Below are 72,089 nucleotides of genomic sequence, written 5' to 3'. Positions count from 1 at the left end.
CTCTCTTTATAATACTTAAGCTAAAGGTCAATAGGGACTAAACCCACTAGAAAGCCCTAGTACATTGCACAGAATGCTGGCTAAATTGGATTAAGAACGTAAAGTAACCATTGATTATCAGGAAGGCATGCCCCATGGTATTAAGAGAAGATCTCTTACGTCTAACTTGATCAAACTAGCTCAGTCAGGTTGCTTGATTCTTAAACCTAGACAAGGGATTACAACAAAAAATTATATTGAATCTAATGTTTAATACTAAGCAAAGGTGTTGAATATTATGCTACCCATCACAATTAAAGCAGACAATTATGGATGCTAAAAAAAACAAGGGGCAATGCTAATACAAGAAACACATGTTCGTGTTGATGATCGCACTCATTCAAAGAGTGAACAAGACAAAGATGCATTCTGCAATGCATTCCTATACACACTAGAAAACACGAGGAATATCTCTAACAGGCACATCAGTGGGAAGAGGCACCAACTTTTATTGAGCACAATCAAACAACATAAAGAACCCTAACCTAATTATTTGCACCTCCCTAGACAGTCAAGGAAACAGGATATTGAGTAGATGGGCGGGTAGCCCTAGATCTAAACCCCTATCCTCGTTATCATCTCAAGTAAAACAAAGTCATCATCCCCGTGAAACCATACGTGCCATGTAACTCTTTCTCATCATTAGAGGCACAAATGTTCACTAAGAACGTCATTAGACATCTATAATCATCTTGGTCAGATGGATAAGCTTGTGCAATTGGAGAGACGCTCTCTACTAAGTAGGGATCAGTCGTGGTCAAGAGATGTACCACCCATTTTAGTTCCTCAAAATTCTTCTCACATGCTAGCGTATCTACCAAATTCCATTCACAGGCAAGCACCGAGTAGACTATGTGAAACACTTGTGAAAAATAAAGAGGGTGCCTCTCACCCAAGGTAGGAATGGATGACTCTAATGTACTATCCATATCTGTACACACATATAGATTATGGTTAGAGTGAAAATATTATAAGGGTCATGTTAAAAGGTCGTGTCCTTGTGCAATAATTTGTTTTTATGATTTTGGGTCATGTACTAGAACTTGTAGGTTTCCAGCTTTTTGTTTGGTGGGTCTTGCTCATTTACTTTTTATAATCTTGTTTTCTTGAGTATTGGGCTATACATATACATTCTCTAGGATAGGGATATTGAGAGGTCAGGGAGGAAGGTTAAGAGGGAAGCAAGTGAATGATGGATGTCAGCAAACACTCCCCCCTTCCTTGGGTAGATCATGCCTTTTGGAACGATATCGTCACCTTTTGAAACCAATTGTTCCAAGTTGCTATGGGTGAAGACTTTGACCAATAGTTTTCGACAGCCCTAGGCGTTTCATCTAGTTGCAAGGGTGGTAAGGTACACTCACATGATTTTACTTGCAACATTGTTGTAGGTGGTGAACTTACAACAAGAGGTGCAAATTCTTTCTTGTTTATAGGGATATATACAATGGTAGGTGGAGGTTGTGTCGAAGCTTCTATTTTCGTATATGAACTACATGAAGAGCAAGAAGCTTTTTTTTTTCTATTTTTGAGTTGAGCAAAACAAGCCTTTCTCGCTTGGGTAAACTAGCTCCGGATCAGGTGTATAGTGTTCTGTGATCTTTTCCTTCCCACGATCGTCAATCGGCGTTATCGTTACAGGATTTGTTTCACATGGGTCAGGTGATTGGTAAGAACACAATTTACGTTTTGGCACCCAGATTTGATCATTCCTTTCATAGTAGCCTTGGGCTTCCAATAGTCTTTTAGGAATCCGACGCACAGTTTTCTTACATTTCTTGGAGCGAGTGGGGCGTTTCTTACAAGGCTTTTGTTTTTTAGCATCAAAAATCGTCGAAGAAGCTTTAGGGACCCATTTGTATGTTTTCTTAGTTATATTGCGATGGGCCTTGTGTGTCTCATTTTTTGTTTCAATTACAAAAGTTGAAGCTCTAGAGAGTTGGGCTATAGGGATATATGGTTCAACCTCCTCGACATGCAATGTTTTGGGTTTTATTTCCTCACGAGGTAATATCTCAAGGACTATGGCTTGAGTTGTCATAATAACTAAATCTAATTCTCCTATATGATTTTCTCATGTTAAACTGATCATTTAATATGGGGAAGTGCCAGGGGAGAAAAAGCTATAATATTAGTTAAGTTGGAAAACCGGCCACAGTAGGGATCCAAAGGAGGGAAAATAGGGATCCAAAGGGGGGGGGGGTCTGCAAAAGATCTATGTGCAACAATGGACTCCAAAGACCTTAGTGTTCAGTCCATTAAGACTTCCCAAATGCTAAGGTTCCAAAATTTAAAGCTTGTGTCCAATGGTCAAAATATTAGGAAATTGGATGCTTTGTGTGTGTCCCAAAAGGTCTTCCCAAGTCCTACAAAGGAGGAGGCGAGCCCAAGAAGTAGGGGATGAGAGAGAAACTCACACACACACACACACACACACACACACACACACACACACCCAAGCTCCCTTTATACAAAGAAAATGAGGGACACATGTCAACTCCCTAGGCCAGATGCCCACAAGGTGTACTCAAATCCTATTGGATGGCCATGGAGGTGGACCAATGAGAATTAGGATAGAGTAAATCTAGTTTGATTAATTTAAAAACAGTTAATAAAGGAACCAATAGGAATTAAGCTCTCTAGAAGACTATTGGACAGTCTCCCAAGGGATCCAATAAGCATTCAGCAGCCCAATGGCTTGCCTGATTCCTATTGGCCAGGAGGCAAAGGGGTCCAATGAGAGTTTAGTTGAATTAATTAATTACCTAAAGCTCTCACAAAAGGAAAAAGGGGAGCACATGTGAGAAGAGTATCACTTATGCTACCTAACTTTCATTGGCTAAGCTGGGAAAGGTCTAATGTGGTGCTAGCAAGAGCAAATAGCAAGAGGGCTCGACCAAGAGAGAGGGGGGGGCTGATTTTTGAAAGGAAATTATCCACACAAGCTCATGTGTAAAGTAAGAAGACTCTCTCTCTCTTCTCAATCTTTAATGAAAAGCTTATCACCTACTCCAAGCTTGTGAGAAGGGAGGCCTACACCAACAACTCTTGGCTTTGTGATGCAAATACAACCAAGAGTCAAGCTTCAATGTATGCTCATCTCCTCTACCATGCTAATTAATAAGCTAAGCTATGCTAATATGAGTGATTATGTGAGGAGATGTATATCTTTCTCGTAAGACTACTCCTTCCTCTCAATCTACTCTCATACCCCGCTAGCTCTCACCATCTTTGAAGGTCTGTGAGGTCTTGGGTCTGAGACCGTGAGGGAATTGATGTTGTATTTGATAAGTATTTTGCTTAGTGCATGAATTTTCCATCTTCATTGCACTAGCTAGTAATTGAAGGAACACAAAGAATTGTATTGTAAAATATCTCTCTTGATGGGAGAAACCATAATACAAAGCCTTTTGGAGGGGGGACCGGCTCCATGCAAATCCGGTCCTCAACTGTTGTCAATTGCTTAATTTCTCTCTCTTTTGAAGTATTGTTCATGCTATCTAAATAGGTATTATACTTTTTGTTGCTCTCTCCACCCAAGCATTATTGTTATTCTCATTAGGAATCTATTCTAATGAAATGCTCACTATGTTCATGCTATTTTCCGCTACACACAAGTTACTAGACCATTAAATGCTACATTGGTATCAGAGCACAAGGTTTCTCTTTTCTTGCTCAAGAAGGGAGGTCCTCAAGCTAGCTATAATGGTTGGTATTATTAATTGCATGTGAGTAAGTAGAATAGGGATTTTTCAACCTTGCAGTGCGCCTGCCTTCGTGCAGATAAGGGGGCATCACCGTCGAGAGCTATGGTCTTAACACTAGGTTGGTAACCTAACAGGACATAAAAGTGTCCTTTTAGAGTTTTGAAAAAAACCTCCAAAACCATAGTAGATCCACTCATTTTGTAAAATCCTTTCATGAGGTTATAGTTCAAGGACTACTACACATGGAAAAATTAAGAAACTTGTAAAATTTCTCATCTTTTGGTCACACCAAGCCTCCAAAGTTGATGGACCAGTACATTTTCATCAAAACAGTTATTTCTTACGTTGTGTTGCATAAAAATAAGATTAGGGATTTTTGTAGGACTTGAGATAAATTCCCTAGTTAACTTCAATGGGTTGGTGATCAGAACATATGATTGCTTCTCACTCACTATTTTTTGTTTTGCCAAAAGAAACAGGTACAAAAAAGTTGAATTTTTACCATTCTGCAAACCTATTATCAAAGTTTCTATAGCCACGCTCAATACAAATAATATATGCATGTTTTCTTAGTTTCCTATTGTCCTTTAGGTTCATAAGGAGCCATGGAGCATGTCAAAATAATAATACATCTCTTACCAAGGGGAATCTTGCGGACAAAGATGAAGTGTTAAATACAGCAAACATGAAACTGGGTTCAACATTATGAGTTGTAGAATCCCATAGAAACTATTCAATATCTAGAAAAAATTGATCCTTATGACTAGATATGGTTACTACCTACAAAATGCATGTAGTTGTCACAAGAAACTAACAATATTGAAACAGCTATACTTGATATACTAGAATGTTTCGTTTTCTTCTATAATTGAAAAAATCAACGATCGTTGTCTACTATGCAAAATAGGGTATTAGGTGTCCCAAAACTCAAGGAATATTAGCTTTATGTTACAATATGCGACATAGAAAATCAAAACTGCATTTGGATATCATAAAAGCCACCAAAAAAATCATAGAAGAGCTAAAGTTGGCTAAAAAACAGGATTTGACAATTTTTGTAATTTGGTCATAACTTACAACTTTAACATTTATTTCTCCCTAGAAGCATCAGGACATGTTGAGGACTACTAAAGATAGTTCTCTAGCATTATAGACCTCACAAACATGAATTCTAGAGTGATATAGTTGCAAAAAGTTGAAAAAAGCCAAAAACAGGACCCGTTTTTTCACACAATTTAGGTTGTGAAATGTTGTGCAAGGACAAGGTTAAAGATGGAATTGATATTCCAAAAAAACGTCGAGGTTTTTTCAGCTCATGAGATAACTTTCTAGACAGATAGCACCTCAAAATCCATTTTGAAACTCTTGACATAATTCAAGGAAAATGATCACTTAACAGGACATAAAAGTGTCCCATTACCAACCTAGTGTTAATAGTGGAGTCCTACGGGGCTTGCCTACGGCTTAACCACTATTGAGCTATTAGAAGCTTGACAGCAGCCGGTGTTGTTTTGGTGTTGAACGACTCTCTCTTCTATTCCTTGCAATTCATGGTATTCAAGCCACGAGTACAATAGCTTGAGTGCTTTTTCTAAAGGGGTAAAGAGGAGTAGCAACTAGGTCTTGAAGTGCCAAAGTACACCTAAAAATTTTACACCTAAAAGTTGTTAGAATGGCTGACAATAGTAAAGAGAGTGAAATTAATGTAGATAACTTTGATTTTGCTAATGAGCAGGCTACTAATGATGCCCCGATGCTTGTTAACTATCTTGTTTCTAGGCTTCAACAAGCCATGGGCAATCCATCCCTCCAAAGTGAAGTGCAACAGCAGCTTTGTGCTCATGGGATTCTCCAAGCTCCCCACCATATGAGAGAACACCTAGGAAGCCTCCTTGTGAGACTTCCAAAAGAGGCCTCTCTCCGATTCGGGAAGAAGAAGAGAATCCATATGAAGGGCTCAGAAATTTTCTCCTTGATGATGCATCTCCTTTTCAAAGGAGAACTCAAGATCCTCCACCGAAGGAATGAGAAAGAAGTGAGTCTCTTGCCACCTCAACGGAGATGGCTCCACGAAGACGGCGGGCTAAACGCTCTCCATCACCTCCAAAATGGAGAAGACCATTGCATGCTTCTCCACACCATAATTCAAAGAGGGATGACAAAAAGCAAAAGAAGAAAAAGGCAAGGAAGAGGACACCCTCTTATCCATCTTCTTCACCCTCCTCCTCTTATGAAAGTGATGGTGCAGACAAAGAAGATCAAGGCAAGAAAAAGGCAAGAAACAGGTCACCCTCTTCTCCATCTTCCTCAAATTCTTCATCTTCTGAAGAAAGTGATGGTGCAACCTTTGAATCATCAAAAAGAAGAGGCCATAGGAAATCCTGTGCTGCGTGGAAGAGGTCGTCCAAGCTCAAGAAATTCAAAGAGGGAGGGAAGAGCATCTCTTTACTTACCTACGATGGCACCTTTGGTGCTACGGACAAAGCTTGGCCTTTATCCAACAATTCGATGCGGCGTTTGGAGATGAGGGCTTCACGGAATCCTCTAAGCTACGCCATGTAGCTATGCACTTTCAAAAGTCCGCTAGACAATGGTGGTCTAGTCTATGGGCCAACGGTGAAGCTCCACGAACATGGAAAGCTTTAAGAGCTTCCATTATGAAGAAGTTTTTGGCCACCGATGCCAAAGACAAAGTACTCACTGAATGGCGAAGCTTGAAGCTCTCTCACTATGAATCCATTCACAAATATGTAGAGAAGTTTTGGGATCTACAACTCAAATCCACTGTCTTCAAAAAGTTGGATTTTGGAGAGAAAAAGAAAAAATTTTGTGCGGGCTTAACTGAAGAAATGGCGGAGTATGTTAACTCCCAAAGGCCACGCACCATACTATGGTGGCTTCTCGAATCAATTTCCAAACGGGGGCTAAAAGAATTTCTAAGCCCACGGAAAACAAGGGTTCCAATGAGCCTAAGGGGAAGGACAATGTCCAAAAGCCTCCTAAGGGCTACTCCAACAAAGCTAAAAAGAAGAAAGTTTACAAAGGCAAAAATAAACTCTCTCCTGAAGAGCTTGAGCGTTATCGCAAGGATAACCGTTGTTTCAAGTGCGGTGAGCAAGGCATGCATACCGCGCTTGTCCCCAAAAGAACACCCGCCATGAGCTTCCTAGAGCTACCTTGGTCGAAATCCAAGAGGAGGAAACTCACCACAAAGGATCTCCTCTATACCATGCTTGGGGAAAGATAAGAGAAAATGATGCTTTTATTCTCTTTGACCCTGGTTCTAGTCACAATTTCATATCCACAGAGTTGGCCACCAAGCTAGGTATACAAGCTTACAAGATGGGAGATGTCCTACCCGCAGACGGTGCTTTCAAGGGGCCAGAAGATTCAGTCACTCCCTTAATCGAGAAATTGAGGCTCCATGTCCAAAGCTATGTGGACAAAAAGGACTTCTTTATCTCTCCTCTCAAGCATGAGGATGTAATTTTAGGGGTACCATGGTTTGATCGCATGGCTACCAATGTTAAATTCCCTAAAAGAAGAATATCCTTTAAGTTTAGAGAAAAAGATATGTACATAGATGCTAAGGAAATGGGTAAGAACATACCAATTGTACATGCGCAAGTTTTCAATAAGTCAATAAAGAGCTCTATCTCTGTGTACATGATTTTTGTTAAAGACTCTTAAAATGAACCTAATGTTTTAGCAAAAGAAAATATACACAATCAAAAGGAATTAGAGTTATCCAATTTTCTCAATGGGTTTCAAGATGTCTTTATTGACGACATCCCTTGTGAGCTACCTCCTAAACGAGGCCATGATGACCATGCAATTGAACTTCTTCCAGGAAGTTCACCGCCTAACAAACCTCCTTATAGAGTTTCTCAAGCTCAACAAGAGGAGATTATGCAGCAAGTGTATGAGTTAGTTGAGAAGGGCATGGCTAGGCCTAGCTCATCTCCATTTTGTTCTCATGTGCTACTAGTGCAAAAGAAAGACGGCACATATCATATGCATGTCGACCATAGAGCACTAAATATGATCACTATCAAGAATAGGTTTCTCATTCCACGGGTAGAAGACATATTTGATAAGCTACAAAGGTCCACCTACTTCAGTCGGATTGACCTAAAAAGTGGCTATCATCAAATAAGGATAGTTGATCAAGACATTGTAAAGACCGCATTTCGTATTACGTTTGGTCTTTATGAGTACATTGTCATGCCTTTTGGCTTGACCAATGCACTAGCCACATTCAACCGCTTGATGGAGAAGCTATTCAAGCCTCATCGAACCTTTACTGGAGTGTTCTTTGATGAGATCATCATCTACTCTAAATTCATTAGACGAACACAAGCAACACCTCCAGGTAATATTTCAAGTTCTAAGAGAGAATAAACTTTATGTTAATCAAAAGAAAAGTTAATTTTTCTTACAAGAGATTCGGTATTTAGGTCACATTATTCTCAAGATGGCATCCAAATGGATCCATCAAAGCTAGAGGTAATAAAAGGATAGCCTAAACCAAAGAATCTTCATGAACTAAGAAGCTTTATAGGTATGTGTGCATACTATAGACGCTTCATAGAAAAGTTCTCACTTATAGCAGGACCATTATATGACCTAACAAAGAAAAACGTTAGGTAAATCCAACCTAGAGCCATGCTTTGATGCTTCACCTTGCCATCTTCTCCATCCTCGTTACTATGCTATTATGTATGCTAGCAACTCTGCCAAGGAGAACAATGCTTTCAAAAAGCTTAAAGAAAAGCTTATCTCTCAACATGTGCCACTACCGGATCTCCCAAATCCATTTGAGGTCTGATGTGATACTTGCGGTGATTGCCTTGGAGCTGTTTTTCTCCAAGAAGTGCACGTCATAGCCTATGAAAGTCAAAGGCTCGACCCTGTTGAGCAAGCTCTAGGCATATATGAAAAGGAACTCCTTGCAGTTCTTCATGCCTTAGACTCATGAAAGCACTATTTATTGGGGACTCCTTTCATTCTGCGAACGGATCACCAAAGTCTTAAGTACTTCATGACGTAGCCCAAGCCCTCCGACAAACAAATGAGGTGAGCAAACTTTCTTTTGCAATTTCATTTTCATATTGCTCACATTGCTGGAAAGCATAATCAAGTAGCCGCTGCACTCTCAAGACGGCCAAGAGTGAATGCGGTTTCCATAGCAACTCACAATGATCTATCTGCTATGATAGATGAGTATGTTATTGATCCTGATTGTAGAGATGTGATTTCAGCCCTTGCATTAGGGAAGAAAGAGGAACCATTTACTTTACAAGATGGTTATCTTCTCTATGGCAATAGACTATGCGTTACTAGCTCAATACGTGAGAAAGTAATGTATGAATCTCATGCTCCTCCTTATGCAGGGCATAGAGGGATTAAATTTACCCTAAAAGGGATTGAAACATATTTATATTGGCCTACCATGAAAGCAAACATACAAGAGTAGGTTTCTAAATGTGTGGTATGCCAAAAGACGAAGTTTGATAGAGGGAAGCAACCTGGATTTCTTCAACCTTTGCCAATCCCTAATTCACCACGGGAGAGCATATCCATGGATCTTATCTTTGGATTGCCTAAGTCTTTTCATGGGAATTCGGGAATATGGACGATAGTGGACAGGTTTAGTAAACAAGCTCATTTTATACCTGTCAAAAAGACTATCAAAGCCCATCAAATGGCAACCCTCTTCATTTCACAAATCTTCAAGTACCATGGCATGCCAATGTCCATAGTGTTGGATAGAGATCCTAGAATGACCAATAATTTTTGAAAGGGTCTCTTTGCCAATTTAGGGACAAGGCTAAACTTCTCTTCGGCCTATAACCCGCAAACAGATGGCCAAAGTGAAATAGCTAACCTAACAATTCTCAATCTATCAAAAGCCTATGTAATGGAAGTAGATCAAAGATCCCAATGGGAGAAGTATTTACCCTTAGTGGAGTATGCCTACAATAACACTACACATAGTTCCACGAGAAAAGCACCTTTTGAGGTAATTGAGGGAAGATAAAAAATTCCCCTGCTACTTAAGGTACAAGGGAAGATCTTCGCTGCAGATGAGTATATCGGAGACCTACAAGAATCTTTCCAAAAGATTAAGGATGCTATCTCTATCTCACAGCAAAGGCAAAAGGCTACTGTTGATAAGCACAGAAGAGCCCAAGCCTTTAAAGAAAATGATTGGGTCTTACTCAAATTTTCCAAGGCTCGATTAAGGCACATGACGGGCAAGAATCCTACGGGACACCAAAAGTACTATGGTAAGTTAGCAAAAAGGTACTATGGTCCCTTCCCGATTCCTAGGCCAATCGATGAGATGGCCTATCAACTCAAGTTGCCCAGCCATTGGCTCATACACAATGCTTTCCATGTGAGCCTTCTAAAGCCTTACAAAGGAGAGCCACCACAAGAACCAACTATTGAAGACCCACCGGAGATCGAGGACCAAGAAGAGGTGTTGCAGCCAGAGTCCATTCTCCAACATGAAGACAAGGTACTAAGATATCTTATTAAGAGTTATCCTTTTGAAGATGCTAGATGGATGCAAGGGATACAACTAAAGGATAACCTAAACCTTGTCGATGCTTACAATGCTTCCCTAGAGTAAGCATTAGGAAGAGAATGGGGTCTAGGAGGGCCTCTTTATTTGGCAGTTTAAGAAATTCAAACCTTTAGTATTAAGAAAGTAATCAAAGGACGGTTCTTGAATTCAAACAGGCAAAACGGCTAGTTTATTTGAATTCAAAGCTCCCCCCAAAATGGAATTTAAAATCTAGCGGGTAAAACCATATCATGTAGCATATCTATGGAAAGATCTCGACGCATAGATTGCAGATCTATAATCTCTGCTCAAATCGGAGATCATATGTAGGAGTTGTGGAAGTCCAAAAATCATAAAATTCTCTGCCTCCTATTTGGGGGGAAAAGTGCATCCTTTGACCACTCTTACATATCTCTCACACACATTCTTGTGCACATAGCGTACACCTATTTGTCAAAATGTTAATCACCTCCATACGCTCATGGAAAATAAAGAGGCCCTTCTACACCCCATCCTCTTCCTAATGGCAAATGTACAAATGTTAAAAATGAACAAAGTTTTTGTCTTAAAAGACTCTCTTTTTCTTTATTGTGCACAAAAATGAAGTAGTATGCATGCTTAGATCAGGTTTGCAGAGACAACATCTCCCAAACACCAAGTAGAGCTTGTCACTCTACTGTGGAAGATTGATAGCACTTATGTGCAGACATGCTTGCGGTAGCTTAGGCTCTCAAGCACCAAATGGACTAGTCATCCATTCTGGAACCATGTTGTAGGGTAACATAGGGATCCTCTACCCGCTAGCAAAAGGACTAATGAATATGCTTTATCTTCTCTACCCCATAGTCAAGGACGACTATGATTTCAAGAGAGAGGTAATGTCATAATAACTAATATCTAATTCTCCTAAATGATTCTCTCATGTTAAATTGATCATTTAATATGGGGAAGTGCCAGGGGAGAAAAAGCTAGAATATTGGTTAAGCTAGCAAACTGGCCACAGTAGGGATCCAAAGGAGGGAAAATAGGGATCCAAAGGGGGGGCCATCTCCAAACGAGATATATGAAACAATGGGCTCCAAAGACCTTAGGGTTTAGCCCATTAAGACTTCCAAAATGCTAAGGTTCCAAAATTCAAAGGTTGTGTCCAATGGGCAAAAGCTTAGGAAATTGGATACTTTGTGTGTGTTCCAAAAAGTCTTCCCAAGTCCTACAAAAGAGGAGGCAAGCCCAAGAAGTAGGGGATGAGAGAGAAACTCACACACACATACACACAAGCTCCCTTTACACAAAGGGAATGAGGGACCCATGTCAACTCCCTAGGCCAGATGCCCACAAGGTGTACTCAAATCCTATTGGATGGCATGGAGGTGGACCAATGAGAATTAGGCTAGAGTAAATCTAGTTTAATTAATTTAAAAACACTTAAAAAAAGAACCAATAGGAATTAAGCTCTCTAGAAGACTATTAGGCAGTCTCCCAAGGGGTCCAATGAGCATTCAACAGCCCAACGGCTTGCCTAATTCCTATGGCCAGGAGGCAAAGGGATCCAGTGAGAGTTTATTTGAATTAATTAATTACCTAAATCTCTCACAAAAGGGGAAAGGGGGACACATGTCAAAATACTATCACTTATGCTAGTTAAATTTCATTGGCTAAGTTGGGAGAGGTCCAATGAGGTGCTAGCAAGAGCAAATAGCAAGAGGGGTCGACCAAGAGAGAGGGGGGGCTGATTTTTGAAGGCAATTATCCACACACACTCACACAAGCTCATGTGTAGAGTAATAAGACTCTCTCTCTCTCTTCTCAAGCTTTAATGGAAAGCTTATCACCTCCTCCAAGCTTGTGAGAAGGGAGGCCTACACCAACAACTCTTGTCTTTGTGATGCAAATCAACCAAGAGCCAAGCTTCAATGCATGCTCATCTCCTCTACCATGCTAATTAATAAGCTAAGCTATGCTAATTTGAGTGATTATGTGAGGAGATGTATATCTTTCTCGTAAGACTACTCCTTCCTCTCAATCTACTCTCATATCCCGCTAGCTCTCAACATCTTTGAAGGTCTGTGAGGTCTTGGGTCTGAGACAGTGAGGGAGTTGATATTGTGTTTGATAATTGTTTTTTTTAGTGCATGAAGTTTCCATCTTCATTGCACTAGCTAGTATTGAAGGAACACAAAGGATTGTATTGTAAAATGTCTCTCTTGATGAGAGAAACCATAATACAAAGCCTTCTGGAGGGGGGACCGGCTTCATGCAAATCTGGTCCTCAACTGTTGTCAATTGCTTAATTTCTCTCTCTTTGAAGTATTGTTCATGCTATCTAACTAGATGCTATACTTTTTGTTGCTCTCTCCACCCAAGCACTCTTGTTATTCTCATTAGGACTCTATTCTAATGAAATGCTCACTATGTTCATGCTATTTTCCGCTACACACAAGTTACTAGACCATTAAACATGTGTGTAGCGGAAAATAGCATGAACATAGTGAGCATTTAATTAGAATAGATTCCTAATGAGCATAACAAGAGTGCTTGGGTGGAGAGAGCAACAAAAATCATAACACCTAGTTAGATAGCATGAACAATACTTCAAAAGAGAGAGAAATTAATCTATTGAAAACAGTTGAGGACCGGATTTACATGGAGCCGGTCCCCTATCCAAAAGGCTTATAGGTTTCTCCCATCAAGAGAGATATTTTACAATACAATCCTTTGTGTTCCTTCAATACTAGCTAGTGCAATGAATATGGAAGCTTCAAGCACAAAGCAAAACACTTATAAAACACAACATTAATTCCCTCACAGTCTCAAACAAGACCTCACACACCTTCAAAGATGGTGAGAGCTAGCAGGGTATGAGAGTAGATTGAGAGGAAGAAGGAGTAGTCTTACGAGAAAGATGTACATCTCCTCACATAATCACTCATATTAGCATAGCATAGCTTAGTAGTTAGCATGGTAGAGGAGATGAGCATGCATTGAAGCTTGGCTCTTGGTTAGATTTGCATCACAAAGGCAAGAGTGGTTGGTGTAGGCCTCCCTTTTCACAAGCTTGGAGTAGGTGATAAGCTTTTCATTAAAGCTTGAGAAGGAGAGAGAGAGAGAGAGAGAGAGAGAGAGATAGATAGATAGATAAAGAGAGAGAGATAGAGAGAGAGAGAGAGTCTTCTTGCTCCACACATGAGATTGTGTGAGTGTGTGTGGAATAATGAATTGACAAATTCAGCCCCCTCTCTCTCTCTTGGTCGACCCTCTTCCATTTTACTCCTGCAGGCACCCCATTGGCCCATGCCAGGCTTAGCCAATGAAAATTGAGAGGCATAAGTGATAGCCTTCTGACATGTGTCCCCCTTTCCCCTTTTGTGAGAGCTTTAGGTAATTAATTAATGCAACTAAACTCTCATTGGACCCCTTTGTCTCCTGGCCAATAGGAATCAGGCAAGCCATTGGGCTGCTGAATGTTCATTCGACCCCTTGGGAGACCGTCCAATAGTCTTCTAGAGAGCTTAATTATTATTGGTCCTTTTATTAAGTGTTTTTAAATGAATTAAACTAGATTTACTCTAGCCTAATTCTCATTGGTCCACCTCCATGGCCATCCAATAGGATTTGAGTGCACCTTGTGGGCATCTGGGCTAGGGAGCTGACATGTATCCCTCATTCCCTTTGTGTAAAGGAAGCTTTGTGTGTGTTTCTCTCTCATCCCCTACTTGCAAGGCTCGCCCCCTCCTATGTAGGAACCTTTGAAGACTTTTTGTACACACACCAAGCATCCAATTTAACTAAGCTTTGACCATTGGACACAACCTTTGAATTTTGGAACCTTAGCATTTTGGAAGTCTTAATGGGCTGAACCTTAGGGTCTTTAAAGACCATTGTTGCACATTGCTCTTTTGTAGATGCCCTCCCCCCCCCCCCCCCCCTTTGGATCCTTATTTTCCCTCCTTTGGATCCCTATTGTGGACAGCTTAACCAATATTCTAGCTTTTTCTCCCTTGGCACTTCCCCATGTTAAATGATCTGTTTAACATGAATAAATCATTTAGGAGAATTAGATATTAGTTATTATGACATTACCTCTCTCTTGAAATCATAGTCGTCCTCGACTATGATGTAGAGAAGATAAAGCCTATTCATTAGTCCTTTTTCTAGCGGGTAGAGGATCCCTATGTTACCCTGCGACATCGTTCCAGAATGGATGACTAATCCATTTGGTGCTTGAGAGCCCAAGGCTGCCGCAAGCATGTCTGCACATTAGTGCTATCAATCTTCCATAGTAGAGTGACAAGTTCTACTTCATGTTTGGGAGACCTCGTCTCTGCAAACTTGATTCTAAGCATGCATACTACTTCACATTTGTGCACAATAAAGAAAACGAGAGTCTTATAAGACAAAAACTTTGTTCATTATAAACATTTGTACGTTTGCTTACTCTAGGGAAGCATTGTAAGCATTGATAAGATTTAGGTTATGCTTTAATTGTATGCCTTGCATCCATCTAGCATCTTCAAAAGGATAATTCTTAAACTTAATAAGATATTGTCAGACATTCTTACCAACTCTTAATACCTTGTCTTTATATCGAAGAATGGACTCGGACTACAGGACCTCTTCTTGGTCCTTGTGGGACGCATGTCTAATCTCACCCTCCTATCTTATTGCAGTATTAGCGAGAATCACGATTAATTTGTCAATCCATGGGATGAAGCTGACTCGACTAGTGCATAGAAGCTACAAGAGGTTGTCAATCTCTTGAAAAACAACTAACAACTTACATCTAACTCAAGCTACACTCAAGTGACTGAAATCACCAAAAGCCAATCGCTCATCTGCAAAGAAATCACATCCGTTATAGCATCAAATGATATCCAAATGTAACGAAGCTTCTAGGACATGTTAATAATACCTAAGCACACATGCTTGCGGTCTCAAAGCCCACCTTAGGTCAAGTTCCAAAACCGCGATTATTAACAGTAGTGGATTTTTTACCTAGTTGTTTCTCACCCAGAATGCATCTAAATGCTTAGCAATGATGCCCCAATACCCCTCCTATGCTTAGTTTTTTATTTGAAAGTATAAATTCCTAGTTATGATGAAATTAGGCCGCGGGTCTGCGACGCCAAAATCTACGAATTACTGTGAACTGCTTACGTTGATGCGTAGAGCTCTTACCTGCGGTTGCAATGCAACAAACACGATTGCAACGTGACAACAACCGGGGAGGGAGTAGGAAGCGCAAGAAGGAGAGGAGTGAGCACTGTTAGCTCACGCTGTGTATTTCAATATCCAAAACTTTCAAAAAACTTACAAAAATTGGCTTTTATACCTTAGCCAAGGTTTTTGGTGGTCAAAACTAATAATCAAGGAGTTCTACCAAAGATGGTTAATGACAGATTGATACAATCTAGAAGCTTGTAGCCCCGGCTCATTAATTACAGAGTTTATCCAAGAAAATAAGAGTTACAATATTCTCGATTTATCAAGAATAATAAGTGTTCTACAATGAGAACTCCGAAAAATAATAAGTGTGTTAGCTTGATGCTAACATTCCTCCCCTCCTCGCCTGTGTCGTTCCTTGACACAACTTTATGGACTGAAATAGTCTTCGGGCTAGCAGCTGGCGAGTCGGTCTTTAAGCGCATTCAGTGCCTTTTGGTATCTGATTTTCCTTTCTTTATCTGGTACTTGCAGAAACTGCATTGTTACTTTGTTCTTCAGCTCCACCGATGAGTAGCCCACAAACCTGGATGTGAGGTTGCTGATCACTCGTGCAAATATCTTCGTTTGCCAAGTAAAGAATCCTGTGTAGAACGCTTCCTTGAACGCCAGCAAATTGTGTGAAGGTAAAAACATGCATCTGGCGTAGAAGCCATAGAGGACTTCTTTGGAAGGTTGGCCACTGAGAGCATAGCACAAACCTTTATTTCCCTTGAGGAATGACATCCACAGGGCGCCTGCTTGCTCTGGCTCATGAAAAACTTCAATACAGGTGAGCAAAATTTGGTATATCTTATATAACATTGCAGATGAGAAATCCGGTAGACTTTTGAAGAAAGACATGGTGCCCGTTAGGGTTTTCACCATGTATTCCTCTATGGCTGGTCCTTGTTCTAGAGCTAAAAATCTTGGGTAGTTCAGCTAGGTTGGTCGCTTCTTTGTTAGTGCCTCATGCTCTTGCCAAGTCCTTACTCTTGGTACAGGACAGAAGGTTGGATCTCTTTGCAGGGCCGTAGGTGCTCTTGTGAACAAAATCAAGTACCTTGGGTTTTTGTTCAACCAGCTCAACCACCACTTTGGGTGGTCTTTATGTGTGCCATCTATTTGCATGTCTGCATAAAGCCTTTCCTTAACCCGTAGTAACTCAACCTTTATAAGAGGGTATGGCAGGGATTGTTGATGCCATTGCGCATTGATCTGATTGGGAGTGAGTTGTGTAACATTTACAGAATGAAGAACTCTCAACTCCCAATCCATCGCTACCTTCCACTCCTCATCTACTTCTTGTGTGATCTTTTCTTTCAGTGCATCTTCTTCAACTTTTGACAGTTGGACCATGGGTACTATGTCTGCATCTGTAATGTTTACCTGGAAATCATACCACTTAGCTCTGTTGTGGACTATGTCTCCAGTTCAGCAAATGACACTGACGGTATATCTATTTGTGGCTGCTCCAGAGGCCTGCCTCTTCGTGCGTTTTTGACTTTCTGCCTCTCAATAGCTGGTTAACTCTTTTAAGCTCAGCTATTTCCTTTAGCAACTCTTCTTCTCTTTGGATCCACATCAAAGCCAGGTCCCTACACTGAGATTGCTCTAGCTTTAACTCCAGATTGAGGTCTCTGTTCTTTTTTTCTAACACTTTGTACACTTCATCTGTTCCTTTGATCGAGGCTACGGCTAGATTCTCTTGTATTTGCCATAAGAAGATTGCCTAATCATTTATTCTTTGTTCAGAGTATTGTAAAGAAGCGTTGGCAACATCTAACTGCACTTGAATTTTCTGAGCTGACAGGGTTGTCATTAGAAGTTTGTTTGTAACTTCTGTCCAGCTGTTCATCTTTGGCTTTACATGCATCTCATAACTTTGTAAGCAGATCACCTAGCTCTTCCATCTCCTTTTGTTGTCTATCTCTGGCTAGCTGATGTTGTTTAGGTTCGGCTTTCATTTCTTGCACTTGCCTCTGAAGATCTGTGATGACGTTTCATTCTGTCTTCTAACTCTCCTTGGAGAGCGTAAATCACCATCTCTAACTCCTTGGCCTTTGTGCTACGACCAAGTGCTGCTGAGCGAAGTGGTTTCGTCATATCCTGCATTGGCCTTGCATATTTGTTTACTTGCAGGATTACTTCGTCATTAGACTGCCAGTCTTCCTGTCTTGCTAGCTGGGTTGATGTGCCTGCAGCCTCTTGTGTGTCTCTCGGCTGTCTCACGGCTACTAGTTCTTCTTGCCCTTGAGGCTATTGTTGGCCTTCTTCTGCTTTGTCATCCTGAGGCTTTGTAGATGCCTCGGGCGCTTCACGTTGTGTTGAGGTAGAGGGTTGTGTCTTGGCTTTCTCTTGATGTGCTACAGTAGAGGGTGTTTGTTTTGCTAAGACTTTGTTGTGTCCTCTTGTGTAGTACTTGTTTCCTTATCTGGCTCGGTTTTTTCTCTAGTTACTCCTCTTGTGTAGTGGTTGCCTATTGTGAAGATTCATCTCCCTTTTGCTGTTCAGGCTCTTGCGTAGCTTTGGCTGCTTTCTCTTTTTCAAGCTCAGCTTCTTTCTCTTTTTGTTGATCTTGTATAGCAGTAGCCTCTTGTGTAGATTCTTCCTCTCCCTTTGATTCAGATTCTGTCTCTTTGGTGGGCTCAGTTTCTGTGGCTTTCTCTTTCTCAGGCTCAGCTTCTTTAGTGGTGTCTTTACCTGCAAGTGATGGTGATGGGCTTGGCATAGGATTGTCTTACTGTTCCGTAGGCGGTGAAGTGGGTCGGGGAGACTCGTAACCTTGTTCTTGTTGTGCCTCTTCCCTTGCCATTTCCTCGGCTTGTCTCTGGTCCTCTGCCTCTTTTGCTTTCCTTGCATCTTCTTGGGCTTCTTTCAACTTGAGGACTTCTGCTTCTTGATACATTTTTTCTAAAGATTATATCGGATCTTCAGCCTCTTTTCTCGTGTGATGATTTGTCCTTGGGCCCTTAAGTCCACTAGGCACCCATTTTTTTGGGTCCTTTCCCTCTGCTTGTTGCCTGCATTGGTAGGCATGTTTTTCTCTTTCGAAACGGGCTTGTTTTTGCACGGGCTCTTCTTGGTGTGCGGCCACTGCTTTTCTCTTCATCTCCTCTCTTTGTGCCCTCTTTTCCTCGTTATCAAAGCTCTCACTGCTGTGCCTTTCTAGCGAGCTTTCAGTCGATTCTTCATATGATTTATAGGATCATTTGGCTGACCTTATAGCTCGAGGAGATGGTTGTGCTTCCAATATCCATGTGTTTTGGTCTGGGAAAGGTGGTAGGTTGACGTCCATACCTATGGCATGGTACACAATCCTTGTCAAGACTTCTGGCGCACCTAGGTAAGTAATCTTCCCTTCTTTTTTTGTGCCCTTCAGAGTGGTCAAGACGCATTGTGTGTGGTCCACCAGTTGCCTGGTTGTTGACTTGAGAACTTGTGTGAAAGTGGTGGCAACCGCGTGATTTGCGTGGTGTACCTTGGTGGCCTTTTTGCCAAGAAGTGGAAATGCTGGTGGTATAACCTGGCTGGCTCTTCCACTTGCTTGTAAATTAAATCTGCAAAAGTGGTTGCGACAATTTCCTTGGTGAAGGTACCTGCCATTTTCCTGTCCCTTGCTCTCATGGTCATTCCTTCTATGGTGGGCAGTCTGAGTGCTTCTGCCACTATTTATTTAGTTATCACCACTTCGACTTTATTTTCCTGCGTGTCAAAAATTTGGGCAGTTCTATCTTCTTTAATAGTGGACAAAAGCTCGTAAGCTTTTTGGAAATCCACACCACACGGCTCCTGTTCATAAAAGTCTCTGAGTCTTAGCCTGCGGTTGGCTTCGTTGGTCTCAGGCTTCACCGCAACATCATATACTTCTTTAGGTAGGAGTTGCAACTCGACTTGATATCCCTCCTCACTCTTGAATCTGCTAAAGAATATTGTGGTGTGATGCTCTTCTAGCTGTTCTTCAGAGAGATAAGCTGCCTTGGCGGCTTTGACTGAATCTGGATCCAATTGATATGCGGGTAGTTCCTGTAGCTTTTCCTTCTGGTTGAGCTTTTTCTTGGCCCTCTTTGTTGCTTGCATGGTTCCTATTCAATGAATAGAGTGTCAAAGTTAGCAGATTTGTCGGAATTTTCTTTGAAATGTCCTTTAGTCTGAAATGCTGACAATTTTGGTCCAATTTGCTTCAAATTAATTTTTGAACAAGCATAGATGCATAAAAACATGCAAGGAACAAAAGTATAAAGTCCAAACAAATTTTTGCAACCAAAGGAAATAATCGCGATTATTTACAACTGAGTATTTTTTTCAACATTTTGCAAACTTGGCATCACAAGCTTGAAGTATATACCATATACATACTCTGAGTGAAATATGGGCTCATTTGGATGCATAGGGTGAAAATGGTACCAGAATTTGGCTTTAGGTCTCTGAAACAGTAGATTTAAAGGAAATTTGAGGTTTTGAGTTCCAAATTGGTTCAAACTTGGCTAGTGGGCTTAATACATCATGTACTTTGGATGTATGATGGCAAAATATCAAAACTCCCCCAATTTGGCTAGAAAGTAAATAATCACAATTATAAAAAATTTTATCAGAATCAACATTTTTAAGTACAAATTGGTTCTAGGCATTGTATAGACCCTGCATATGAGATATGAGGTGATTTGGATCAAGAAATGTTGTCCATAACCCAAAAATTGGCTTGTAAAGATTTCTTTGCGTTTTTTGGCAATTTTCCAAGTTATAGATGCTCATTTTGACTCATACTTTATTTTTGGCATGTAATAGGTGTGTACACATGATAGGTGAGGTGATGTGACAATTTTCAAGAAAAAATAGTGCAAAAGTAAATAATTGCGATTATTTACAATAGTGACAAATTTTTGCAAAACTTACAAATTTTGACCTAAACACATTCTATACACCTAAAACAAGTCCTAAATTAAATTTGGTCAAGTTTGGTCATGCCGGCATCACTTTGTGCTTTGTCGACTCTGAAATCACTGTTTTCTGTGACTACACTGCATGTTGAGTTGGTTAGTCAACTTTGAGGCTTTGGACTTGTCCGCAACATAGTCGTGAAGCAACTCATTCAATTCTGGCTCAATTCTGGCTCATTTGAAGTCAGTTTGACCGCGTATGTCAAATTTGATGCTTTGTAGCCTTCGAGCCGTTTTCTACTTTTCGAGGGCTTTGCTTGATTGATTTCACTAAACCAATCAAATACATTATATATGGACCTTGTAGGCAAGCTATCTGTGGAGTCAGATCGGAATTCTGGCATCTGCCAAAAACCTAGCTTCTCTACTAGGGACCCTCTCAACCCCTGCCAAATGGTCAACTGATGATATAGAAAGGTTCTATTATGTTAGGGCATGCTGCAGTTCAAATTCCATCTGATTCGGTCGAGCTGACAGGCCGCTATGGTCAATTTTTGGTCGTAGGTCTTCGTAAACTGCTCGGTTTCTAGGTTTTTTCTAGGGGTTTAGACTAGCTACCGGCCGTACAAAATGGATCATTGACGAGTAAAGAACTTACCCCTCATGTCTCGTGTGAGACGGCGCTGCAAACGGACAAATGTGGACTCCGGAAAAGACGCACGAAAGAGGTCGAAAAGCTCTCTCTCCAAAGGCCGCAAGTGGAAATGGGGTGGTTTTAGCCTACCTTGGATATCTATACCCGGACTTCCCGAACCAATTTTCCCCAGATTCCCCCTTTAGTCCTACTAGGCCGTGGAATCTATGTTAGACTCAAAAATTTCCTTGATCGAATTCCTGTAGCTCATTCTGCAAGAATTTTGCAAAAGTAGGTCTAGCCGGCTAATTTAGGCTTTCTGCATCCATCTTTTGATTTCATTGAAAATTTTTGTGCTTATCCGCCTTGTCTTTCTGATCACCATCGTGTCTTCCATTTTTCCATCTGAGCTTCCTTGCTATTTATTATTAATTTTTGACATGTTTATTAAAAAATCAAAGAAAATAGCAAAATGATCTTAAAAAGTAAAGTGAAAATCCAATAATTAGAAGGTCCATTGAAAAACACAGCTTTATTGTTTTTTGTTGGATTTTTATTTTTAAGTATCATTATCAATAAAAAATGATGAAAAATACCCAAAAGAGAATATTTTTTTATGATGTTCTGATAGTATATACACTGTTTACACTCATTGGGAAGATATTATCATTGAATTTTCCCTTGATGATGAATTATAAGGGCATTCTTAGGTAATTTTGAAAAAAAATCACACGTTAACATCGAACTTTTCCTCCCTCTTCAAACATTGCCCTTAATTACTTAATGACCTTCCACCCCTCCTAGGTGGCGTACTCTGGGACGACTGTGTGCATGGGTTGAACAATCGTATCTATGCATAGCCGTGGTTGACTCTACTATGCTTTGAAGATCAATGCAATTCAAACCACTATGCTATGTAAGAGTTGGGTCTTGAGTAATTAACTCAAAGGGTTCTGATGTCGAGGTTTGCTGTTTATGTCTTCCAAAGAGCAAATCTTGTATCTTGTGTGCTCTCTGCTTGATTGTACCATCAGGATGCTTCAGCACGCTGATTGCTTGGGCTGTTGGTAGCACTTTTGTTTGTTGTTGAGCTTTTTCTCGCCATTGGTAGCTTAGTCTGCTTGGTGTTGTATGGTGTGGTGGAGTCATTTGAGACTTAACTCGCCATTGCTTGATTGGCTTTATGGTTTGTGGATAAGATAAGTACTCCTTTTTCTTCCAAACCAATTTAATGTTGGTTTCCTTGCTCGGAGATGCTCGTCTCTGTGTTTTTACCCTTGGAACCTTCCCTTGTTTTGTTGGTGAAGTCTTAGGCACCTAGATCTGAATCGGCTTATCCTTAAGCTGTGCTTTTGGTACCCAAATTTGCCTGACTCCTTGCATGCTACTTGTAGAATTTTCTTGTCGAGGGGATGGAGAAGATTGATTACTTCGTGGTTTGGTCTGCTGATTGCTTCCTTTCCATTCCTCCTTGCTCGGTGCAATTGGAACAATGAGTTGCCCGCCTTTAGGTGATAGCTTGAGTTGATTTGTATCCCAATCTGGTACTGCTTTGTATGTCCGCATCCAGGGAATTCCAAGAATCATCGTCTCATTCATGTGTTCATCTGGTAAGCATACAAACTAATGAGGACATGAACATCCATGTACTATCACGTTCAAGTTGACTACTCCCAATGTTGGGGTTGGGTTCTTGTTGCATCCTTTGATTGTCGCTATTCCTGTTGTCAATGCTTGACTTGTTGCCTTCTTGTACATGGAATAACTTACTGCATTTACTCTAGCTCCTGTGTCAACCAAAGCATTGGTGCTATGATTATTGAGCTGTACTTTGATGCGCAGGTCCATTTCGTCTAACCAGTCATTGTCTGTTGAAACTGCATTTTTTGGTAATTCCCATTTTCAGTCATCTATTTCTAGAGTTTTGATAGGAATGGGTATCTGTTGATTCTCGAGAGCAGCTTTCCGTTTGAGTACCCAAAGCCGAGCTTCCTCTTGGGCTTCATCAATAACTTGTTGTTGTTTAATCTTCCTTTGCTTGACTGCATGCATTCTTTCTAGCAATTCATTGATTAGCGGCAAATTATATTTCTTTAAACAACATCCACTAATCCAATTAGCCATTGGTTCACCATCTAGGGTGGACAATTTTACTACTCCACTTGGAGATACATCTTCAATGATAAATGGTCTGTTTTTCTTTTTTTTAAACTTGGGAATGTGTTGCTTAAGGGAATAGATTAAAACTAAGTCCCCTTTCTTAAAGATTTTTGTGATTAAGTGGGAATCAAAAAAATGTTTTTGTTTCCGCTTTTGTGCATAGGTGTGAGCTACAACAGTTAGCCTTTGCTCATCTAGCTTTTCCAAATCTTCAAGTCTTTCTGACAATTCATGTCTAGTCCACTCAAGATTTTGTGCTACCCTTAATGTCGGCAATAGAAATTCTATTGGCAGTATGGCATCAAGACCATAAACAAGGTTAAAGGGTGTAGCATTTAAAGCTGTTTTGAATGAAACTCGATAAGCCCATAGAGTAGCATGGAGATTCATTTCCCAGTCTGTCCTTCCTGAACTAACCACTTTAGTCAGCACCGAGCTAAGAATTTTGTTCGTATGCTCAACTTGTCCATTTGCTTGTGGGTGATAGGGAGCTGATTTGTTATGGATGACCATAAACTCATTAAGAAAATACTCAATTACCTCATTGAGGAAATAAGTTCCCCGATCACTGACAATTTCTATTGGCAGTTCATATCTCGTGAATACATACTCATATAAGAATGCAGTAGTGATTCTGGCATCATTCTTTTGAGTTGCTTTAGCCTCGGTCCACTTGTTAAAATAGTCTGTAGCTACAATGATATATTGAGCTTGGGTTCTATAAGAAGGTGGTTGTATTGGTCCAACAAAATATATACCCCATTTTGCGAAAGCTCTAGCCCCCATCATTGGTCTTAAGGGCATGCTATCTACGCGTATTGGCATTTTTGCTCTTGACAAGCATCACACCTTCGAACATATTCTTTAGCATTTGCAAAATATGTTGGCCACCATATGCCTTCCATCAAAATTGCTCTTGTGGTGGTCTCACTAGAAAAGTGACCTCCAGCTAATCCAGCATGTGCTTGTTCTATAATCGGAATATACTCGTCTTCATTTGCACAAAGACGCAAATGTTGATCTTTACCTCTCCGATACAATTGGTTCCCAATAAGAGCATAGTTTCTTGCTTCAGTTTCAATTGCTCTTGACGGTGTTTACTCATATCCTCAGGAAATGTTCGGCTTGATAAGTAGATAAATAGATAGTCACTCCACTTAGGAACATGTGACATTTGAAACAATGTTACATGAGGTATGGGTATTTGTTTTTGACATTGAGGACAATCCTTTACAAAAGATCGAACATCACTCCTCATAGTCGGCCAAAATACTCCAAGTCTCAAGATTTGTTGCATAGTTTGGTCTTCCGCAAAGTGAAGTCCTACTATAGTAACATGTGCTTGACTCAGGTACTGTTGTTTCTCTTCAGGATTAATGCATAAGAGCAATATTCTGTCTCGATTTCTTTTGTATAGCCTACCAGCTAGTAATTGATACATAGCCGATTGCTCGATTAATCCGATCGTAAGTGGTATTTCTGAATTCACTTGAGCTATTGTCATCAATGACACAATGTTTTTTTACCATCAAGGTATCATTTCCACGGAGAACAAATAGGCATCTGGTAGATCATCATCTACCCCTTTAGGTGATTCTCCTGAAACAATCCTTAATAAATGTTCAGCTTGTAGATGTGTAGTGCCCTTTTTTACAACCACAGTGAAATCAAATTCCAGAAGAATGATGAACCATCTCACTATTCTTCATGTGCTGCATGGCTTGTTGACAAAGTACAACAAAGCTTGGTGGTCTACAAAGAACACAAATTTGTTGGCTAACAGGTAATGTCTATACTTTTTAACGGCATAGATCATTCCTAATCCTTCCCTTTCGATGGTGGTGTAATTCTTTTTCGCCATGTTCAATTGTCGGCTAGCATAAGAAATAGGAAAGTCAATTTTCACATCTCTTGGTTGAGCTAGTATACAACCGATAGCAAAATTGGAAGCATCTACATGTACGTGAAATACCTTCTTCCAATCTAGTGCTTTCAATATTGGAGCTGAGGTGAGAGCTTGCTTAAGCTTCATGAAGGATTCTTCACATGCCTCGGCCCACTCAAAAGTGTGTAATCAAGCTATACATGGGTTTTGCAATTATCGTGTACATGTAGATGAACCGTCGGTAATATCCGCAATGCCCCATGAAGGCTTGTACCCCCTTGACTGTTGTTGTTCTAGGCAAATCAGCAATGACATGAATTTTTTCAATATCATTAGCTATTCCATTTTTAGACACTATATGTCCAAGAATTTTTCCTTGTCTACCCATGAATGTGCACTTTTCAAATTTAAGCAAATCCTATAAAGTCTACATTTTTCGAATACCTTTTTAAGGTGTTCAAAATGATCAGCCCGGATTGATGGATGTATGCATACATCATCCATATATACTTCTAAGAATTTCCTAAGATATTCTTTAAAAGCATGGCTCATCAACCTTTGAAATGTGGCTGAAGTATTAGTTAACCCAAACGGCATAACCCGATAGGCAAAGATACCACATTCTGTTGCAAAAGTAGTTTTATGCTGATCTTTTGGGTCAACCAAAAGTTGATTGTATCCCAAAAGCCGTCTAAGAAGCTGTAAGCTTCTTTTCCTGCAACTCGTTCTAAAACATGCTCAGTGATTGGAAGAGGAAAGTTGTCTCTAATGGTAGCTGCATTCACCTTTTTGAGATTAACACACACTCGTAATTTTCCATTCTTCTTGGGTACTACCACAATTGGAGATACCCAATCTGTGTGTTCAATTTCGTAAATGAATTCGGCTTCCTTTAGTTTTTCAATCACTTCTTTTATCTTCCTGGAAAATGTTTCATTATACGTGTATGGCCTTTGTCTACTTGGTTTCGCATCATCTCTCATAGGTATGGTATATTGACAGATTTCTGGATCAACACCCTTGAGATCCTTTTAAGACCAAACGAAGATATCTCGATATTATTTTAGCAAGCTTAGCAAGAGCTTTTCTTCTTCTTCTGTTAGGTCATTCGCAATGTAAGCAGGTCTAGGCTCTTCTCCAGGTTCAGCCAAATCTATTTTTTTAGCGTTTTCAGGCCATTCGTAGGATTCACCCTGTTTACATAGTTTCCTAACAGGTTGTTCGACTATGATTTTTTTATCTTGGAGTGTATACTTTTTGTAATGGGATGGAATGCTCATTACATCCTTACCATCCTCTTCCATGGTTTCCATTTCGATCGTATACATCTCTTTTAGAGCTTTTTTCAACTCTTGATATTTCTTTTTACGCTCAGCTCGAGTCATGAGTGGTTTCTTATCCTGTGGGTTTACTTGAGTCTCCTTCCTTGATTTTTGCGATGTTTTAGACATTTCTAAATTTTTGTTTGAAGGATATCTACCAGTGATTTTGTCCTTGACACAATCATTTGCATCTATCTGCATCAGGAATTGTGTTCTACTGGAGATTGATGGCATAGGTCGTGTTTTCACGTTTCTGGTGTCTCTTTTTTGTCTATACCATTTTTGTCTTCTTGATTTCTGGTTGGGAAAGTCAAAAAACTTTTCCTCCCCTTCTTTCAGGAGTAGCTTAGCTCTCATATGTTCTTTTTCTAACCCCGAACCTTCTGAGGTAGCTGAGTGTTCATCTAACTCATATGTTGCATCGTTATAGAGGTCTGAAAAGACTTGTTGAGCTTTCATTAAGTCCTTGGGTTCCTCATCTTCGTCTTCAATGTTGAGGATTGAAATCATTTCGATGGGAATTATGTTGTAGCCATCCTCATTGCAAAATTGAGTAGGCATAGACGTATTCACACATACATCCATGGTCGCTAAAATTTGAGTCCACTCGAATGGCTCAATTAAATGCTCTGGAAAGGGTTCAGGTACATAAGCTTCGTCTGTGCAGCCCCTTTCTAAGATACATTTTTCTCGTCTTAAACTTCCATTTTTTGAAGCTCCACACATCCAAATAGGAGTATCTTTGTTTAAACAGGATGGAATCTTAGTTTCAGTCGAAGAGACTGAATCAAACTCTTGTATGGGTGTTTTCAAGACATCTCTATAAGTGTGATCTTTTAGATTTACTCTTGTTATAGATCCCACTTGCTTCAAGTACAGATAATTGTTTCCCCAATCTTAGATGAGTTGTACCTGTCGCATGAAAGTTCTTCCCAATATGATTTCATAATTGAGTTTTTTTTCAAAGTCTACTATGGCAAAAGTGTGATGATATTCAGTTCCATAGGAATTGACTATCACCTTTTCAAGCAGCCCTAATGGTCTCTCAATGTGTCCGTTGGCCAATTGCAATTTCATTCGAGTTTGTCTAATGGTTGGTTGTCCCCAGGATTCCCATACTGCTTTCGTGGCTATGGCTATGCCTGCTCCACTATCCAGTATTGCCATGGTTTCAATGTTATTGTATTTCACTAGAAGGGTGGTGTTTCCTTCTTCCCCTTCGTAATATTCTCCGACTTTGTTCATGGGAACAGATCGAATCTCTTGTTGTCCATTTCATTTTTCACTTTTCCCAAATTTTTCGAGATTAATCCCATTATCCCCACCTTCTCTAGGGTTTTCTGTAGATCATTCCATAAGTATGGTCTGAGTTTTAACAGTTCTCCCAAGGTAAGAGTGCATTGGATGGGTGTAGACATGATTGAATGAATGTTGTCTACTTCTAGGATTTGTTGAGCTCTTTTTACTTGAGTGGTCTTACACACTATGGATTCATCTTTCTTATCTCCCAAGTAAGAGGGTAATGTTTTCAAGGTCAATGGTTTTGACATTCCTGAAGCGTCAGATCCGCAATCCCCATACAAGGATTGTATATCCATGTTCATATCAGTAGGTAGGTTATCCAACCAAATTTCCTCTATAGGAGCTGACTTTAGAGTTAGGCTCCCATCATTGATCTCTCTAACTTTTTTCCATTAGTATCTTGGCCAATCTTCCTCTACGAATGGAATTCCGTCTCAAGCATCTTTGTTGTCCGGTACCATAAGTTCTGGTTCTTTTGTTTCAAGGTGGGGTTCTACCACCACATCGGGTTTTTCTTTCGTTTCCCTTACCACAAGCTCTTCAGGTTTTGTGATACTTTCAAGCTTGGGTTTTTGTGTTTTCAGCATTTCTTGCATGATTCTTACCAAATTTTGATAAGCTTCCAGCTTAGCTGCTTCCATGTATGGAGAAGTATAGTTTTTCCATTTGTTTTTCCTATTTTGGCCTGCTTTAAGTCCTGCTTGGTAGGCTTCCAAGGTGGCATTAATAAGCTCAAAAATTTTATCAACCAGAATGGAGTTTAACGACTACATCTTTGCACCTTAGCTAACTGATATACGCAAAGGAGACCCCTTGACCAAAATGGGCCACACTCAACACCGGCTCCCGATTTCACGGTTGTTTCCTTGATTTCACTTCTAGTTTCTTTCAACTTTTCCTAGAATGGCTTTTTTGCTTTCTCTTCGATTTCAACCCGTTGTTTTTGTTTTCTCATCTCATATCTTTTGCTTCTGCTTCTTTTGATTCTTTGAGAGAAAGCTTTTGTATTTTCCGAATCATCAGAGGAGTTGTGTTTCTTTCTCTTGGCCTGGGCTCTAGTGATTACCTTGATTGGAACAATCGGTTCACTCTCTGATGAGCTACTAGGTATCACTTGGACTATGTTTACTACTGTTTTACCCTTGTTTAAAGGATTTTTGCAACAATCTTCCAGAAAGTGTCCTCCCTTTTTGCAAAATTGTATGCAATAGGCTTCAACTGGCTTGAGGTTTTTGTCAGGCTCTGGACATTCATTTTTCCAATGATCATCAGCACCACAGTTGTGACAGTTTCCCGTTCTTGGCTTAATCATGGGTCTTACCATGGGAGGTATGACACCTTGATTAGCTACATAATACATTGGTGCGAGCTCTGGTGGAGCATAAGTCACGGTTTCTTCCATTCATGGTGGATGTGAATTATATCAATCTACCATTACTGTAGATGGACTAGGCTCCGCATAGGGTGTAACAGGCACTAATGCTTGTTCATCTATGACTCTTCAGAGTGCATGTACTTTACAGGCACTGCATTATGTCCTAGGTACGGAGGTTGTTGTCCCAACACAAGTTGAGGTCTTTCCATACCCATTGGTGGTCTTTGAGCTTGGGCCATATTAGGTTGATATCTGTACATGGATTGTCCTTGTGGCCTCATGGGCACGTAATGAACATTCCCATCATACTTTGTTCTGAAGTAGCACTCATGGATCTCATGGTTGGTCCATTTACCCTCAATTGCACACCATTTTTGTGGCCTAATTGGTTGTCCCTGTTGAGGTATCCCTTGTCCTGGTCCCCTCATAGGTGCTTTTTGCATGTTGTCCATCATGTTGTTCATCCTTTTGAGCATACCTTTTGTGGTTGAAAGTGGTGCTGCAGCAGCTGTTCCCACTTGTGGTGTTTTAGTGGATGATGTTTTCTCGCTTTGGTTATCCTTAGGGACATCTTCTTTGTTAAAAATATCACAATTGTCTCCTAATTCAATAGCATCTGACACACACTCTTCTAGGGTTGTATGCTTTTTACTATAGAGTATAGCATGAAGTTTTTTGTTTAGCAGTCCCTCTAGAAACAAAGATACGAGTTGTTCTTCTGCAGGTATCTCTAGCCCCGGGCATCTGGCAATGTATTGTTTCACTCGAGTTGCACAATCCCTAACAGACTCACCATGTTTCTGTTTAAAGCTGTAGCTTTAAGCTACTGTATTATGTTTGATCCCCATTTTGGAACAAGCAGCTACAAATCCTTGAGCTAATGTGTTCAAGTCCATGATTGACCTTGGTGGAATGTTTTGGAAACATGTTAATGCTTTTCCTTCGAATGTCATTGCAAACCCCTCGAATTGAGTATGAAAATCAAATATACGTTCTGTTCTTAGCACTTGCTTAAAGCTTGCTAAGTGGTCGTATGGATCCCCTGATCCACTGTATTTTCTGTCCCATTTTTGAAAATCAGCTAGTCTGACATGTATGTTTGGTTCAACTCCCGGTCTTCTGGTAGTTAGTCCTATTCCGAGTCCTTCAAACCAGTCTGTTGGAAATAGTGACTCATGTAGCCCTGGACTGGCCTTAGTGTCACCCGGTTTTCTATGTGATGAGGTGGCTTCTAGTTTCTTCACATTACTCTCAGATGATCTCTCACGGTGTTCATCTCTTGAAATTGTTTCTGGTCCTTGTCCCAATATCCAATCCCTTATGGATTACCCTTGGTATTTGGTTTGTTCTACCTCCTCAGGAGTCATCATAACAAAGTTGTTGTTATAATAATCCCTAAACAGGTAGGTTGGTAGGTCTGTTGATCCCTTATCTTTGATCTTGAAGATATAAATGATCTTCATGGCCTTTAGTTTTCCTGGCTTGGCATGCGAAGTCCATAGAAGATCTTTTATGTTTCTATCCTCCCAACAATAGACCCCGATCCTAGGATTATCCGTACTAAGCCGTTTCAAAGGCTTCAAATCTACTTGATCGTATCCCTCAAATTCTAAAGTTGATGGTCCTTCTTTTGCTGACGTGTATGGGATTATAGTGTTTACTTCTAACCCCCATTTATCTACCACATCAGGGTTTTCAACTTGTACATATTGAGTTCCATTTCTGTCCATGTACATTTTTCCTTGTTTGTTTGCCCTAATCTCTTCTTTGAATTCAAAACCATGGTCATCAATGCGAATAGCATACTCCTCGTTAGGGTCCAAGTAAACCTGGGCTCCATGGCGGTTAGTCTTATAAAAAGTTAGTATATGCTTATAGTGCATCTCGTTCCGATTTTCGAGTGAATCAAGTAAGAAGACATTTCACATGTTGAATCTGAAAAAGTGTATGAGACTTCTTCAAGAATTGTGTGCAAAGAATTGGCTTGATTTACGCTGTCTTCGGTGGATACTCTGCTGGAGGTTTCTCCGAGTATGCCCTGATTTCCTAGTACACGACCAGATCTAAGGTTCATATAGACTTATGAAGCCTTGGTTAGAGTACTCACCTTTGGATTGACCTATCGTCAATTTTCACTTGATTTGATTGCAACTTTCTGTCAAGCCACTGATTCCTCGTCTGCAACCTGGAAACTAAGTGAACATGTACCAATTTTGATCCGATTGAAACCAAAATTGCATGGTGGCTTTGTATTATGTTGGTCTAACACTGTATAAGTTCAAAAGTCAAAATTGATGTCCCTCGGTCGCAGTACTAAATAATCACAATTATTTACTTTTGCTAGTTTTTGCACTTTTTGGAAGTGTTTGGCAAGTATACAACTTGTTAAAGTCCTTGGACATGTTTCAACAAGTTTGGACAAAATCTGATCAAGTTTATCAAACTGTTTTGTGTCTGTAGACTCTGATTTCAAGAATTTGGCTTAAGTCTCACTTTTGTGATCCAAATTTCACCAGAATTGATTAGCGAGGTCTACTTGATATGCTTGACCTTGTGATAGACCCACATTTGCAAAATTGTCAAGTTTTGAAGCACATGTAAATAATTGTGATTATTTACTTTAGCTATATTTTTGTAACCTTTTGCCCCAACTTTGACACAGATCTGTTAAGCACCTCAAGTTAAGGTCACTAGCCAAGTTTCATCAAGTTTGAACAATTTTTGGTCAAATGGTCATCAATTTTTTGTCTGCAAACTAACTTTGCAAATTTGGTCACAATTTTCAATCCAGTGATCCAAATCTTACCAAATCTGATTTGTGGGCTTATTACAACATGGTTAAACTAGTGGTATGCTGACTTGGTCTAAAAGGTGGTATGCTAACTTTTTGTACACAGACCAAGCATCCAATTTAACTAAGCTTTGACCATTGGACACAACCTTTGAATTTTGGAACCTTAGCATTTTGGAAGTCTTAATGGGCTGAACCTTAGGGTCTTTAAAGCCCATTGTTGCACATTGCTCTTTTGCAGATGGCCCCCCCCTTTGGATCCCTACTATGGACAGCTTAACTAATATTCTAGCTTTTTTTCCCTTGGCACTTCCCCATATTAAATGATCTGTTTAACATGAATAAATCATTTAGGAGAATTAGATATTAGTTATTATGACATTACCTCTCTCTTGAAATCATAGTCGTCCTCGACTATGGTGTAGAGAAGATAAAGCCTATTCATTAGTCCTTTTTCTAGCGGGTAGAGGATCCCTATGTTACCCTGCGACATCGTTCCAGAATGGATGACTAATCCATTTGGTGCTTGAGAGCCCAAGGCTGCCGCAAGCATGTATGCACATTAGTGCTATCAATCTTCCATAGTAGAGTGACAAGTTCTACTTCGTGTTTGGGAGACCTCGTCTCTGCAAACTTGATTCTAAGCATGCATACTACTTCACATTTGTGCACAATAAAGAAAACGAGAGTCTTATAAGACAAAAACTTTGTTCATTTTAAACATTTGTACGTTTGCTTACTCTAGGGAAGCATTGTAAGCATTGATAAGATTTAGGTTATGCTTTAATTGTATGCCTTGCATCCATCTAGAATCTTCAAAAGGATAATTCTTAAACTTAATAAGATATCATCGTATAGTCTTACCACCTCTTAATACCTTGTCGTCATGTCAAAGAATGGACTCAGGCTGCAACACCTCTTCTTAGTCCTTGTGGAATGCATGTCTAACCTCACCATCCTATCTTATTGCAGTATTAGCGAGAACCACAATTAATTTGTCAATCCATGGGATGAAGCTTACTCAACTAGTGCATAGAGGCTACAAGAGGTTGTCAATCTCACGGAAAACAACTAACAACTCGTATCTAACTCAAGCTACACTCAAGTGACTGAAATCACCAAAAGCCAATCGCTCATCGGCAAACAAATCACATCCGTTATAGCATCAAATGACATACAAACGTAATGAAACTTCTAGGACATGTTTATAATACCTAAGCACACATGCTTATGGTATCAAACCCCACTTTAGGTGAAGTATTAAAATCGTGATTATTAACAGCAGTGGATTTTTGACCTAGTCGTTTTCGATCCAGAATGCACCTAAATGCTCAGCAATGATGCCCCAATACCCTGCCTATGCTTAGTTTTTTATTTGAAAGTGTAAATTACTAGTTAGATGAAATTAGGCCATGGGTCGACAATAGCAAAAGCTACGAATTACTGTGGACTGGATACGTCAATGCGTAGAGCTCTTACCTGCGGTTGCAATGCAATAAACGTGACTGCAATGTGACAACCGGGGAGGGAGTAGGAACCGCGAGAAGGAGAGGAGTGATCGTCGTTAGCTCACGCTGTGTATTTCATTATCCAAAACTTTTAAAGAACCCACAAAAAATGGCTTTTATACCTTAGCCAAGGTTTTTGGTGGTCAAAACTAATAATCTGGGAGTTCTACCAAAGATGGGTCATGACAGGTTGATACAATCTGGAAGTTTGTAGCCCCGGCTCATTTATTATAGAGTTTATCTGAGAAAATAGGAGTTACAATATTCCCAATTTATCAAAAATAATGAGTGTTTTACAATGAGAACTCCGGAAAATGGTATCTGTGTTAGCTTGCTGCTACTCGATCTCCGGTGGGTCTTCAATAGTGGTTCTTAAGGTGGCTCTCCTTTGTAATGCTTTAGTAGGCTCACATGAAAAGCATTGTGTATGAGCCAATGGCTAGGAAACTTGAGTTGATAGGCCATCTCAATGATTGGTCTAAGAATTTGGAAGGGACCATAGTACCTTTTTGCTAGCTTAGCATAGTACTTTTGGTGTCCCATAGGATTCTTGTCCGTCGTGTGCCTTAATCGAGCCTTGGACCACCATTGCCTGGAGGACTTTTGAAAGTGCATAGCTACATGGTGCAGCTTAGAGGACTCCATGAAGCCCTCGTCTCCAAACGCCGCATCGTATTGTTGGATAAAGGCGAAGACTTTGTCCGTAGCACCAAAGGTGCCATCGTAGGTAAGGAAAGAGATGCTCTTTTCTCCCTCTTTGAACTACTTGAGCTTGGAAGACCTATTCCATGCAGCATAGGATTTCCTAGGGGCTCTTCTTTTTTATGGTTCAAAAGTTGCACCATCACTTTCTTCAGAAGATGAAGAATTTGAGGAAGATGGAGAAGAGGGTGACCTCCTTCTCTTCTTTTTCTTGCCTTGGTTCTCTTTGTTCGCACCATCACTTTCTTCATAAGAGGAAGAGGATGAAGAAGTTGGAGAAGAGGGTGACCTCTTTCTCGCCTTTTTCTTCTCTTGGTTTTTGTCATCCTTCTTTGAATTATGGTGTGGAGAAGTGTGCGATGGTCTTCTCCGTTTAGGAGGTGATGGAGAGCGTTTAGCCCACCGTCTTCGTGGAGCCACCTCCACCGAGGTGGCAGGAGACTCACTTCTTTCTCGTTCCTTTGGTGGGGGCTCTTGAGTTCTCCTTTGAGAAGGAGATGCGTCATCAAGAAAAAAAAATTTGAGCCCTTCGTATGGATCCTCTTCTTCTTCCCGAATCGGAGAGAGGCCTCTTTTGGAAGTCTCACAAGGAGGCTTCCTAGGTACTCTCTTGTCATGGTGGGGAGCTTGGAGAATCCCATGAGCATGAAGCTGCTGTTGCACTTCACTTTGGAGGGATGGATTGCCCATGGCTAGAAACAAGGTAGTTAACAAGCATAGGGCATCATTAGTAGCCTGTTCATTAGCAAAATCAAAGCTATCAACATTAATTTCACTCTCTTTAGTATTGTCAGCCATTCTAACAACTTTTAGGTGTAAAATTTTTTAGGTGTACTTGCACTTCAAGCCCTAGTTGCTACTCCTCTTTACTCCTATAAAAAAGCACTCAAGCTACTGTACCCGTGGCTCGAATACCATTAGTTGCAAGGAATAGAAGAGAGGGTCTTTCAACATCAAAATAGACCGGCTCCTATCAAGATTCTAATAGCTCAATAGTGGTTAAGCCGTAGGCAAGCCCCATAGGACTCCATTATTAAGACCATAGCTCTCGATAGTGATGCCTTGTTATCTGCTTGCACGAAGGTAGGCACACTACAAGGTTGAAAAATCCCTATTCTTCTAACTCAATGGCAATTAATAATGCCAGCCATTTATAGCTAGCTTGAGGACCTCCCTTCTTGAGCAAGAAAAGAGAAACCTTGTGCTCTGATACCAATGTAACATTTAATGGCCTAGTAACTTGTGTGTAGTGGAAAATAGCATGAACATAGTAAGCATTTCATTAGAATAGATTCCTAATGAGCATAACAAGAGTGCTTGGGTGGAGAGAGCAACAAAAAGCATAACACCTAGTTAGATAACATGAAAAAGAGAGAGAAATTAAGCTATTGACAACAGTTGAGGACCAGATTTACATGGAGCCGGTCCCCCCTCCAAGAGGCTTTGTATTATAGGTTTTCCCCATCAAGAGAGACATTTCACAATACAATTCTTTGTGTTCCTTCAATCCTAGCTAGTGCAATGAAGATGGAAGATTCAAGTACTAAGCAAAACACTTATGAAACACAACATCAATCCCCTCACGGTCTTAGACCCAAGACCTCACACACCTTCGAAGATGGTGAGAGCTAGCGGAGTATGAGAGTAGATTGAGAGGAAGAAGGAGTAGTCTTACGAGAAAGATGTACATCTCCTCACATAATCACTCATATTAGCATAGCATAGCTTAGTAATTAGCATGGTAGAGGAGATGAGCATGCATTGAAGCTTGGCTCTTGGTTGGATTTGCATCACAAAGCCAAGAGTTGTTGGTGTAAGCCTCCCTTTTCACAAGCTTGGAGTAGGTGATAAGCTTTCCATTAAAGCTTGAGAAGGAGAGAGAGAGTCTTCTTGCTCCACACCTTCGATTGTGTGAGTGTGTGTGGAATAATGACTTGACAAATTTAGCCCCCTCTCTCTCTTGGTCGACCCCTCTTCCATTTTACTCCTGCAGGCACCCCATTGGCCCATGCCAGGCTTAGCCAATGAAAATTGAGAGTGTAAGGTTTTTAGTTTCTGAAACCTTAGAAATTGTACAAAGCCTGATCAAATTAACTTGATTGTTAAGAAAACACGGTAGAATGATCCAACTATGGCAAATATTGGTATTTTTGGAACCGTAACCAGAGCTTTACTAGGATTAGAATTTTTCAGAACCGAATTCTGATAAAATCTGGAAAAGTTACAGGTCTAGAGAGACCTCTATGCAGAAATCACTAGAGATCAAGCTGTAGTTGGTTAATTAAACGGTAATTACCCCTAATCTTTCTTAATTAGCAAAGCTAGGTTAACCTAGTTACAAATTCTTAATTAATTGAAGATTAATCCTATGTATACTCAAAAATCATCTCTTAATTCAATATTCTCTGCTGATTATTGTGATTAAGCTTAGGGATATTAAGATAATTAATTATTATATCATATTAGGACTAAAATTATCCATTTTAACCATAAATTAATGGTAATTATACTAATTAAGTTTAGATTAAGATGAGATGATTATCAGAGCTGTGTTAGATTGTCATTATGCTAGGAAAATTATAATTTTCTGAGTAATTTTCATAATTAATTAAGCAAAATTACGCTATTTTTGAGAAAAAAATAAAGAAAGAAATGATCAAACTACTTCAAAATGCTTTGAGATAATTATCAGATAATTATTAGGGAACCGATGATAGTTATGTTAACCTCAGATAATTAGTTTATCTAATTATCTTAGCAGAATTACACTATTTTTAGAACAAATTAAAAGGGAGAAAATAGCAAATTGATTCAAAATGCTTTAAGATAATTATCAAAAGTTAATCACATTTTAGGAAACCCATGATAATTATGTTAACCTCAGATAATTAGTTTACCTAATTACCTTAGCAGAATTACACTATTTTTATGACAAATTAAAAGGGGGAAAATAGAAAATTGATTCAAAATACTTTGAGATATTTATCAGAGGTAAATCACATCTTAGGAAACCTGTGATAATTATTTTAAGCTCAGAAAATTAGTTTATCTAGTTATCTTAGCAGAATTACATTGTTTTTGGGATAAATCAAAAGGGAGAAAATAGCAAAGTGATTCAAAATTATTTGAAATATTTATCAAAGGTAAATCACATCTGAAAAAACCTGTTGTAATTATGTTAATCTCAAATAATTAGTTTATCTAATTATCTTAGCAGAATTACACTATTTTTAGGACTATTTAAAAGGGAGAAAATAGCAAATTGATTCAAAATGCTTTGAGATATTTACCAGAGGTAAATCACAGCTCATGAAACCCATGATAATTATTTTACCCTCAAAAAACTAGTTTAACTAATTATCTAAGCATAATTACATTGTTTTTAGGGAAAATTAAAAGAGGGAAAATTGCAAATTCATTGAAAATGTTTTGAGATAATTATTAGAAGTAAAATACACCTTAGTAAATCCAGGATAGTTATCTTAACCTCAGATAATTAGTTTAACTAATTATCTCAACATCATTACATTGTTTTTTGGGAAAATTAAAAGAAGGAAAATATTAAAGTGATTCAAAATGCTTAGAGATAATTATCAGAGGTAAATCACATCTTACAAAACCTATGATAATTATCTTAACCTCAGATAATTAGTCTAATTAATTATCTCAATAGGATTACACTATTTTTAGGACAAAATAAAAGGAGGAAAATAGTAAACTAATCCCAAATGATTTAATATAATTATCAGAGATAAATCAAATCTTAAGTAACGTGTGATAATTATCTTAACCATAGATAATTATCCTAGTAGAAAATCACTATTATTGAAGGTAAATTAAAGGGAGAAATTAATAAATCATGTGCTATGATTACATGCTATATATCAGAACTAGATTATAGGATAAAAAATCCTTGATAATTATGTAAAGGCTAGAAAATTATTATAGATATTTATCTAAGTCAATTTATACTAATTCTAGCTAAAAACTAAAGAGGAAAATTAGTAAATCATGTTATATGATTACATGCTATTGATTAGAGCTAGATTACATGATGAAAAGGCCGCGATAATTATTTCAAGGTTAAAAAAGTAGTCTAAATATTTATTTAAGTCAAATTATTCTAATTTTAGCTGAAAATTGAAGATGGAAATTATATAATTAAGTTGGAAAATAATAAGATAATTACCAGAGGTAAAAAATATCTTTATCTACTGGTGATAATTATTCCATAATTTATTAGTAAGTTAAGAAAATTATAATTGACTAAAATTCCTATTTTTTGCCAAAGATTGATTAAAATAAATAGACTTTGCGGTCAAAAGTTTTTAGGAAAATTATAGTAAGTGTAAACCTGTGATGTAAATTTGAGTAAATGAAATCTTTGAGAGAAAATAAATAGAATAAATATTAAGCTCAAAATAAGTAGATTCCAAGCTTAAGATTCGATGGGGAAATTAGAAAAAAGATATAGAAAATTAGGATAGCCTCGAAAAACCTTAGGGAAGCTGTGGAAGAAGTTATCATGCCGATTTAGGCAAATAACAAATTACTAGGTCAAGAATTTGCCAATTAAGACTATAAATCTAACCTTGGATGGGTTACGATTGAATAGAAAGGTTGAATCTAGATTTTGGATAATTTACCTAATGATTAGACGTCTTCCTTTTTAAACGGATAAGAAGTTATGGCACCTAAAAGGACCCGAGCAATTCCTACATCTAATGATGAGGACGTAGCTCCAAAACGAACTAGAGCGTCGCACGACGACGGAGCCGGGCCTAGTAGTAGGCCTACTGAGGAGAGTCTTCAAGTGTCAGCGCAGCAGAAGATGGCTGATCAATCCCAGGTGGGTTTCCCATTATTCAATTAAGTCTTTAAATAGTTTAAGTTCTTTTATAAGTTATCATTGCATACGTAAGAAGTGAGTAAGAATCAGGAAAGGAATAATTGACCAAAAATGGAAGGTAACTTTCAATGTGCATTTGTTTATAATGTAGGAAAGAATTGTTTGGGTTAAAACTGGTTGAATTAGGAAAGATATGATTAATCATCCTTAAGACAGCTTGTCTCAAGACACCTCCGACTCCTTGGTATAAATTGATGATAATGATGGCATTCTAGCCACGGATAAATCGGTTACCCCCATGAACGATGAGTTTCTACTCCGTGTCATGTCTTGATGTTTCTACATAAGTTAGGATATCGTTTTTTATCCTAGGGGAGCCGCCCGGTTGTATGGGCAATTGATTTGGTGTATGGGCACTCGGAACCTTGGGTGGGGGTTTATCCACTCCGGATTGTGAATAAGGAATGGGTGCCGTTTTTTTCACCCTTAGGTGGTCTTAGACAAGAAGAGTATTGGTCATGCTTATTATGGATAATGTTTTGATTGACAGTACCATGTCTTAAGTTTAAAGATGTCTGTTTTCTAAAAGAATGCTTTCAATGCTGTCTTTAAGGAATTACTGTGAAGGAAAGTTAAAAGAATCTATTATTTTAAGTGTTAAAACAATGAGATAGTAATTAGAAAATAAAAGAATCATGTGTGAGTGCGGGGTGGTAAGTGGGGATTGAGTAAGGTTGTCAATCATGGACGAGTATGATTAGTCAGGTAACTATCCATCCCCGCGCACTAAAAACGTTTGGAAAACTTCTTCACTTGGAAGAGGAGTCCACCAGCGGCTGTGCCCTCACATATGTTAGGGGGAAAAAAGCGTTGGTTGAGGATACCTTAGCCAAATTTGTGGAAGTTACAGGGCCGAAATAGTTTTTTTGGACTTTTAATACGTTGTCTCATTTCCGTTGTGACTAGGTCTTCTTCTAAGGCTATAGACCCCAGCCATTGTTAATGGTAAAGGTATATTCCTTGGATTTTTCTTGTTTAGAGACTCTGATTTTTATCAGACCTAGAGACCTGTCAAGGATTCCATCCCGATCTTGGTATTGACGGGTTGGGGATCTCACAGAGAGGCATAAGTGATAGCCTTCTGACATGTGTCCCCCTTTCCCCTTTTGTGAGAGCTTTAGGTAATTAATTAATGCAACTAAACTCTCATTGGACCCCTTTGTCTCCTGGCCAATAGGAATCAGGCGTCTCACCAAGGGCACGTTCTTTTGTTGCAGCCTCTCCAGTATCTGACAAATTTTTTTAGCAAAACTATTCAAACACACAATAAGAGGTACACTAGTGTCTGTTAAACTGTTTGCAAATCAAGTATTCATTTAAAAATGATATTCATTTAAATGTGCCCTTGGTATTTTCATTTAAAAATATTTGATATAAAAACCAATAAGAATTAAGCTCTCTAGAAGACTATTGGACAGTCTCCCAAGGGGTCCAATGAGCATTCAACAGCCCAATGGCTTCGAAAATCAGGAGGCTTTTGTTGGCATTGCATTTTTACAATTGCAACAAGGAAAAGCACCTATATTCTCTCCATCACCTCCAATGCCAAATGTAGGTCAAGACGCTATATTTATTGAAGAGTCGTGCACAGCCTATGGGTTGGAACTACACGATAAAATGCTGGTGGGTGTTTGCATGCTACCATGCCAACACCTCTATCACAGTTTTTGTTTCCCAACTTTGTCCCCGCTGAGTGATTCCTACTTGGCATCGGGATGCGGCATAGAGATCCCTGCTTCTGTGAAGATGATGTTTGGTACAAAGACAAAGTCCGTGGTAGAATACAAAGTTACTCCATAGGTATGTTCCCAATTTTGGTAACTCAAGCTCCAAAGGAAGGAAAAGTTTTATTGGTAACCAAAAGTATTAGTAGTAAGTTGTATTAGTAACCACAAATAGCTTGTAAGTAACTCCTCACACAGCTTTTGACCAATTAACAATCGCTGCTTGTCACCAAGCTTTTAAACACCTATTAGGTACAACTTTTAACCAGCTAATTATTTTTGGATTGGCTCCATAGCTAGTGGGTGATAGCTATCTGCTAGGTTTAGAGAGAGCTACTAGCTGGTAATAGCTAATTGGCTCTTGTTAAATAGCTCCATAATAGTTGTTGATTGTGTGAGTAAATACTTTCTCATTCACCAGTGGCCAATATTCCTAGCTATTAGCATTTAATAGCTCTCTAATAGCTTGTAACTAGCTATTACATATCTATTGGTCCCAAAGCTTTTGGCCAGCTATGAGGTAGCTATTGAATTTCATAGCTATACAATAGCTATTGATAGTATGTAGATATACACAATCACCATGTGGCCACTAGGGCCTAGTTAGAAACAAGAAATAGTTGTTTAATAGCTTGCAGGTCGATATATAGACCCAAACTTGGCTATAGTTGCTTCTTAGCACAACTTTTAACCAGCTATTAGGTAGCTATCGTCTACCATAGCTAGTGGGTGATGGCCATTTTCCAGGTTTGGAGAGCTATTAGCTGGAAGTACCTATTTGATCTATTATTAATAGCTATGTGATAGAGCTTTTAATCAGCTATGAGTTAGCTATTGGCTTCCATAGCTAGTGGATGATAACTATTTTCCATAGCTAGTGGGTGATAGAAGAGCTATTAGCTAGAAGTAGCCATCTGGAGCTGTTATTAATAGCTGCTTGATAGCTGCTTTTACCAGTTATTAATAGCTACCTAACAGATAGCTTTAACCAGCTAGTGGGTGATAGCCATTTACTAGGTTTAGAGAGCTAGTAGCAGGTAAATGGTACTTAATGCTTGTTAATCAGCTCCCTAATAGTTGTTGATTGTGTGTGGTAAATCTTTTCTCATTCACTATGCAGCAAGTATTTCTAGTTGTTAACAACCAATAGCTGTCTAATAATTTGCTGAAAAGTTTGACTTTGTTTCCAAAAGGTTGACTGCTTTCTTATTTGTTGCTTCGCATCTCTTTGTAACAGTAGCTGATTGTGTTCCAGCCACATGAATGTGCACACCAGCGAAGCATCTGGTGGACATACAATGCAGTCAACGGTATTCACAGTCGGCTCTGATTGTTGGGGAGAATCCCTAGCAAAGTCTTCTTGCAGCCCCTTCAAGAATTCACAGCTACCAGTAATAAAAAAAAGTAGTACTTGTGACATCGCTGCAAGCTGCTCCACAAGTCCAAAAGATGGTCTTCAAAGCAAAGGTGAGGTCTAAGAGTATCTTGCTAAGTTTCAAGTTTAGAACCTTTCCAACCATGCTATGGCTACATGTTGTTGGCAAGGTATTACAGAGTTTTAGGTGGTGTATGACAGCTGTTAGCCAGTTAATATTTAGTTATTAGACAGCTTCTAGATAGCTATTAAGTAGCTTTGAAGGTACTTCTAGTTTAATCACTTCTTCCATTGCAGCTCCAGGTATCTCTGAGACACCTGATGATGTTCCAGAGGCAACAGCTGGAGACATAAAGGACAAGGTAAAACAGGAAAAGTTTGCAAGAGGTGGCAAAAGCATGGGCAAAGTATGTCTAGGAGGTTGACAAGAAGGTTTGTAATTTCATATGAAGTTGACAATGAAGATACAAATAGCAATACAATGATGCAAAAAGGTATGCCTTAGAGAATTTAGTGGCAGTCCACTTACACGTGGTTCAATTTTTTTGTGCCTTTTTGGATCACTTACTGATGGCATAGCAACATGCAGAATCTCCTGTCAATAAAGATTGTGGAGACACTCTAAAGAACATGTTGGCAGAAGCAAAAAGAAGAGGCAAGGGTCAGCAAAGCCACCATCCAAGAGGATGAAGAAAACTCTATTCAGCAAAACTCCTCCAGATGTTAGGAGTGCCGGTGAAATCCCTTGCTCAGATGTTGAAACAGAAAGGCATGCAAAGGATGCTGGCAAAGACCCTGCTCTACCTTGGGTAATTGACCTAATGATGGATGGTGCTGAAGTCCTTGCTCTTGGTATAGATTTTGATCCAAGCCTAAACAATGAAGTCCCTGTTCATCGTGTGAGTGTTGTTGATATCGTGCATGCTCCTGATACAGTTGTTGATGCAAGCCTAAACAGTGAAGTCCTTGTTCATCATGTGAGCATTGATGGTAGTGTTGATGGCAATGTGCCTGCTCCACAGCAAGTTCATCAAGCAAGCCCTATGGCTTATCACCCTGCTGCTTCGGCTTGTCACACAAATACTAGCAGCGAAGACCATGGTGCTAGTCTATTGCAGCTTTGTAATTTTTTTTGTTTCAAGGACATATTATGAATGTTATTAGCTGTTTGCAAATATTGCGTTGTTTTTGCCCACAAATTAGTCACCTTATGTAGAAAGTGTTGTGTATGCAGTAATTCATAAGGAATTGATGTTGATGCTAGTAGTATGTCCACCGTCAAAAACCAAGCCCAAGTCAACGCCAAAAAAACTCGTCATAGATCACCCGTTTAAAAGGTGGAGACGGTACATGGCACTCAACTTTGAATGTACCACGTTAGGTTGGCACATGTGTATGCATCCAGCTCATGTTCATGGGCTTTCCCAAATTGCAATGATCCAAGTAGGATGCTTGCATCAGCTGAGGAGGATTATCATGTTGTCCCAAAAAGTATGTAGAATGATCATGGGGCTCTTATTTTGGATATGAATGGTCTTTTGATTCATAAAGTGGATCTAGAAGAAGATATTTTTTTCCCAACATGGAATTTGCAATATGACCAGGTACTAGAGGAGAGGCCAAGAAGGATATACTTCCTTATGCGGCCCAATGCAAGGCAGTTCTTATTGTGGAAGCAACTCATTTCAATGTCTTCATTTGGAGCTCAGCCATGGAGTATAATGTTGTAAATCGTTTTTGTGAGTGCTTTCCAGGTTTACGAGGATTGATAGCAGGTTCATTGCACAGACTTCTTGTGATGTGCTTCACAATCACAAAATCAAAGGCAAAAAACCCATTTTCTTCAAGCACCTCAATGATTTTTGGAACAGGTGTAATGGTCAATTTGGTCCACACAATACGCGATTGGTTGATGATAGTTTGTACAAGTGTATTATTTATTTTTTTGGCAATTGCTACATTGTGCCTAAGTTTGGCTTGCCTAACGATACAACTCGAAGGACATTCCTTACACACAACCTTGCCCCATGGTTGTACAAGTACCTGAAGGTAGGGGACACAACACACTTTGTTACCGGAGGAGGAGATGTGTTTGGAACTTGGGGCAGTGATGAAGAGGAATTGATTGTTAAGGATCTTATAGAGTTGCATGGACAGAGAATCCTAGAGTGCCGCAATCGTGTTAGATGGGGCAAAATTGAAAAGAAGACCTCTTAGGAGATTCAGCAGGAGGCATCTGACACAGCGGGGGATTGCCTAGAGCAAAAGGACTCCTACAAGGTGGTGTGGGATAAGGTTTTTTCTAAACATCTTGGACAGACACGCTTGAGCACATTGGTGGATTGCCTCTGATGTTTGAATAGCCTGCCTTTTGTAACATTGGGTGCTTGCAGCTTCTGTGCAGATTTAGAGAATCCCCTCTGGTCATCCTATTTGTAACACCATACTTTTTAATTATCTTGCTCATTGCAAAAATCTGTAATATAATTCATCTCTCAAAGCGACCTTGTGTTGTTTTTTTCCTGAGAAGGTTATTAAGTTCCACTCTTATGTTTACATCATAGAAAATCTGGCTTGATGCGACATTGCACTGTTTTTTCCCTACAAAGCTTATTAAGTTCCCCAATCTTAAGTTTGAGTACATAAACATCAATCATCCTTCTGTTTAGGATTTGCTCAATTTCCATGTTTTGGTGCCATGAAAGTTGTATTGATAGAAACAAGACATAATACTGGCAGGTTGGCAGCGAATGAAAAAAAAAATGCTCCGGTTAACCCTGCATAACTGACTAGCAACGCATGGAGACCATATGAAAAGAATGACAAGACTTGTTTGCTCATATAAAAACCAAACAATTTAAATTACATCTCCCACGGCATGTTGTTGTATACAAATTCAAAGACCTTCGATGAGATTGTATACAATCCTCTAGCACCCTGGACTACTGTCAGTGGGATTTTTATACATCTGACAAGATGGGAGTACATGAAGACTGGGTTTCTGCCCAAAAGCTTGTAACAATGATCGGTGACCTGCTTATAATATAGCCTTTCAAAATCTGCAACCCTGCTTCAAATACACTGCCCCAACTATCGACTTCATATGCTTTGAGATTATCCAATGTGCTTGTGCACTTGATCAAGTAAAAGTGAGCACCTTCTTCGTTTCCCTCCCCGGCATTGACAGTAAAGTAGTCATCTACCTGAATCGCATCACTCAATGCTTCCTAGTGCCCTTCATAAATAGGCTCCTCAGATTTGTCATCACTATTTCCACCATCACTTTGAGCGATTTTGTGGAAACTCGAGTTAAACACGTGTATTTTGCTTCTGCAATTCTTCGGTTGTGCATGCATGCACTACAATAGCAAGATAGTTGCTTGTGTGCAATGGAGGAGCCATCTTGTTTTGAGTATCCCCAAACAGAATGTATGGAGCGTGCATTAGGGATAGCTTCACAATCCCATCTATTCTCCCAGGACACTTCTCCAAGCTTGACCTTCCAAACCACACGCTCTACCTACCTATGCTTGGAAGGTAGTGAGCAATGGACCCGTCCGTCAAATGCTGGTGGTGAAGAAATTGCACACCATCAACTGCACATTTGATTGTAGCTCCATTGCTCTTCAGCTTCTCGTGTGTAAGTGCCCTTTTCACAAAGGCTCTTTCCCCATCATGTTCTCCTTTCCCGTGGCCACTTCCAAAGAAGTTCCACAGCATCACTTTCCTTGACAAAGCAGCATATCTACCAGCAAAATAGAAAGGCCTCTTTGCCTTGAATTGTGATGATGCCCCATCTGACCAAACCTAGTGCTGGCTAACATCCAAGCCTCTATCTTTTATCCATTACCAATGTAGCATAAAGCAGTGTTAGACAAACAAAGTGTCATGATTTTTAAATGAAAACGTGCAAAGTCTTTTTTATCTCAGGTCCAACACGATAGTAGGTATGTGTACGAAAATGGTGACCTAAATGGAATACCAATACATCGATTGGATCTCATTCTGCTCCTTGAATGAATAATTCTTAGCAAAATCCACCGTAGATACAACAACATCTTCAGGAAAATGCGTGATGCATGCTTTGAACTATTCAGCCTGCCATTGATACACAAAGTCATGTTTGATGAAAAATTGGAGATCTTTCTTGAATACATGTAGCAAATCAGCAGTGATCATCTCCTCGCATATAAGTTCCTTCCTTTTCTTCTTCTTTCCACCTTCACATTTGCATGTTTCCACATCCTTGAATACTTTGACTTTGATGGTTCTTGCATCCTTTAGCAGCTCTTGTTGACAGCATCCAAATTTCTCTGCCCCACATTTTGTACATTGACCCATGTGTCATTTTAGACCATGGTAGGTAGAGCCAGCTTGCATGGCACACAATAGAGAATCTATAAGCTTTGAAATGCTTTTCACACTGTACTTTGTAGCAACGCATGTTCTTGCAAGTGATGAATCACTGCACACAGCGCATGCACATTTGCACAACCCACCATGCATTCCAAATGCTTGACTATGCATATGATTCACAACCTCCTTCAAATATGAAATTTTCACATGGTAAATACAACAACATGTCAGCCTATCCTTTAGCTTTTGCACAAAGTAGGGCTTCTCTGATTCAAAAGCACGAAGCTGGATTCCTACATTCGGATTGGCATCCTTGAAATGTTGGTAGAGCTCAGCCTACATCCCACAACATGAGAGCTTGAATGGTGAAGAAATCATGTGTCAAAGCTACCCATTAGCTATCAATAGTTAGATGTAGCTATTAATAGTTACCAAAAGCTATATAATAAAAATCACTAGCTATAAATATCTATCAAAAAAAGCTATCAATATCTATCAAATAGCAAAGGGGGACACTTGTCCCAAGGCTACCCTTGCTGCTTGATATGCCCTAATCATGTGATTGGCCAAGCTTGAGGAGGTCCAATGAGGTGCTAAAAAGTAGAAATCACTAGCTATAAATAGCTATCAAAAGCTATCAAACAGCTACTAGTAGCTTCCATATAACAATCACTAACTATAAATTACCTTTCACCTAAAGCAAACACTTGATCATTCACTATCGATAGCTATTACTATCAAACAGCTAGTAGTAGCTTTCGTATAACAATCACTAACTATAAATTACCTTTCACCTAAAGCAAACACCTGATCGTTCACTATCAATAGCTATCAAAGAGCTACCAATATCTATCAATAGCTATCAAAGAGCTACCAATAGCTATCAATAGCTATCAAAGAGCTACCAATAGCTATCAAATGGCAGTTATCAAAATCAATAGCTATAACTAGCTATGAAATATTTAAAAATCGCTATCAATAGTTAAGGGGTAGCTATCACTAGCTATAAACAGCTATTGAAGAGCTATCAATAGCTATCAAAGAGCTACCAATAGAAATCACATAGCAATCACTACCTATAAAATATCTATCAAGTAGTTGTCAAATAGCAAACACTAGCTATGAAAAGCTATTATAGTTATCAAAGAGCTATTAGTAGCTATCTAGTACCAATCTCACTAGCGATAAAGTAGCTTTGGCTATGAAATAGCAAACACTAGCTATGAGATATCTATCAAATAGCTATCAATAGCTATGAAACAATAAGCACTAACTATGAATAGCTGCCAATAGCTATCTATCCAATATCAATCAATAGCTATGAAACAACAACCACTAGCTATGAATAGCTATCAAATAGTAGTTACCAATATCAATAGCTATTACTAGCTATGAAATATCCAAAAACCACTATTCAAGAGCTATCAATAGTAGCTATCAAATAGCAGTTACCAACATCAATAGCTATCAAAGAGCTAACAATAGCTATCAAATAGTAGCAGTTACCACCATCAATAGCTATCAAAGAGCTATCACACAGTAATCACTATCTATGAAATAGCTATCAAATAGTAAACACTAGCTATGAAATAACTATCAATAGCTATTATAGTAATCAAAGAGCTATTCTAGTAGCTATCGTGTAGCAATTACTTGCTATGGAATAGCTTTGGCTATGAAATAGAAACAAACACTAGCTATGAGACATCTATCACATAGCTATCAATAACTATGAAACAAGAAGCACTAACTATGAATAGCTATCAAACAGCAATCACTAACTATGAAATAGCTTTTAACTAAAGAAAATACTTGATTAATAGCTATTAATATCACTAGCTATAAAATGGCAAGGCTATGAAATATCTATTAATTAGCTATCAAATAGCAAACATTGGCTATGAAATAGCAATTGCTAGCTATGAATAGCTATCAAAGAGCTAGCAATAGCTATCAAATAGCAATTACTACATATAAAATATCTTTCAAATAGCAAAAAGTGGCTATGAATAGCTATCATAGTTATCAAAGAGCTATTAGTAGCTATCTATTTGCAATCACTAGCTATGAAATAGCCTTACCTAAAGCAAATAGCTATCACTAGCTATAAAATAGCAATCACCAGCCATGAATAGCTATCAAATAGCTCTCACTAGCTATGAGATACCTCTTCCTAAAGAAAATACTTGATTAATAGCCATCACTAGCTATAAAATGGCAATGAGTAGCTGTAAAATATCTATTAATTACGTATTACAAAGAAAATTTTGGCTATGAAATAGCAATCACAGGCCATGAACAGCTATCAATAGCTATCAAGAGATATTTTATAGGAATCACTAGCTATAAAATCGTGTTAAACCCTGGCAATAGTTATGTAACAATTTCAAATAGCTGGGCAGTTGAAAAGCTTCTACTTGCAAGAGTTATCTAACAAATATAGAAAGCCACTACATGGCATACGCTTTCTTCTATACCTATGATACTTCCAATGAATGGATGGGATGGTCGATATACTCCTTCTAACCAATTCTCTTTTGATATGTCCTTTTTGTTGGGGGATACACGAGTCTCAAGTGTCCAGAAGTTGACTACTAGCTCCTTTACCTCTTCAGGTATGCGACTTTTTTGAAGACTCGATGACATGTGGCAAAGGACAAAGTGGCCTTCTCAGTTTGTTGGAGTAGCCAATTCTTGGCTCCATATAAGTTCCTTCTATGAATAGAAAGTACCTTGGAGACAACATTGACATTAAGTCCTTGTGCCTCCTGTGGGTATTTGAATTCACAAGCATCGTCATGGTAGACCTCTTGAGGAACATCTCATCTTCATTTTGTGGCCTCTTCAAGTCTTGAAGTGTGTTCCAAATATTTGCTAACAGCGTATCTACAAAACAGGGTGTTGATGCCTTGTCGTTCTGGAGATCTTCAATGAAGGGTGCCGAATCATCCCATTGAAGATGTCTTTCTTGGTGTCCATGTCCATTCCACTTGTGCTTTGAAGTATATATCATGCAATCCATTTTGCTATCTTTGCTCTTATTTCATTTTATCAATGATTTTTGCACAGCCTTGTGCCTTTCTTAAGTCTTCTTCAGCTGCTTCATCCACTTCTCTTTCAACAACCAAACCTACATCTACTCTTCTCTTCAATCCGGCTCTTTGTTCTCTCTTACGGAAAGCTTCATATTCCGTGATCACCATTGCCTGCTTCAAGTCCTGGAATGAACCAACCATTGGCAAACATAACAAGTGCATTTTAACAGGACCTGCCCAAAGTACAGCAGTTAAAAATAGAGGGAGAGAAACAGATAATGGCAAGGCACTTGCTCCTTATCCTCCCCTTCCAAAGATGCAAGTTCCACCATATCTACTCACGTACAAAGCAGAAGAAAGATGCTTGGAGAGAGTGAGGGAGCAATACAGAAAGAGCTGCACAGAGAGAAAGAGATATATATATATAGAGAGAGAGAGAGAGAGAGAGAGAGAAAGAGCAATACACATAGCTGCAAGAACACAGAGTGCTACAGAGAGAGAGATGGAGAGAAGCTCAAAACCCTAATGCATGGGAGAGTCGTTACGTCACCACGTTCCAAAAAATAGTGCTATTTTGAGCCCCAAGAAATAGTTTGCAATTAGAGAATAAGGTTCACATTCTTTTAATAGTTTCTGAGCTATATCCTTACGAAGCTCCTTGGGTGGAAAACCGTCAACTAAAAAGTTTACAATCTTCTCACCCCATTCAGTCATGGTCTCTACTAGGAATAGGGAAGTATTGAGCAATTCAACATCAATTCATGTAGGGTCTTCACCATTGGGTATGCCATGACATGTCTTTTACCAAGTCTCACCACAACGGTAAGATCAAACTCAAGAATATTTAACAACCATCGTGTAATTCTTCCCGTGGAACAAGGTTTATTTACTAGATACAACAATGCTTGATAATCAACATAGAAAACAAACTTGCTGGCAAAGCCCAGTGTTGGTACAACCCTAATAATAGGAGTAGATCAACTCCACATGTAGAAAGAGGGATAAATGATGCTAAAACTAATCAAATAGCTTTATTTAGAGGGAGGCCACCATTTCAGAGACCTCCATGACCACCTTGGAGATGTGAAGTCCCCACCCTATCGTCTCAAACGACGAATCTGATGGTAAACCTGGTGGTGGCCACTAGATCTATAGCGGAAGCAAACAAAGTGGTTTATGGTTCATCTAGCGGACGATCTCTCATCACAAAGTGAGTCGAGTTCAAGCCCACTAGCATCGAGATCTAGCTCCACCCCGAAGGGGAAGCGTGGTTAACTTATCTAGCGATCCTAAGACCCACCTTCCAAGATGAGAGAAGTCCCGAGTGCCTTTTTCACCATGTTTCAGAGGCACGTACACTTGAGGCTTCGCCGCTCTTGGGGCAATGAGTAATACTAGCGTCGATTTATAACACTATGGGGACGGAGAGTTCCCGACCAATCGGAACCACCCTTCTCATAGGCATTGGCAACCCGAGCCAAGCCCCCACTTTCCACCCCATACTCACACTTCCTTTGTTACCTAATTACTACCACAATGGTTGTTCAACATATAAGTTCTTTGTTTATTTTTCCGATTCACAAGTTCTTTAATACAACCCTTCAACCAGTATTGCAAAGCGGCACCAAGACAGTAATTCTAGTAAAAATTCACTCAAAAACTCATTCATTTAAAGTTCCAATGCTCTGGAGGTACAACATCCCTCCTCCAGCGAGAGTTTACTCCTCCGTTATCACCTAGTTGCCCATACAACTAAGTATGTCCACCGCTTAACCAGCAGACGTGGACATTCCCACCGCATAGAACGCAAAACGTGGGTTCCCACCGCTTAACCAGCAGACGTGGGTATCCACCGCTTAACCCCAGCAGTCGTGGATTCAAGAGCCCTTAACCAGGAACTCTGCCCCCTGTGTGATCAGGAGGGGGTTCGGACGAGTATCAACATTGGAAATAGAAATGAACAGGCCGAGCTAAATTTTCCCTAGCAAACATTCTTTCCTATCTCAAACAGTATATCCAACAATCATTCTTTCCTACTTGGCAATTAAGATATATTTCAATTCAAATGCGGTGAACTCCGTTGGATTTCTCCAACGTGTTTAGGGATATGTTCTTTTCTAACTTATCGAATGCAATGTTAAATTAAGCAAAACTTGATTAAAAAATGTGACCTACCTCCACAATTTCCTCGTCATTGCTCCGTGAGTTGGCCGGCACTTGGTCGACCATGGGAGATTTTCCCTTCCCATTTGTGTTGCTTGTCCCAGCCTCGCGGTCGTGGGAACCACCGAAACGAGTTCTCTTTACCGGGACCATATTATAATCACTACTTAAATTAACAACTTGGAAAAAGAAAGCTAATACTCGAGAGCACATACGACCAAAATGACGGATTAGTTTCAATAAGCAAACTCCTTTATACGAGAGGTTTGATTAATTCAAGACATAGAGATTTCTGATAGCCCCTTACTTGATCTATGGGAATTGGCCCTAAGGTTAATTATTTGGCCTAGATAATTAAGAATTCCAGATTTCTACGTGATCATGCACGGTCTGTGAACAGACTCACAAAAGTGCTAGATCACTTCCTATTCTAGACTGACTTGACTGAATTGAACCCTTGTTATGAAGTAGCTTGTCCACGGACACATAGGGTTGGATGTGTCATGTGACATAAGCCCTTGTTGGATATGGAGAAGCAGGTGTTCAATCAAGAGGAATTGGATGTTAATGGAGTATTAATGTCAGAAGGAGATGTGCAGGTGCTTAGGCAACAATTGAAGAGTGCAATAATGCAAGAGGCATGGAAAGCAATGAAAGATAGGTTGACCACTATGTTAAAGCACCCATATGAAATGGTTAGAATTGGCTTTGTCAGTACCCATGGGGTTGACTTGATGATGGAGGTAGAGTAGCTCAAGAAGGAACGAGAGCATTGGATTAAGCAGGTCCACAAACTTAAGGCAAAACAGAAGGAGAAGTTGGTAGTTGAAGAAAAGCAACAATTTGCAAAACAAGCTGAGTTTTCAGAAAAGCCACTGTAGGAAATGGATCCCTTGATCCAAAACAGAATGTGACCATAAAGAAGTTCAAGAAGTTACATATGCTACTCAGTTTGAAAATACTAAAGCTGCATTTCACTTCTCAATACCCTCAGAAATAGCACCACCTTCAGCTGCATCAAAAGGAACTTTCATCTGCTCAGAATTACCATCAGCTGGTATTGCAAAATCAAATAAAACAATTCCATCTAGCTCCATTTTAGGCCACAATTCAGCTTTGGTTCCGACTCTTGGTTCTATCTCTCTCAACAAACATACTCTCAAATAGAGAATCAAAATTCACTCCATAATCAGATTCAGCTAGAAACACAGTTTTTGCTCTTCAGGCAGAGCAAATTCAAAGCCAAGAGGAAGATCAGACAGCAAGAAACTTTGATGATAGAGCTTGAATACATCTCGTGTGTGTTGTGTGTTTGTTACCCACGACTTCTACTATAAAAGAGAGTTACAATTGTCTAATTGAATGTTCTTGGCATATACATCCAATTCAACAAAGTCCGACCTAGCAACATTCCGACTAAGTATGATTCCGATCAGCAAAGCATAATCCGACTAAGCACTATTTTGGCTAAGTTATTACCCTTTCAACACATGGCACGTCTTGGTGGTGGATTTTGTAGAAATTCGACTCGGACTTTGCTCAAGATGAGTGCTCCAAAATGTGCTCAAGGGTTTCTTTTACTTACAGAAGGGAGAGCCTTAGACTGCAAAGCTTTCATAGAATACTTGTTAAGTACATAAGTGGCACACGCGATGGTCTCAAGCCAAAAAGAATGCGGCAAAGCTTGACTTTTGACCATACATTGTTTCATTTTTGTAAATTAGTCTGCTTTCCTCTCAGATACACCAATTTATTGAGGCGTATAAGGCACTATACATTGGTGTTTTATCCATGACTAGCCGAAAATGCATTAAATTCATGAGACATATACTCTCCCCCTCAATTGGAACGGAGGGTGCCCATAGTACATTTTGAGACATTTTTCAGCTATAGCCAGAAATTGTTTGAAGCACATAAACACTTCGGACTTCGCTTCAAGTAGATATACCCATGCATGCTTGGAGGAATCACCAATGAAAGTCATGAAGTAAAGGTAATTTCCTAAGGACGGAGTTTACATGGACCCACAAACATCACTATGCACAAGTTGCAACCTGCATGTGGCCCTAATTGAACCATCCTTTGAAAACTTCAATCATTGCATCTTACACAAAATACAACCTTCACAAACATGTTTGACAGGTGCTTCAAGAGGTGGCAAAGAAGCAACCATATATCAGATTTTTGCAAACGCAGCAAATTAGCAAAATTTAGATACCCAAAATGTGCATGCCAAAGTTTTGCATCTGAAATAGCCTTATAATCCACAATAGCATTTGTAAAATTCTGCCCACACTTGTCATACAAAGTGAGCTTATACAGCCTACAGCATAAAATTCCAGATGCAACAATTTCATTACCGAAACTGAGATCATGTATTGTACATCTCCACAAATTCGACTACAATACCAAGTCTAGCAAGTGCAGATATAGACAAAAGATTCTTCTTGATCCCAGGTACATACAATGCATCACCAAGTGTGAAAGAACTACCATTTGTAGTAAGCACAATATTTCAACTCGCTGAACCGGATAAGAGGTGTTGTTGTCACAAGTGACTTTCCATGACGGACAACCTCAAAAGAGGTAAAATAATCACGATATGAGGTTGTGTGCTTTGTAGCACCACTGTCCAAATACCACACATGTGAATCTACAACAACTAATATGCATGCATCATGGACGACGGGATCATAAGTACACTATGCACTAAAATCCCACTCTGCATCTACATCGGCATCACAATCTCCTTTCACAAAAGACTCCACAATAATTGCACTTGTATTGGACCCTATAGTTGATCTAGCCTCTTTCTTCGTAGCCTCTTTTGCCTTCAATTTTGAACACTGCTTGATCAAGTGAACATTAGCTTTACAATAATGGAAATGCATTTTCTTTTTTCCCTTTTCACCAAAATTCCCAGACAAATTGCTGGCAGCAGAAGCATTAGGAACAAGTGATTTACCACTTGTAGAAGAACCATGAGAAGTGGCTACATTGCTGTTACCACCTTTCTTTGAGTAGCAATAAAGGCATATTCAATTGCACGTTGTCTAGTCTTGTTGTTCTAAAATGTGACTCTTGCAGCAGCAATGTGCATAATGCATCAAACTTGACAACTTCTGGATTTCCTTGGCTCATAAGTCTCTAGGTACTAACGAAAGTCTGGTAAGAATCTGTCAAAGCATCAAGAATAGTCTGCACAAGGGAACTATCAAAAATGACTTTGCCTGCAAAAATAAATTGCTCATTGATATCCTTGACACCATCAAGGAAAGTGTCAATCTCATCTTCCTCATGCATAATCTTTGACCCCAGCACTTTACGCAGCAATGCAATTTAACCTCATTGCGACTTACATAAAGACCAACCAGAATATCCCAAGCGTGTTTTGTAAATTTTGTTGAACGGATATAAGGAGTAATAGTGCGCTTCACAAACGACACAATCAAAGCATGAGTCTGTGTATCTTTTACATCCCAACAAGCTTACTCAATCCTAGGTAAAACAGCTCTCGCAGTAGCATTTTTGCCACCAAAACCTGCAACATCCTCAACATCGCCTACATCCTCAGAACCAGGACGTACATCAATGCCTTGCACAATATTCAAAATATCCTTTAACACAAGGACATGCTGCATCATATAAGCCCACATAGGGTAATTGTCCCCATCCAATCCACCCTCAGCAAATACCTTGAACACATCTGTGTTGTTGTCAACCATGGCAAATGTTGCACCTGATGTGAAAACTACTCGAAAAGAGGAGAAACAAAGTGGGAACAACACATGCTATATAGCACAAACCGTAGAAGACCAAGGGACCTGTTATGCAAAAAATACTACTGACAAAAGTTCTGCAACAAATGACAAAGTTGCCTGCATAGCACTGCCTGATGATAGAAAATGTCGACCTGATGATGCTCGCCAAAGCTCTTAAAATCGGAGAAAGTAAGCATCATCATTTTCTATCATCATTGGCTCACTCTCTGGCATGCTTCCTGGAGAAGGTGCAAAGCGTTGAGTACGGGCTTGTATTGTGTTGATGTAATATAAAGAAATACCGAAAGGGGCGCCAAGGTTTGGGGCCAATACTCTCTTAGGTGGAATTCCACCACTCCATGTAACGTGTCCTCTCTCTCTCTCTCTCTCGTCACTTGTTATTGAAGTGCTAAAAGTCTGTTCAATCTGTTCTTTTATAATGCCACGTGGCGACCGTCTTGTGACAGGGAGACCAACCACCAAAGAATGATGATGATGATAACGATGATAACACTTCGGGGTCAGCAGGAGGCAGATCAGCACCCCAAAGAATGATGATGATGATAACGATGATAACACTTCGGGGTCAGCAGGAGGCAGATCAGCACCCACTAAGATCCAAGCTCCAGATCAAGCCAAGGACGGATATACTGATGACCAAGCACCGCCTGGTGATAAAGCTCAACAGAATCCCCCGACTGACCAGCAAACAAGGCAAAAGGCAGTTCAGAGCCAGCACAAGGTTAGTAAGGGCAAACCATCATCATTGAATCTGACTCTGAGTCTGACTAGACCCATTCCATTGAACTGATAACTCTAAATAAAAGCCTAAGGAAGCAGAGGAACCCCAAGATCCAAGATTTCCTAAATATGAAACCATCTACTCAGATCTAGAGCGACTTCAGATGCTCTACATGGGGACCAGAAGAATGGTTCTGGACTAGAAATCCGTCAGTTACCACAATCAGACAATTTTCAAATTGCCCCCCAGGGCCCCCACATGCGCTCTACGTCCAAGTGTTGGAAAGAGTGTCAAAGTGGTGTCTGGCCACCAATGACAAAGCAATAAACCCAGCCATAAAAGATGTAACCACTGGCGACTCAAATCATTGGGTTTACAAGTGGAGATGCTCTTAGGCACCAGACCAATCTATCAGTGCATGAAGGATATACGCATTCAAATCAAAGAGATGGTGATTCAAATGCATTGCTAGAGGCGTTCTGGACCGACGAGTCAGAGCATTAGTGGAGAATAATGCGACGTGTAGTCAAGGACCACGGACTTGGATGACGTTAAGAGAGCACGAGCTCAATCTGAAAAGTTTATTTCATCTGGTTCGGATTACAAGAAAAATGATGCAGCAGAAGAACCAAATGATAATGAAATTTCTAGAATTCGTCCCAGATTCCCCAGCACTCCTTATCCATCACTGCCAAAGAAGCGGGGTTGCCTCGTTTCTTCCCAGCACTTTATCCTCCACACACTGAGCGAGCAGATAAACAACGCTACATCACAATAGTGGATGAGCTCAGGGAGTGGTATGAGGAAGCCACTACAGAGTGGCTGGCCTAGAACCAAGTGCTGCAAAATGAGCGGAAGAAGACTCATTTATGAGCTGATTGTCGATTTACAAAATTTTCAACTTGTCATGGAGCAATGGAAAGTACAACTCAGACGGCTCATTAAATTCACAAATTAGCTTCTTCAGTTAATGATGAAAGCCTCATCGATACCAGAAAAAGATATGGCTAATAAGCCATCCTTTGAAACCCAATTCAAATAAATGGCTGAAATCTTGTTCGAAGCCCGCATTAAGTGCAATCATCCATTGCCTAAAGGATGGATGCATACTGCATCATATTGCCATAAGCTGGCTAGGGCTAGGCCTACCAAGGGCAAACGCACCTTGAATGGCCCCGACACCAAAACTTGGAATCCATTGGTACCTTATGAAGTTGAGATGAAGACGGCCAGAAACGATCAACTAGAGCAAGAAGCCATTTTCAAGTTAATTCAGAAGGATAATGCTGGTTCAAGTGCTCCAGAGTCTTCCAAGGTACCGCACAAAAGAAGGCACCATACAAAAAGAAAGTTCGTTAGTGGGGACGAAGACACATGCCTTCTAGAAATTTTGGTACGTACCAATATTCAAGAAAGGGGAGGAGGAATGTAGACGATGGAAGCAACCCTTAGCGAAAGGTTGGACTGGAGGCTTCCAGAAGCGGTAATCCAGAGACAGTTACCACAGTAACTAACACGATATATAGATAGTCATAACCCAATCGGGAAGGCTATAAATAGGATCCATTACTTCATTTCGGGGGTTGCTTATCTTAGATCCTAGATCCTATCTTATCTTGTATCCTATATTCTAAATTCAATACTCAAGTTCCCAACCCTGAGCCCAATACTTTTATCTTGAGCCACTCGCTGTTGTACTTTGTACTTTCATTAAGATGGAAGCTCATTCATTACTAACTCCAGTTGTACACTTTTCTAATCTAAATAACACAATTCCACTTTCAGATGTCTCTTGCAATATTGTTCTATTTCCGGTTCCAATTCTGTCTTTCAATGTACTGAAGTCTGTTCTATAGCCTATAGTCAGATCTGTTGCCAACCTAGAAAAGCTGTCTGGACGCATTCAGATCATTCCAACAACGAACGTGGGATGGTTTGGTTCTACATATTGTGTTTGCCGAGTGCCTGGTGCAGAGAAAAATTACTCTACCATAAAGTGAGAATGTATGGGCATGGTACACTCTATCAAGAAACTTTGAAACTATATTCTGGGTCATAGATTCTTACAAGACATTTGATGATTCTGCTACAAGAGTTCAAGTTTGAGGTCATCAACCATGCAAAACATTTTGTTACGGATCAATTATGGAGAAAATCTCGCAAGGAAGGGATGATTCCTTGCCGAATGTACATTTATTTTAAATTCACGCTGACAGCCAATCCTCCAAGATCGCGAGATATGCCTTGGACATGATATAAGGAGATGTATTTTTTGAACAAAGCCTACATGTCTCTTCATCTGTCATCTGATTGACAATCAGAGGAAACGATTTGCCTTGTCAAGTCACAGGTTTGAAATAATCCTGGACCAACTTTAATATGAGGATCTCCAGGATGTGCTTTTGCAATCTGAACCAATTTCCGAGCAACAAGCAATGATGCAAGGCTTTGTGATGTTCGCCAAAGATAGGGCAAGTAGTCTACAGGGATAAATTACATTTGCATCCAATGTGACCTTTAGACCCTTTATAGAAGTGGGGGATAGACTTCATTGGACCAATGAAACCGGTAGAAGTAGCTTCAAGAAGCCATTACATTCTGGAACCGTCACATTTTGACATCTCCCATGTACTGCACTAAGTGGATTGAAGCCTTAGCCTTGTAGGAAGACCCTTTCTAGAAGTGGGGATTGGACTTCATTGGACCAAACAAACCAAAAGTAGCTGCTTCAAGAAGCCATTACATTTTGACCTCTACTGGGTACTGTAACAAAGTTGTAGGAAGATGATGCAGCACAGTGTCTACCAGATCCCCTTGTAAAGGCATTGTACAAAAAGACTTGGTCCAGGTAATGTGTTGATTGTCAGATGTATGCTAGCTTTAACTAGGAGATGCATTTGCAATGAGTTCACTGTCAGCTCACACATTTGAGATGATTGGCATCGTGGCCAGATACAAGCATTTAGACTTTCAGTTACTTCTGTGCTGAATATGAAGGCCTTACAGAGCATAGCCGTCGGCCCCATGTTTTGATTCATGATATGCAGCTCCAAGAAATGCTACTTCAATGTATCATGGTACGAGGAATCAAATCTGATTACCCAGTTTTGTTAACTACAATTCAGAGAACCTGCTCAAAATTGACGGATGCATATAGTTGGTGAATTAAGTTCGTACTATGATATTCTCTAGCAGCACAAATAGCTTTGTACAGCTAGTATGAGCAAAGCTTTGTTCGGTAAACTCTTCCAAGGTTAAAAATAAGCATCCAACAAATGTGCCTACAAAAGCTTCACATTTGCAAATTGTCAAAATGACTATTCTTGCAGACAATATTGCTTTGTTTGCCAAGGAGGATATGGAGTTGGTCCAAAAGCAAGAGCAAGGACTAAACAAAGAGCCTTGACATCTTTCAATGAAGGCAAAAAAATTAGACTTAAATGCATAGAAGGGATGCAATTGTTTTCTAAGAGACTTCAAGACTACACTAGATCACTCAGACCCAGCATCATGAGACCTCCAATGGGCCAGCTGAAATGCATCTATGGTGCTGTGGGACGACCCCGCTGCAAGGGTGGTTACCCTCCCAAAGTGCGAGGTATATGGACGACTGTATCCAGTCTGAAGACACTATCAACACTGTCTTTGAGAGAGAACCCTTTTACAAGTGAAAAGGCACTAGATGATTACATTGAATGTGATTGTGTTTCTTCTAATTTGAGATGGCTGACGTCCAAGTATATACCATTGTCATGTCGTGTAAAATTTGATGAGCCATTACAGGCAGCATGGAAGAGAGCAAGGCATAAAATGGCACTTTAAAGAACCAATGCCCATTGTCTTGAAATGGAATTCCTAATAAGGTCCAGTGCGATAAGAGCCTTTTCCATCACAAAAAAAAAGCAACTGGCAACCACTAGACTATGAGGCTCAATTGGAAAAAATCCTCCAGAAAATGCATCCTCTAGTCTATGTATCTATCCACTTGGTAAGTAGTACCATGAAAATAGCAGAGTACTTGAACGACTTGAAGCTTCCAAACGTTTGAATGAAGTTGAAGTTCCACCTTTCATCGCGGAGTCCTTCCAAGAAGCATGACATAAGCTTTTCCTCTGACGGTTTATCCGAGGTCGGAAATCAATACACCTTTTACAGCACAATGACATTAGTAAGGACGGTATCGACGAGACCCACTACTACCAGTAGCACCACCTTGCCGCTGTGCCGGTACTCCCCTTCCACCACCTCTGTTGTCTCTCTGAACAGGAAACATCCCTGGCTGTTGCCTGGAGAAAAACGAGCATTTTGAAATATAAGAAAATCACTACATCAATCGTGCGTGCGGCAGAGTATATAAGTGAGACTTTTCTTACAAAACATATCCCATTCGCCCATCAGGTAACATCATGGGCACCATGGACATTCCAGCTGGAGCAGGTCCTCGACCGTATATCACAGGCTATGAGAAATCAACAATTTTGAGTTGAACATCGCGAAGACACCAGCATTGATGATGCGACATAACAAAAGTATTAGTTTGAAAGCCTTACAACCGAACCATTTTAATTCTCCTTCAGTTGCATAAAACTTATACCTGCACATAACCCCGGTGGGAGCCGAACCCTGCACCCATTACCCCATACATATCATAGCCATAGCCAGCTCTTGACTGATAAAGTTGAGGTAAAATGCCAGCCCCAACTGGAGCATTTATAACATTGGGCCTTTTCTCGGATTGTGGCTTGGCTAGACTTGCTTCCAGCTCCCGACCTTGAGGAACCGATGAAGAATACCTTTAGCATGGCAGGTGAAAAAGATAAACAACAAGCCAAAACCACAATTAATACCATCTAGTTCATATTTCTCGTTCTTCTCAACAGCTCTCAAAGCACTGCTCCTTTCCACGTAATGTACAAAGCCAAAATCACGCTTCGGCTGTCCCGGCTTCGATTGGGGCAGAACTACTTTGCTAATTTCTCCATGACGTTCAAAGAGCTTCCATACCTGTTCTTGGGTGGCGCTTTCCGGTAAATTGCGAACATAAACAACCTTCACCTGATCCCATACCAAACGGTAATAAGAATTTCATCAAGAATTGGCTGTGATTGCTTTACCACTTCTGAAAGCGCTCACCTGCGACATTGCAACACTGTCCGTCGTCCCCCGTGAGTCAGCCCAGTTGATAGTGGGTGGATTTGTTCCAAGTTTGTAACCTGACATAGACAACTTCCGCCGTGCATTCTCTGCACATGCATGATTGTAGTACTCTACAAAAGCAAATCCGCGGTTTCTGTCGTTGTTTTGAGGATCCTGCCAGCAAGCGATTGCATTGATTCCAAAAATAATGATCATCCATTAGGCAAAGAGATGCAGAAAAAATCTTTCCGCATGGTTAGCTGAATCGACATTTAAAAAATCACCACCACCCAAGAAACACTAGATGAAGCTTGATTCCAAAAATAATGATCATCCGTTGAGGCAAAGAGATGCAGAAAAAAATCTTTCCGCATGGTTAGCTGAATCAACATTTAAAAAATCACCACCACCCAAGAAACACTAGATGAAGCTAGAAAATAGGGGTAAATTCATCCAGAGCAAGTGATTGCACAGTTCTGTGACCCCTTGTTATTAACAACCCTCTTGAAACCAGACTACAAACCCCATGCTACCCTCATCTCAATGAAGCACTACAGCAGCTCGTTCCATGGTTAAATGGGGCAAAAGTGAGTTATGCAATTGTCTGACAGAATCAGCTCACAGAACTAGCAATTGTAAAATCATGAAGCTGTAAAGATAACAACCTACAATTGTAGCATGAGAGAAGTGGAATAATCAGTCACCACTACAGTTAGCAAATGGAGTATTATTTGCCTACTTTAGTCCACACAGACGGTTTTTCCTACTTCATTGCACTGCAAGCTAAGAAAGCTCTTGACCAGTCATACTTGAGGTTATAGATAATCTTGAGCCCTAAATTAAACTGGGATGGCATGTCCAGGAAAACACATAAGCCCTTATGAGAAAATGACAGGCTAGCACCAAATACCCACTCTTGCACAACTCCAGATAGCAAGAAATTTAACACGTCAGAAAACCAATGCAGGAGCCAACAATACTGTTTAGATTTTAGGATTTAAGGTGTAGGGCTTTAGGGTTGAGGGTTTAGGGGGGCAGGTAAAACATCTGGTTACTCTGTATTCATGAGACATCGACCCTGTAAGGTAAAACTTTATTTTTAATGTATAAAAGAAGCAGGCTAAAGAACTGTAGAGGTGTCACAATACCTACATTGAACAATCGTCACTTACATAAGATAATAATTGATAACTTGAAAAGACGAATAGACATATGATGACTCTGCTCCTCTAAAATCTTGTAACTGAAGCAATAGAAAAACACAAATCTACGCACAAGAAAATCTGACAAAAATTTTATAAGCATTCAGTGCAGAATTCTACAATGGCTTCCCTGGCCACATAGTGCAACTCTGCATGTCACAATTACTTCCGATCATAAGATACGAGCTTTATTCAATTTGAAAGCTTCTCTCTCTTTCAAATTTCCTTCCCTACTTTTTCCAACATTCATCACTTGATCTTGTAATGGTGCATAAAATGCTGCAAATGCCAAATCCAGAAATCAATGCAATATCAGCTATCAATCTGGAAACTTTATCAAGACTCTGTTTCCACCCTAGTCATGCTGGCACTCATCTGCCCCACAAATGGCGTCTGTCAGAAATCCAAATGGGGCTAAATTAATGATGTCTGCCAATGGTTAACATGGGATAGTGGAAAACCCACATGTGAAAACGTTAAGCAACTACAAAAAATCATTCTCGTGTCTTGGATGGCGCCGAGATATTCTAAAACTACCTAAAAACATGCAAATGTGAATTGAAATCTGAACCTGGCAAGAATTACCCGCATAAATTTTCGGTCCCTTTTGCTTTCAATTAGCCTTGTCCCGATCAGCTCCAGTGATACCTTGTCAAGGGTGTACAGGGCAAGACAACAGCATCTAAAAACTGAATGCGACACTTTGGGGCAACAAACCCAAGGACGGGTGCATTTAGACCAGAATGAGAAGCTGGGGAGGTAATAATGAAGATCAAGGCTAACTCCAGAAAATGATATTTGATATCAATTCAGCTTTAAATTGCGGGGGAATAACAGCATTGTGCATAAACCAGGCTACTCATATGTGTGTGAATCGCTAGAAAAATGATTCAAAGTGGAGGGTTTGATTTTTATGAAGCTTAACAGTTGAAAAGCTGGCAGGGATCCTACTCAAATGCATAAGCATTAAATCAAATCCTTGAAGAACAAAACATGTCAGGTCCACTGCCAAAGAAGTGCTGCTTCCTGTCAAAAACTGGGGCACAGAATCAATAAAACACAAAGTTACACATGCAAAGCAAAAATATCAAACCGTAAAGAAATAGCACAACCACAAACAAACTCAATTATAACATTAACTAGGACCACAACTTGACCTTAATTCTTAAGCAAATAACAACAAAATACTCATTTACAACAAGCGCACACAAGAACAAAGACTTCCACCCAATCTGGCACATCGATACAAAGAGAACAATTAAACTCAAATCACGCCTCCAATCAACATAAGCACAAAAAACTTGAACACGAATTCTCACGAGCTGATAGCAATAAAAGCAGACAATGCCTATGCGGTACAAGTGTGTGGCTCTTATCGCTCATAGAACTAATGTTCCGAAGCTAATCATCAAAATGGGGGATGAACCACCAGGATGTGTGGATAGAAAAATTTCAACAAGTATGTGCTACCTACCTTGGTGGCAAGATTTCGCTTAGAACCTGGAGTTCTGTCAGCCTGAGCTAAATTTACAACACTGGAGGAACCTTTATGCATGAATGCTCCCTATATTAGTCTAACATCATCCGGTATATTCTCATCCTAATGAGAGCTGATTGAGAGCAATCAGCACTCACGAGTCAAGGAAACAAAAATATGAACAGAATGTTGGATGCAAACAAAGGATGGGGGTGTTCTCGCTACAAAATTATGAATGAATAAACCTGTGGATTGCAGAACATTCTACAGAAAGTGCTTCCAGCTTGCATACCATCAGAAGTTCCAGACTGGTAATCCCGGGAGCTCTTTCCAAGAGGTTCCTTTGAAGCTCTTCTCGATCCCAATTCTTGGGCACATTGCCAATGAATAGCTTGTTCTTTGCCTGTGACGCGGAGAACCGTAACTTTCTACCCTGTTAATCACAAGACCTTATAACAGTATAGAATAGACTTCACAACTCCAAATATATAATCGGAAAGCCAATTGTTGACAAGTTTGTAGGTACATATTGTACAAATAAGTCACCTTCAATTCTTGCTCGTTTAATGTCTCAATAGCTTTTTCTGCACTTTCTTTAGTTGTAAATGTTACGAATGCAAATCCTTTGTTGTCCCCTTTCTCTTTATCCTTCATCAATCGTATCTGCAAGATTGAAACATGGTAACTTGTTCCTCACAAAGCTGAAGCATCTCTGTACCTTAATCCACATGTAATTGGACTCCAAAACTTGACATGACTGGTTCCCACTATGGAGAATGTCAACACAATGGTGTCCAGTTTTCAAACAGCATAGTAGTTTGCACTTTAGATCTGAAGTGATAATAAGAACTCTTCCAGACAGAGACACAAGTAGAAACATTCGGTTTGACATGTCAAGGCACTGGGCATACCTCAAAAATATCGCCACAAGTTGCACAAAGCTCTCTCAAATCGTCCTCAACGGCATCCTTTGTGATACCCCCAACGAACACTTCTGAGCCATGCGGAGGCCGCACCAGTGGATCCTCAAAGCTCTCTTCCCCCCTCTCATCAGCCTGCTCCTTCTCTTGAGGATGCGCTATTTCATCATGTGCAAGCTCTTTTTGCACATCTGCATCCTTCTCAAAAGTTTCTGTTTGATGAGCCTCCTCAGCCCCACCATAAGGAAGAATTTGAGGCTCCTCGTTCACATTCGCGACCATGTCAGCCTCAGTTGGCTGTTCGCTTTCGTTGATGTGTTTTGCAAAAGGCTCCCCTTGAAACCCAATGCTGCCATCCCTACCATCCCCATCGTGGTAACCTGCATCTTCGTCATCATCGTCGTGATAACCCATGCCATCTTCTTCCTCCCCCATGTCTAGGTCAAGCCCTTCTTGGGCTTCTTCTTCTATTTCATCATCATCTTCAATTTCATCAGGTTTGTGGCGACCTCCTTGGTAAACATGCCCTCTGCCTGCTGCAACGTCCTCATCGGCCTCGTCTATGATATCCTCAAGCTCAGCCTCTCCAGTATCAACCTGTTCCACCGGATCTTCTTCTTCGTGAGATAGCTCGGGCGACCCTGCAGAATCCGCCATTAATGCTTCTAAGCTCAGGTAAGTTCTGAGACAGTAATGGGAAGGAACGCCCGTGTGTGTGTGTGTGTGTGTGTGTGTGTGTGTGTGTGTGTAAGTGTGCGCGCGCGCTCGCGTGTGTAGGGAGAGCCCTTTGTTTGTATATACTGTTGTCTGTGTTGTGTAGCGCGCGTTTGTGTGTGTGAGCGCGCCCGTAAGCTTTACCAAATGGGATTCTCCTCCTCTATCCTACAAAGTGGTGAATGTAATGAGCATTGAGTAAACTAGGGCTTTAGGGCGTTTCACATTTGGTGTCAACGGACCACAGGGAGGGCCTTCAAAGAAAATTATTAGATATGCACACTAAGTGCCATTGAAGTGGATGAAAAGTGATTGCAACAAAGTGAGCCGACGTCCTTCCAAGCGGGCATGGCATTTCCTAGGGGAAAACCGTCGGGTTTCAAAGGCAGTTTAGTGAGGTGAGCGATAAGTTACCTGGAGGAGGCAACTCCAAAGGGAAGACCGAAGCAAGTCCTGCAGTACTTGGGCCTTTGAACAGAGGTACTCGGTCGCTATCACGTCCAAATCAAGTTGGCGAAATGGGTCTCTCAAGGGAATAGTCATGGCCCTAAGAGTGTAGATAATTATGGCCTCTCGTAGTCCAGAGGAAACTAAGCGTCTGCCTTCGGTTTCTGGGTGCATAGTCTTGGTCGTTCTTCTTGTATACTTTTTTGGCGTATGAGGGGAGCGGCCGGGCGTGCCCTACCCAAAAACAAATTGCAACAAATCAAGGGAGAGAACAAATTGTGATCTCTATTTGTATTGTTACTTGATCTTGCAGATAGAAGCAACAAAACAAGTCACCATCCTAAAAGGTAACAAAGTCAGCACAATGGTAATTGGTTTATACAAGATCGGCAACCCTTCGGTAGCACAATGGCAAAAGGTGCATATTTAATTAAGTTAAGTGAGCCCTTCCCATAAATCCAAGTTGATTCCGAGCCAGAGCAAAAGGGGTCATAGTTATCAAAAATAGGTTAATCACATACCAGCCAAAGTCGGAGCCAAATACTGGCTTACAGCAGCATACCTGACCAAGGTAGCCACCGGTTAAGAAACAACTCAGGAAAATTGGGTCAGAAAAGCTATGTCATGAAGCAAAAGGAATTCCTTCACATAACCGACTTGAAAGATGCACGATATCAAATATCCGATGGATAACAAGTGTAATGTTATTTCCAGCAAGCCTAACTACATAACCCAGCACTCAACCAACCGAGTCCCAACATTATACATTCAGCCAACTGAGGCTCCAACCCCCTCAAGTATTTACGAACAACTGCAACCTCTCTATCCAGAATAACCATTTCCAGACAAGAGTTTGCACAAAACATCTCAGGCATACTCATGCCATAAGCTCATAGCCACTTACATTTAGAGAAGACATCCATACTACCATTTATCATGTAAAAAGGAATCAGCTTGAAAATCTTTACACCAAGCAAAAAAAACCCACCTGAGAGGAACCAGAGAATGAACCTCCAAAGACTGATGATAGTGTATTCCACACAAAGTAAAGCCACTCAAATAACGCATGCACTACAACACAAACTACAAATTGAAAGTATACAAGGTTGCTAAGTGAGGGAAAACCCTCACCTTTAAATAGGGTTGTATCTGTAATGCAGTGAGTAATCGTCCCATCCATGTGCACGCAACACCTCCGCATCAATAACCAGCTCACACATTGTCCACAGTAGGTGGTCGTTCCGTGCTTGTAATGATTGAAGACATGTGAATTGCCAGCATATGCGTCCCCAAAAAAGGCGGATCCACTCTCCACTTGCAGCATAATCACCGAACGTTATTATGTTGGTAAGTATACACAATTGTTTCAAAGTGGAAAAACTAGCCTTACCCAACTTCTATCAAGCATCAAAGTGTTTTTATCTCAACTGAAGCCAATGGTTATTATCAGAAAAAAAACCCTTACTAGTGTGTTATTACGAGGGCCTTGCTTTTAGGCTAGGGCAGGCCGAAACCTCCAAAAATTTAAGGTCAGCCTTAGGTGTGAGCCAAGCTAGCATGTTATAGTGCTTATTAAAAGAAGACAAGGACTAAGTTTCCACCTAGACAGACATTTGTGTGTGTGTTTAGTGTGCATTTGTGTGTGTGAGCACACCCATAAGTGGAAGGTGAAGCTTTACCAAATGGGATCCTCCTCCTCCATCCTACAAAGTGGTGAATGTAATGAGCATTGAGTAAACTAGAGCTTACGGGCGTTTCACATTTGGTGTCAATGGACCACAGGGAGGGCCTTCAAAGAAAATAATTAGAAATGCACACTAAGTGCCATTGAGGTGACAATGGTGAAAAGTGATTGCAACAAATCAAAGGAGAGAACAAAGATTAAAGTATCTCTCGCTCTACTGGCTCTGCTCTCATTAAGGGGAATCTCGTCAGATCCTTCCCCCCCTCTCTCCTCTCTCTTCCATCTCTCACCCTGTTCCCCGTCCCCCCCTCTTCGCCATCGTTGCCCTTTGCGCCCCGCGTCCTTCGCCATGGCTGGTCGAGCCTTGCCTACACAGCGATGGACATCACCTCGTCCAGCTCCATCACAAGTCAAAGGGCACAGCTCTTTGGTGTGCCTGCCCGCAGGGCATTTTGCAAGGGCCGTTTTGGTGAGGGTTGTGGGGCTCCCCGCTCGCTTCTGAACAGGAGCACCCTACAGCTCCATTGCACTCAAATCTGAGAAATGCTCCTATTTTCATTGCCATGACACCCGCTGCGCAGCCCTACTCAGCCTTCCCATTGCCCCCCTCACCTTCTTTCCTGCAGTTTCCCCTTCGCTGTGTCCTCTGGCTTGTGACCTCTCGAGTCTCGACCATTCCATCCATGCTGTAGCCTCACCTCCTCGAGAGGTTCCCGCCTTGGGCGCGGTTAGTAGTCACCCACCACACTCGACACACAAGGAGAGCAAAGTCACACAATGCAAAAATCTCTCTCTCTTGATGTAAGACAGACAGCTCTCTCTCTCTCTCCCACATGCCCTCCTTGCCCTTTTTTACTCGAAAGGCTACCTTCCTTTTCGCACTCTAACAAAGTGGTATCTTCTGAGATTCGTTGAAACCAGACATGCGTGCAAACCTATTTGTATTGTTACTTGATATTGCAGATAGAAGCAACAAAACAAGTTATGCTTGGTTGGCCTTGTTGTAGCAATTTATGTTGCCAATGTCCTATCTAAAAATTGCTAGATATTGTTATCAAACTTAAATTATGTCAAGATAAACATGAAAGATTTTATGAAACTCATTTGTAAGCATAATCAAATTGTGATTGTTACAATGAAAATAAAAATCTATTCTTATATCCACCGAGTAATGTGTTCACTTGAAGAAAGTGGGCAATCCAAAAAAATTCATTCGAGGAGCTACGAACAAACAAAAAAAGCTAGTTAAACTTGTCATATCACGAAAGAGTTTCAAATTTAATAAAAATAGATAGGCCTTATGCATAAACTAAGTGAATGTCATAGAAAAGTATGGTGGAGAGTTGGAGAGAGAGAGAGAGAGAGACACACACACAAACACACAAAGAGATGCGTATATGTGCAAAATCCTCATTCCTACCTTTCGAGAGCCTCAATTCTAGGAGGTATGAACCTCAAGACCATTCCCTTGGGGTAGAAATCCCACCGCCCGCAAGAACCCTCTTCAAAAAATCCCACATTAGGGTGCAAGCTTTGGGTTTTAAGGGAACCATGCTCTCACTTTGACCATGGTTGGATAAGCTTAGACTTGGTTGGTCGTTGGGGGAGTACCCTAAATGCATAGGAGTTATGGGAATCCTTTTCAAGTGCTCACGCACTCCATCATTCGAACATACTCTCATATTCTCACTCTCAAATGAAGGGACATTATGCTACACCTTCATGCTCGTAAGTGTCAAATCAAAGATGATATACTGCTCATCCTCAACCCCTATAAAGAGTGATCCCATTTCTCTAAAGTAGTGCTCACTTAGTGCCAATTGTTGAAATTATGCATTTTTCTATGTATTGATGGTGTTGCTACTATTGGGTGCACTTTGTGTTTGCCATGACAAAAGCTAGTAAAGAGAAATTTGAAGAGGAGCCAACTTTATCACATGTAGATAAGTACTTCTCTAATTTTACAAATCAGTTACTACTCTATGGTGTTTTGAGCTATAGCTCTTTGTCGGAAAACCTCGAAGCATGTTTTTTGATAGGGTGTTTACTTCCTTCAAACTAAGGAAGGGAGGGTACCATAACTCTTTAAAATGTTTGATTATTCTTATGGAGATATTGACTCTGTGAATAAAACCTTTTGTTGCAAGGGTACCCTATATGGTGGCTCTGTGTAAGGGTAACCTATGGTTGGAATGGTTTTCAACTAAAGATGATTGAGTTTTTTTTCTCTGGTAGAAATAAAGCCGTTTTTTATATGAATTTTTTGAGACTTTAGTTATAGGGAATGTGGTTTTGGTATGACCTTATGCCAAAATGCAATCTCCCATTGTAACAGTTTTGTTACTAATCTAATTTGATACTAATGTAGTTTTTGGGTATTGTTTGCTATCAATATGGTTTTCAACTAATTTGTTTTCGATAGACAGCATGCTACATTGAAACTTTGGCTTGTTGTCCAAGACTACTCACATCACGTAAATCTACATCTAGAGGTCCAACGTTGCCATCCAATGACTAACATTGCAGCACAACATCATTGAGGTCATCACTAGTAGTATCCCTATCATTCCATCCATGAACAAGTATTATTAATGGCGGCCCATATGATGTATAGTCACCAAGAATCTATTCAAGATTGACGAAATTTCCACCTCCCCTAACTCTAGGAAGCCGTGACTTCTTGCCACAAGAGGGCCACCATAGCTACGCATGTATGCTACCCGACATCATGCAAGGTAGGATCCATGTATATATGATGTCGGGTTGATAGCTAGTGTATTGTTCTCTATTGTGAGACCATACTGCATAATGATGATAGCTAGTGCATTGTTCTCTACTGATGAGACCATACTGCATAATGTCAAGCTTCAATGTGAGTATGCCACAAGTATGATTCAATTAGAGATAACCTCCGTAGTGAGAGGGAGTGAGAGTAGTGGATCACATTTGACCATGATAGGAGGCTATGGGAGGTAATGCTTGACCTCTTGAGCTACTTGGGTGACACTCAAGTGTTGCACATATTCTTGGATGTGCATGGATTGTATGTACATGGTTGTACAGATGGGGCTACAGACATTACGTTGTCTACTTCCAGTCTATGGAAATTTCTACGTGGTTGTGATGTGATGGACATAGGATGATGTTTCTCATGGTTGCTTTTGCTTGAAGGCATATTGGCCTTTAAGTGGGAGGTTTTTAGGGCTCAAGACAAAATGGTTGGTTTCTTAGTGCAAACACACAAACATGACCATCACATATATACACACATAGATATTTATTCTTTGAGCAGTCTAATGAATAAGTCTAGAGGAATTCACCATTAAACATCCCGAGACACAACATCTCTCTCTCTCTCTCTCTCTCTCTCTCTCTCTCTCTCTCTCTCTCTCTCTCTCACACACACACACACACACACACACACACACACTTACTCTCTCTTCTCGCATCATGAGTATAGGCATGCTTTGATCAACAAGTATGTCAAATGTGGTGTCCTTATGAAAGCACCACAAGTTACATCGTTGTTGCAATACTTGGATTCACATGTATGTCAACTATGGTGTCCCCATGAAATCATTGTCAGTCCTTGATACCTTCGTATCCAAGATGAGGTTTCTTAGAGAGAGCATTGATTGCAAGGTATGCCACCAAGTAGGGGGTACCCCATTATAGAAAATGGGAAAATCACCTAATAATCGAAAGATACCCCTGGCGAAAAGAAAACGAGACTCCAGAAGCCGATGACCATGGAGAACTACCAAAATCCCCCCACCGACACCGTCTACCCCTCCCGTGGGAGAGAAGAAGATGAGGACCGAGATAATGATCTGAACGTCTAAACGGGGGGGGAGGGGTGTTGGTTTTTTCATGTGCATGGCGTCAATCGTTTAGCAGCTTCGCTTGCATGCTTGCGTGGTTACAGGATGTATCCTGTTATTAAGCTACGGGTGGGAGTTCGAGTCTGAGCTCCTTCTTTTGCAAAGGGTAAATGAGTGGAAAGGTTGGGATGGGACGAATTCTGGAGGAATGTGTGGATGTATTGAATAAAACCAACGAGCTGCCAGTAGGCATGGTATGGTCACTCATCAAAAATTCCCTTTATCACGTGTGTTCAAGAGTTTTTCAATACCCCTATATACATGCCATATTTACACTAGGGGTGTCTGTCTAAAACCCTCACAACCTTCTAATATATACATAGAGAATTTATGTTTAAAGTATTCCTCTCCGATCAACCCACATGACATGGTACACGTTTTACAGGAATGTGGTGAGAAAGCTATTGGTTCTTTTAGTAGTGTGAATTGAGGATTTCTTTTCAAGCATAGCCTTTAATAGTCCCTTTATAGAAGGTTATGGACAAGAA

General features: G+C 40.1%; 2 protein-coding genes across 2 annotated transcripts; both read right to left on the bottom strand.

The window, feature by feature from the left end:
• Positions 1-59,556: 59,556 nt before the first annotated feature.
• LIF2 (RNA-binding (RRM/RBD/RNP motifs) family protein) lies at positions 59,557-65,741 on the bottom strand. The gene is made up of 8 exons (XM_086528319.1): positions 64,867-65,741; positions 64,502-64,618; positions 64,248-64,388; positions 61,274-61,450; positions 60,988-61,195; positions 60,735-60,910; positions 60,514-60,599; positions 59,557-60,426 (listed from the first exon to the last, which is right to left on the bottom strand). The coding sequence occupies exons 1-8, from the start codon at positions 65,530-65,532 to the stop codon at positions 60,306-60,308; spliced, it is 1,692 nt and encodes a 563-aa protein (XP_086384445.1). The 5' UTR covers positions 65,533-65,741; the 3' UTR covers positions 59,557-60,305.
• Positions 65,742-67,840: 2,099 nt separating this feature from the next.
• LOC147441932 (uncharacterized) lies at positions 67,841-68,401 on the bottom strand. The gene is made up of 2 exons (XM_086529543.1): positions 68,333-68,401; positions 67,841-68,233 (listed from the first exon to the last, which is right to left on the bottom strand). The coding sequence occupies exons 1-2, from the start codon at positions 68,399-68,401 to the stop codon at positions 67,841-67,843; spliced, it is 462 nt and encodes a 153-aa protein (XP_086385669.1).
• Between the last annotated feature and the right edge of the window lie 3,688 nt (positions 68,402-72,089).

Source organism: Adiantum capillus-veneris, chromosome 14 (assembly GCF_014529385.1).
Source record: "Adiantum capillus-veneris isolate H3 chromosome 14, ASM1452938v2, whole genome shotgun sequence".
Classification (NCBI taxonomy): Eukaryota; Viridiplantae; Streptophyta; class Polypodiopsida; order Polypodiales; family Pteridaceae; genus Adiantum; species Adiantum capillus-veneris.
The sequence above is the reverse complement of the archived record's forward strand: the minus strand, read 5'-3'. Positions and strand labels throughout refer to the sequence as shown.

What these genes read in the sequence shown, in the direction of transcription:
- LIF2 (XM_086528319.1), bottom strand. Translation starts at nt 65,532, where the DNA reads ATGGCGGATTCTGCAGGGTCGCCCGAGCTATCTCACGAAGAAGAAGAT. An exon ending in CTTGTGGCGATATTTTTGAG is followed by an intron (nt 64,619 to 64,866) that starts GTATGCCCAGTG and finishes TCAATCTTGCAG; the next exon opens with ATACGATTGATGAAGGATAA. An exon ending in CCCACCGGGGTTATGTGCAG is followed by an intron (nt 60,600 to 60,734) that starts GTATAAGTTTTA and finishes GATTTCTCATAG; the next exon opens with CCTGTGATATACGGTCGAGG.
- LOC147441932 (XM_086529543.1), bottom strand. Translation starts at nt 68,401, where the DNA reads ATGGAATGGTCGAGACTCGAGAGGTCACAAGCCAGAGGACACAGCGAA. An exon ending in GGGAAACTGCAGGAAAGAAG is followed by an intron (nt 68,234 to 68,332) that starts GTGAGGGGGGCA and finishes ATGGAGCTGTAG; the next exon opens with GGTGCTCCTGTTCAGAAGCG.